The sequence below is a fragment of the Vitis vinifera genome, chromosome 10 (genome assembly GCF_030704535.1).
Source record: "Vitis vinifera cultivar Pinot Noir 40024 chromosome 10, ASM3070453v1".
Taxonomy (NCBI): domain Eukaryota; kingdom Viridiplantae; phylum Streptophyta; class Magnoliopsida; order Vitales; family Vitaceae; genus Vitis; species Vitis vinifera.
This window is the reverse complement of record NC_081814.1, coordinates 8,738,621-8,810,108: the sequence shown is the minus strand read 5'-3', so window position 1 is coordinate 8,810,108 and position 71,488 is coordinate 8,738,621. Positions and strand designations below refer to the sequence as shown.

The window sequence follows — 71,488 nt, the reverse complement described above, 5'->3', positions numbered from 1 at the left end:
CCATTTCTATCTATTACCACGGATCTATGTATCCAACAAACTATGAACTAAAAAAGGATCACAAAAAAGAAGAAAACCCATAAAGCTCACAGAGGGAAAAAAACAAAATGGAAAGAAAAAAAAATGAATCTTTGTTAGAGAGAAACTCAAATCTCTAACTGCAGGAAGAATGATTATGTTCTTGTGCTTGAATCCACCTAAAGATCTATTGCAGGAGCTCAAATCTTGGCAACCAGGAACCATAATTCTAACTTAATAAATTGTAGGCCTTCAAAAAGGGAAAAACAAAACCTTAGAAGAAGCTGAGAAAAGAAAACAAAGGATCAACAAGGAGAAATTAATTAATTAAACAGTAATACAATACCTGTTGTTGGCATATTCGTAGAGGCGGCCGCGGCTGGAGAAGACGATGAGGGCTACCTCTGCATCACATAGGACAGATAATTCATAGGCCTTCTTGAGTAAGCCGTTGCGGCGCTTGCAGAAAGTAACCTGCCGGTTAGTGGTGTTTTCGATCCGCTTGATCTCGATCTTCCCCCTTCCCATTTTTCTCTGGGGGGAGACCTCCCTCGATTGGTTTTGGAAATCCGTGGTTGCTGGCTGAATCAAACAGCAAAAAATGGGTCCATAAAATGATAAATTTTAACATTTACTCTCCCAGTTGTCGCTGAGAAGTCGTGGGAAAAGAAAGGAAAACCCTGGAATCTTACAACTTGTAGGATTCCAATTTTTCCTTCCTTCTCCTACTGCTTCTCATCGATCAGAAGGAGCTTATTAACGTGGAACTCTAAGATTTGAAGTGAAAAAACTGACAGCCCCAAAAGAGGTGAAGCATTGAAAAGTGATGATCAGATGATGTTTCAGTTTTTTGCAGACCGACCTGGTGAGGAAACAAGGGGGAGAAGATAATTAAGGACAGAAACAAAGGTTTCTGCCTATGCTTTCTCTCTTCTTCTTTGCTAAAATCTACACAGTAGAGATGCAGAATATGGAAGGTAGTAGCTCTAAGAGAAGGGTATTTATAAAGTAAAAAACCACCCTTGCTCCATTAGCAAAACACTTTACACTAATCTCCCCACCCCCCACCCCCTCTCTCTCTCTCCCTCTCTTTATACTAGTATTATATTCTCTCTCTAATTAGCTCTGTATTTATGTGTATAGTTTTGTGGGTGGTTTATATTGAAGAAGCAAAAGAGAAGACTAAAGAAGGGAATCACTCAGACTCCATTAACCATTCATTTCTTCTTTCATGTGAGTGATGAGCGCACTGAAGAGAGAGATGAGAAAAGGACTTCTGAAAGCGATTTTTAATGGGGTGAATGAGACGTTGGGATGGGTTGTCCTCAAGGTTAAATCTTGTTGCAAAGAACAAAAAGAGGGGACCTCCCAATTTTCTCTCAGTAAGTATTATTTCTATTAACTTCTTTTCGCATATTCCTATTGGGAAGAAGATGAATTTTTCAACACCCATCACCACCATAGAACCATATGTACACTGTGACTGTCTTCTGTCAGAGTCATCAGTCCAGTGAATTCATTCAAAAGAAATTAATATTGCTTCTTGTTTTTAAGATATGGCTGTGATAAAAGGATTTCAAAGCACAATATTAAGTATTAACTCTCCCCCATCATTACAAGGACACCCCCCAACCATCCCCATATGTCTCTCCACATGTTGAGATTTATTCTCTTATTTATGTCCAAAATTACGAGTGATAAAAGTGAAGGCGACTGCCACATGACATCCCAGCCCTCCACTGGATCCCCAATCTCGAAACTTATTTATATGGGAATAAGGCAAGTATCAATTGCCTTGTTAAACAGCAATTTGGTTTCCTCTTTTGATGTGAGGCCCATTGGTAGGGAATGGTGGATCCTCCTCCAGGACTAGATGCCAATCCCACTTTTGCCTTTTATTTGGTATGCTATGGCACTCATGCTCTGCTCATGTGAGAATTACGCACTTTACCAATTGGCACTACTTACCCTTGTCCACCTTTGCCCTCCTTTCTCATCCCTTTGGTCTGATTCAACCGGCGATAAGATTTCTTTCTCAGGGTTGGTTGTGCCATTCCGCTCACTTCTGTTAGGACATGTCACTGTTCCATACCCACCTTGGTATTACATGTCAAACCTTACCTTGACTAGTCAGTCCTTAGCAATGAATTGTGTGGTGATTCTATGAATTTCCGACTACATGATCATTGTTCCCTTCACGGCACAAATGGCCCATTCGCTCACTGATCCAAAGTGTTGGATGACGTTTTTCTTCATTAATGAGTACTTGTGAGAAAGCTGAAAGGATGGTTCATCCCACCGTCACACATCTACTCCACACCGAACTTCTTATATGCAGATTTTATCTTTTTTTGTTTAGCTCTTAACAAGATTTCAAAGTAAGGGTAAAGTAACAAGAACCCTGACTTCACAATCAGTATGTCAGCAAAACTTACCTATTTGAATTCTTTAGCATTGGCCATGCAAATTGTACTCTCCCATTTTAGTGAGTCAAAGTTTGCAGTTGTAGTTCAGCATATGACTCCAGCATTTGATCAGAAGGGAAAAGATTTACACAAAGGATGATTAAAAATTATCTTGCCCAGCTGATTTTTGTGCATTTTCTTTTTCACCAAATGGGGTCAGTCCAGAGATGGGATCCAACCCAATCTCATCTATTTATATGTCATCTGGGCATAGCTGAAGTTCTCAATTGTGCTAATTTCGTGGCCTATTTTTCCTACCCTTTCTGTTAATCCAAATCATCATTCTCATCTTGGCTATTCTTGTCACACCAGACATGGAATACATAGGCCCCAAAATATATTCCTTTGTACTTTAATGACTCCATAAATATCAATTTTTTTCTATAAAATTCTCAGTCCATTGATCTTTTGGTTCAGTTGAGGACAGGTATTTTCATATTTATTTTCTTACTTCCATTATAATTCAACAACATTTTCATGATTTTCAATTCACCTCCTACTCATGGCTTTAGGTCTGACTGAGCTTACTTCTAAACTACAAAGGCCATGGTAATTAAAATTGTTCTCAGAGGTCAAAATCTTTAAGGCCACAACAAGAAAATCTTCACCATATCTTCTGCGAGGACCACATCGGTAACAATGAGAGCGATGTCCATCTTACTTCAGCGCATTCAAAACATTAAAACCCATTACAGTCACTATGATATCTTTACTATTTCCTAAGATTCAAAATGTGAATTATCAATTATTCATGCCAAGGATGAAAGAATATCAAAGAATGATTATGAAAAACAGCCACCTTAAAACATTTCCTTATATGAAACATTTAGAGATGAACATCTCTCTCTGTTTACCAGATAATATATATCATCAATTTGGTTAAGCTCGGTACCCAAATTGAGTTGATATGACGATAAGAATAGCAAAATGATGCAACCTTATTGTCAGGTATGAATTGGTAGTGTTTCATTAGAATCGCCGAAAGCCAATCACATAACCAAAAGAAGAGGTTTTCCAATTTTTAGCATAAAGTAGAACAGCTTGTTTTTCTCCCTTCATTTTTACATGATTGTCACTTCTTCAAGTAAAAAAGAAGGATCAAAATCAGAGTTTTCTTTTAGAGAATGTTACTTTATTCGCACACGTAATGGAAGAGAAACATGGCGAAAGTACATGCAGAAGTTTTATGAAAACTTCATATTCTTTATAAAGGGGACCACAAAACAACATGATATTTGTATTGGACCTTCAAATGATGGTGAGAGATGCAGGCCTTGAATGCAAGACCTAATCCCATAAATGCAATGCAACCCATCAAAATCTCACCATCCATTTTAATTTTCGCCTATTTTTCTACCACTCGGTTCATCTGATTACTTGGTATATTTTAGCCAGAAAGATTACTAAAATTGTCTTCACAGGAACTTGGAAACCATAGTGTTTTTTTTTTCATTTTCAAATAGTTTGCAGCTTTATTAAAAGACGCTTCTTTGTTAATCAACTTCACAAATTAACATCGACACTCCAAGCAATTAGAGGTGCATAACTCTAAATTAAAGAAACAAAAGTACCGAAGCTCATCAGTTTCAAGTCTATCTTCAGTTTGGTTCTAAACAACAAGGGTGAATGAAAGAATCATGTCCTACTACAAGGGAAAGCATTAAACAATAGAATCAATTTGTTTTGATTTCTAAGAATTGCAGTAAGGAGCTTTCCCCTAGGCCCCAAAAGCACTGTTTTGATTGGTTCCTAGCCTTGAGCTCAAGCTGTCTTTGGAATTCACTTTGTTGTCTCTTGATCTATAGTATCACAGGATCACTTCAGCTACATATTCAAGAGACATCTGTTACATCTTTTGTTATTATTGTAATTGATTTTCTTTTAAATAAATCTTTGACTATGATCACTAGAGTTAGACTATATAATTAACAAAAATGCACAAACATAGTCTGCAGATTTAGGGTAAACCATCTTGGTTTCCAAATGCCTCAAAGCATTATTATTTAGAAAAGGATTTTTTTATTTATTATTATTATTTTTTTGGTTTTATGGGATTGTGATTACTATTATGGCAAACAGATATCTCAGGTTAATTATAGGGAGGTGAGGGATATCAAGAAAAATCTGCAATGGATGATTCTCAACTTCCTGTGGACATAAGCACACTGTCAAACCAAGTAAATGCTCTGTTCTTTGAATCAATTGTTCTTTCCCTCACTTTTTTGTTGTTCCATTGTTTTATAGCTAGAGTTCATAGTTGTGCTGTAAAGTCTAATCCCTTTTGAGTTCTAGCAAGGAAATAGTGATACCAATCCAACAGTCCTGGAAGCAAGAGGCTTATTTCTAGCCACCAGTTTATGGGACTCCTACCTATACCATTAGTATAGAAGGCAACTCGTATACGACAAGCATGAATTAGTCATCATCTCATTAACCCAACTTGCCTGTTGCTTGCTGAAAGTTGTGATTCATTCCACTTGTATTCCATGTATGCCTAACCAATGTCCTTCTTTTTCTTTGTAGAAGACTACCTCTACCACCTCCCACTTAGTTTGCAAGTAGTACTTATGGAAGCCTGCTTTCACTTAGCATACTACTTTCTAATTTTGTTGCTACCAACTTGAAACCCTTGCAGAATTCCACAAAGAATTACTTTGGACCTGTCAACTATCTTGCTTTTAGGCCATATTTTCCATTTTTTTCCAAAAATCCTTTTGATTTTATTCTTAACCTTTCTTTTCAACAAAGTGAACCTATTAAAGGCAAAGTGGTAGATGCGTTCACAATCATTGTAATGGTGTACAATTAATCCGCTCCTTTCTTTTCTTTGAAATTTGCAAAATCATATTGTTCTTAACAAACTTACCCTTGCCTTCAAGTTAAACCCATTAGGTTGAACACGGTAGATCCCATATTTCTCACAAAAAAGAAAAAAAAAATGAAGCAAGTCCTTAATTCTTGCTTTAAGCAAGCACCCACAACAAAAATTCCAATGTAGTTTCTTGATTGCCAATAAGTCAATCTCGGTTGGTGGATTGAGGGTACTTCAAGTAGAACAAACCTAGCTTGGTATCCATTTTCCATTTCTGCAGAGAAAGTTTCTCCTTTTATACAGGTTTATTTCTCTAGTTACTTGACTTTTTCCTTCATGATGTAACCTTCACGTTATATTTTCACTCTAAAGTTTTCCGATTATCATGGAAGTCATGACTGAAATTTTTCCTATTTTTCCTTGAAATAACTCATGCAATTAATGCATCAACCCAAATCAAGAGTGTAGTTGGATAGTGGTTACTTAAGCTTAGTACAACAGCTTTGATCCCGTTGAAAGTCATAAATTGACCTCAAATTTGTTGCTTAGGTCTTCATTCAACATCACATAGCCTTAATTATCGATATAGCTTCTGTTATAAGCCAACTACACTTAGGATGACACTTAGTTGCACCAAAATTGAAGAATAAATGTGAAGAATGCACCCAAACTGGCATCGTTACTAGCTTCCTTGCCATAGAAGTTAATTGCACTTCTATTGGAATATATCTGTAGAAGCAAAGCTGCAATTGATCATTCTACTTATGTCAATCTAAATCTTTCGGCACCAGCTACTTATGGACAAAACATTGTTGTCTGATAAGACTGGACTTGGAGGTATGGTTATTTATCATACTGTCTCTCGTCTAATTTTTTTTATGTTTTTGGCCAAATCCCAGTCCCCACATCTCATTACTGTTTGTATTTTTTTCGGAGATATCCAAGGGAGTTGGCAAAATGTAAAGAAGATTCTTGTGAAGCCTGCCAGAGGTTGGAACCGGCTCATAAATATTTGACCATGACTTGGACAAGGCATATACCCCCTTGCATTAACCTTGTTCATTTGATTCTACCACAAGCTTAGAGACTTTCATGACCCAAACAAACATTTAGCCTAAGATCAAAACTACCGAGAAGTAGCCTAATTATGATTAATCTCCATCAAGATGAAATAAAAATTCTTGAATTAATGCTTAGACTTTGTCTTGGTACCAGGACTGTCCTTCCAAATTAAGCCTGAAATGTTTCAAATATTTCTCTAGAGATATAGAAATACCCTGAAATGTCCTTCCAACTCCTTTTTCTTTTCAATGACATTGGCAATTTCTTAAATATTATGGATGGGAGTAACTCCCAACTGTTAACGACTTCTCTCCGATTATGAGGAAATTCATGGTCAGATCTACATATTTTATAACACATGAAGGAAAGTTCCTCGTTGAATTTCATGTATAAGGTGAATGAACATTGCCATATCCCATACTGCCCATACCTTTATACATAGAAACTAACAAACCAGCAGGTTACCTTGTGACTCTGGAAATCTCTGAATTGGGAAAATATTGTGAATCCTTATCAGATAAGGAACTGAAATGTTGAGTCACTTGGTTGGCCATGTAAAACCATTTTTCCTTGTCACTTGTAGCCCACTTTGTTCCTCTCCTTGCAATTAGGTTTCATTTATGTCCTCCCCCTTTTTGTTATGCTCTCTCTCTCTCTCTCCCCCTTCCTTTCTCTCTCTCTTGGAGTGCAGATCAATCTATCAAAATTCAATTAATTACCATTGGAAATAGATATCCATGAAATTTAATATGATCCAAATGTCTCTATTATATATCCCCCTTTATCATATCTCCTTTTCCACACCATCTGCATGCAAAATGATCTAAAGGGCAAATTATAGCACCTTTTGGAGGTCTTAAAGTTATGGTTACAATTCAAGGAACAATCACTCTCAAATTTGTTTACATTCCAGATAAGAATTCAACATGCTTATGGAAATTTGTTTCAGCGAGAAAATTTGCGAGGCACATGCTTCTGATCTTATGTTTTTATATAGATTGTCAATAGCATTTTTAATTATCCAAATCCTGGTCTATGGATTATACGATATTTAATAATCGCTATAGCAAAGAAACCAATGGCCATCTAGAGATCAACACCATACTTGCGTTGGATAAGATGAACACTTGACCCACGATATTTACAAAGCTAATTCATAGGTATAGGTATAGTGGAGACCTTAACAGATGTATCCAATTATCATATACTACAAAGCTAATTCCTTTTGGCTTGACTAGGCCATAAAATTCCAATTTGTGAGGTGTAGATGAAGAAAATAGTGTTTGACTGAACCATTGACAGGAAATATTGCTCATCTTATGATATTATTTCATAAAAGCGGAAAGCATTTTTCCCAAAACAAGTACTGCAGAGAAAGCTTCCAAACAGACGATTCATCATAATCATCTTGCAATTCTTTTCGCTTTGGCAATCTCTCTAGTGGAGCCCATGATGAGGTAAGATGCAAAGGGATGGGGCATGGACTGGCATGGATCAATTAAATGAAGATAAACCAATTTCTTACTCTCCAATGGAGATGATAAACTGATAGACTTCACCTGCCTTTGCTTTCTTGCAGTTACCAACTGTATTTCACACTTTTGACAGTTGCAAATCTATGTTTTTTTTTTTTTTTCTTTCCTTTCAGTTGGATTCATCAGGAGTACTTCAGGGTCCAAACCCACCTTGAGACCTTTCTAAAGGGACATTAGAACACTATTGCATCGGGCGTCAATAGGATTATGGTGTGGCCCCAAAGTGAAATTCATGGATGGGTTTCTTAGACAAATTTTGCTTGCATGACCTAAAGATGTAAAGCCATAAAGCATGTGAATCTCAGGGGGGATTTGGGTAGGTGGTGTTTTGTGGTAGTTCATATGGTGTTTTGGTCTTCCAACTAAGCCTACAAAACAAAATCATTATTCTGCATCCCATAGTTTCATCTTATCAATCTACCTAAATTCAAGTGGTAATGTAAAGCGGCTCTGCACGTCATTGATCATTGGACTAGTGCAAATGCAAAACATACACAAAAACAGAAACAAAAACAAAATGATTATCCACTTGGACTTTTTTACCAGCAAATGCCGCTTCTTCTGGAATTCTAATTAATTCAACATTTTCCAAATGAATTTTAGCCTGACCCACATTCAAATGTCACGAGCTAAGGATCGAATTACTGGGTATTAAAGACAAATTTTTGAAGATAAGCTAACAGCAAAGGAATCAAATGCATTTCACGCGGTCCCCAGTCAAGTCATAGATGGAGTTGTCAGTTGTCACCATCTTGAATAAGTAAGAAAAAGACCTTGGACATACATTCTGCAACTATATGAAAGTTCATACTCTTTCATGCACCTTCTCCCTTACTTCAAAAATATTAAAATTAAAGTTCTACTTCATTGCAATAATAGCGTGGCCCATAATGTTTCCCTACTCTATCTCCAGAGAATACTAATGACAATGAAAGTGAAGGTCACCAAACCCATAAGTACCATGTGTTGTTCCTTTCAATGAAAAAGACAGAAGCCAAAGCCGGTCCTCATACCTATCATCATTTTCACACCATTGCAGGATGAGTTATGATAATAAATACCCCTTTTAGGGCATGATCATTAGAATAATGCCAAGTAATGACAGGCAAATGTTGGTGTGAACGATACATAGCTTCAATCTTTGGAGTATTTGCGGATTTTGTAACTTTGATATTTAGATTAAGCGTCTTAGTGCAACACTCTATTTTGGGAAAGAGAATTAGTCCAACATTCTACATTTCATTTCCTTTTGGTGTGTATTGGTCAATGATTTCATATGAACAAGTCTAAGATTTACAGATCCCAAATCAGTATGCAGTCTAAGAAATGTTAGAATTTGAAAAGTAGGCATCGCCTAAATTTAGGAAGTTCACAAAGACAATTTTGGGGGCTTTGAGGGAAGAAAATTTCAGTTAAAATCACACGTCTAAATTACATTATCAAACTTTCTGTTTCAGTTTTTCATTGAAGATGGCATCCAAGATAATTTCATGAGAAAACATTCTGAAAAGTCACTCTTCCCATTTTTAGTTGCATCTAGACAGAACCTTAGGATGTCTGAATATGATATTGAAACCTGATCCCACAGCCTAAAAAAAGTTTGGAAGTTGTATAAAAAAATATGGCTAAGTATGGAGGAAAGTTAACATCAGTGTCTAACCTCTTTCATTTTTGTCTGTGATAATTCCTTCTCATGTCCTTAATGGAGTCTGAAATAAGAAGTCTTGAATCAAGGATCCTACATAAAGCCAAGCGAAATGTGCTTCAATATTTATAACACTGGTTTTTGTTTTCATCTGTGTGGAACCATATTAGGATCTCTCTAACTCTGAACTATACAATCAGCTGCAATCAAACACTGATATTGGGATATCAAGCATTGTGATTGATTCTTTGCAATTCAAGTGAAAAAATAAAAATAAAAGCTAATTCTGATAAAGGGCATTCAGGAGCATTCCATCAGGTGATGCTATTTAGTTCGCAGAGGCCATGTTCTTTCAGAAAAAAAAAACTTCCAGTAAAGCAGCTTGAATTGTACATGCATGTGAGATGCTTTCTGTTAAATTTTTCATTTTTTTCATTTTAAGAAAATTTGAATTATCAAAGAGAACAAGAAGGGGAAGACCCATAAATGTGAGTTTAGGAGCAACTCCTCATCTTCTGCCCTTGACTGAATGAATTGAGCTCCCCAAAAAGCCCATTTCAGATTATGATCACCAACCCCACAAATCCCAGTTCATAGTCCTTAATTGAATTGAACAGAAAGGTTTTCAATCTCTGCAGGAGGCTATGCCAAATACACACATGAAATTCAGAATTGTCTTGCAGTGACCTAGTTTAATGCATATAGTGTGATTTTGAGGACAAACATCCAGCATTAGTATAGAATCCAAGGATAATTTATCCTATTTAAACTTTAAATTCTAGGTCTTTGAACCAACTTAAGGATTTCTAGGGATTGTTCATCCTGCTCTTCACTGAAACTAAAATTAATAGTCCAGCTACATTCTTGGATGTTCCTTTCTTTTTCTTACAAAAAATGGATGGCAATACTATTCAATCCCTTGCAAAACTAACCTGGTAGGAGGATTCACTCCCACAACAGTCTTATGCTAATTGTCTGCCTAATCGCCATTCCTAGTTTCTATTTTGGTCCGTAAATGAGTTAGTACTTTAATTGAAGGTTGGCTCGCGGATACTAAAATCCCGGCTTTTGTGAACTCATTGATAAATAAATGCAACAAGAAAAGCAGAAATCAAAATTTATAGAAATCCGACTCAATTTCAAGTGCTCAATCACATTGAATGTGAATCATCATTACCTCCAAGAACATCTTCCATACTCACATGAAATAAGAAGAAAAGCACAGAGCTGTGAAGCAAACTTTAGCAAGTCAGCCACTAGCTTGAGATAGAATATTGTGATAATAGAGCAGGCTAAATCCTATCATCCTCCTATCAAAAGATTGAGGGCAAATTTTATGTCTTCCCTTATTCCTCTTCCTAATCCTAACATAGACAAACAATTCCAACTATAGTTGTGTCATAGGTTTTATTAAGTTATGGATAGTGTAACTTTAACATCTATATGTTATACCATGTTTTAGGGGATGACCCCATTAATGGATAAAACTACAAATATATCATCAAAATCTCTTCTTAAATTTTTCCTAATTACATAGGAACATTTTGTATAAGAAATTAAACACCTAATTATTAAAGATAACTAAGATTTTTCCCTTATAATAATAGGAAAGTTCTTTACAAAAGACCATATCTTAATAGGAAAATACCAAAGATTTACAAATTGACCAAAAAGAGAATTTGAGACATTTTCCAACAACCTCCATTTAGGCTCAAATTCCAACAAACTTCAAAGTCTTTCACTTTGCTTCTATAGCTCTAAGGGCCTTCAGATACCATAACCAACTTATTAACTTTAGGCAATCTCTAAACTTAAATTGAGGAACAAATTTAATAGTCACATTAATTGGACTTTTCACTAAAGTGATATTTTTACAAGAGTTTGCCACTTATTAATCAGTGCATGAGAAACAAAATCATCACTAGCATATACCTTTAAGGTGATTATCTCCTTAATTATATCTCTAACCAAACTATATTATTGCTCCTTAGTATGCTTTCTTCATCATCAAGATGTCCCACCTCTTTCTTATTTGAATCTCCTAAGAGCCTTTTTTTTCTATGATTTCTAAAATATGTATTTTTTTGCCCATGTTTCCGACTTACCTTCATTTACATGGGCATAAATAGGACAACAAAAAAATCTTAAATTTATATAATTAGCAAGGGAACCCGACCATACCTCCTCAAGAGCCTACCATTAATAGAAATTGAAAGAAATTAAGGTCTATTCATTAGATAAAAAGTTGAATTAACTACATCAAACAAAAATTCCTTGGACAACCTGCATTCAAAAGCATATTTTATGGTATTGATTGCTCGGATTTTTGTCGTTTATTGGATCAAAACAAAATTTATAACCTAATTCACTATTCTATAGCAATTTGTACCCGATCAAAAAGTGGTTTTAGTACAAACTACTGTAGTATAGTGGTTTTTAGGTATCGTCCACAAGGATGGATTATTTTTGGTAATTAAGGCTTGAATGAGATGATAAGAAATGATTGTGATCAAGTGAAATTGACTTGAAATTGCATGATAAAATTCCAAAATAACAATGTATTCAAATTGAGAGGAAAATGAAATGTAAAAGAAAAGAAAATTAATAAGATGTGAGATTCTCGGAGTTAGGATTTTATAGAGAGCAATTTCCATAGTAAATAGGTGTTGAGATCTAATTTTCATCAAGTTAGATTGAAAACCTAAATTTTCATCTAAACCGATTTTTGTTTTAGCTTTAGGTCTAGATCTAATTTCTCTTCAAATTAGGTAATCTAATCCAAGAGATCAATTCGAATCATATATTCAATTCATCTTAAATTATCTTCCAATGATTCACACTATGCAACTATTCAATCTCATCAAATCTAGCATTAAGAATTTGATGAATCTATCTAACTTGCATTGTAGTAATCATCCAAGACAATTTGAAAAGAAAAATCCTCAAATTTCAATTAATCAATCAATTGGATCAAATTACCTTAGTAATTCAAGCTCAATTCTTTAATTCACCATAGATCTTGCCTCTAGATCCTCCCTCCTCCGAGAAAAACGAGATTTAGCCACTCATGCTTGGAGATTTGATCTCACAAGACATGTTTGGTTGCCGAGAAAATAAGAGAAACTGAAGGAAAGTGGAGAATTATATAGAGAGAAGAAGTATGAAAAGTTCTACAATTAGAAAATGTATCAAAAGTCTTTAAATGAGTCAATCACGTTTCTATTTATAGGCCAAGGTCAAGTGGACACTTGGCATCATCCAAGAGGTCTTCCGGAGGCTTCTTCATCAAGGAATTTGGAGAAAATGCATTTTCGCACGAGCCCCTAGCAATTTCGCATGATGGTGCAAAGTGGAAAGTCCATTAGTTGCATTTTCGTTTTGCTGGAGCGTTTCGCATGATTGTGCGAAAATTTCGCATGGTCATGCGAAATCACTTTTCACATTTCCCTTATGTGCTGCAGCCAAGCCTATTCTGTTTCATTTCGCATGACTATGCGAAATTTTCGCATGGTCATGCAAAATTGAAAAACATGCTTTTCCGACTCCTCCTTGCAATTTCTCCCATTTCTTCATTTTTAATCCATCTCCACCACCTTCAATTAAGCTCCAAATCCCAATCCAAACTGATTGCATTGCTTCTTTCATTATGCATTTGGATCATCATCAACTTTATTTGTTTTCTTCAATTTGATTCATCTCCTTTGTCACCAATTTATCAAAATCATACTTTGAAATGACTCCAAAACTTCATAAAACTTATTAGTAACTCTTGCAAGGGCATAATTACTACTCAAAAGACGTGAAACTCATGAGAATTATTATATAAAATATGCTCTTTTTGAGTGTTTTAGGCATAATTACTACTCAAAAGACGTGAAACTCATGAGAATTATTATATAAAATATGCTCTTTTTGAGTAGTAATCAGGTATCTCTAAAAGAATTCTATTAATTCATTCTTTAACACCATTCTGCTATGAAGTATGCCTAAAAGTGTGGTGTCTTACAATATACCTTAATTCTTGCAAAATTCATTGAACTTTTTCCCATAAAACTTCATGCCATTCATGGATGAATACATTGGGATACATTATCCATATTTCGTCAACATATCGAATATTAGGCCCCTTGACATGATATATGTTATGATATGTCTTCCATCCAAAATTTCCAATTTTTTCCATATTTTTCACCAAAAAATTGGTGATACGTCAATATTATAGTGATTTTTCAAAAAATCGTCGATTATAGCCAAGCATTGTCACCACGAAAGAAAATAAAATTATAAAGTGCACAACCACAATATTGAACCTAAGTGTCGAATGTGAAATGGGATGGTGACAACCTTTAATGAACTAAATTTCTTATTGCAAAAGATTTGCATATGAAATTTATATATACTATATAAATTAATTAAAATAAAATTATTATAAATAAATCAATTTTGATTAGCTTCCTATGTATTTTATATAATAACTAAATAGAAAAATATAAATCTATAAATAATGTTATCAATATTTTTTAATAAAAAAAAATATTCCAAACTAAATATTATAATTTTAAATTTAATGTGTTTTTAAATTCTATATTTTATGTCAGAATGTCACAAAATATTATGTATATATATATATTTAAAAACTTGAATATGTTCTTATTTATCATTTGTTAAAGCCTTCCACAATATTTTAATGAATTTTTATTAATTTTGGTCTCAATGATATTTCTCAATCCATCTAAATTCAAGATCCAATTGACATTATTATACTTTTCAATTATATAAGGAAACCCTCTATGTAATGAACCATAATCAATAGTGTCTCTTAACTACTTCTAGTGGTTTTTGTTGAAGCCTCGCGTCACCGGGATCCTCACAACAACCTGATGAACGCTCTCTTTCAACCGAAGATGATTCCTGCCTCAACCAACCTGCAAAAGACTTCCGGACCGATTGTCCGAACACACCCTCCGATGGTTTTGTTAGCCTTTCTTTCTGATGATCAATCTTCCCCCTTTTCTGTGTAAGAAGGCGTACCTTTTCTCCTTGCGTGAAGGTCCTTTTATAGTGTCAGAAGCCCTGTCCCTTTTAATGGTGGGAGGACTTTTTTGGCTTTTCATGATGGCGCTGGGGTAATGGCAGAGTCATCATTGTCCTGCAGGCGGCTGTCAGGTATCGTATGGGGGGGGTGGCTTGTCGTCATTCCTATCCTTTCGCTCTACAGGCGGCGGAATGCGGGCTGTGACAGATTGTCTGAGGTGACCCAGCATGGTCCCGTCGAAAGTGCTTCTGGCAATGTAGATTAGGATGGGGCAACATGTCCGGACACGAGAGGGGGTCGTCCGGACCGTGGGTTTGAGAGTGCCGTATCCCCCCCTGAGGGAGTTCGGATAGAGAATTGATGTGCCACGTGTCCCCTGGGGGAGTACTATGCAAGGTTGCCACGTGGGCGTCCATGTGGGCGTTTAGGGGTGGTCCCTACAGTTTTGGTTAGGATTTTAAGTGTATCATCTCAATCTACCAATTACATAAGAAATATTATGTTGGATAACACTATGTTCTTTATTTTTCCTAGGCTAGGAGTTAGGATCATAACAAGTTAACACCAAAGTTTATGGTGCTCATTCTCAACATAGTGTTCTTATGTGAGTGTAGACCCATTAGGTACTTATTTATTTTGATTCCTATAATCACTTCTACCTCTCTTATAAGTCTTTCATATCAAAGGTACACTCTAGGAATCTTTTGGTCTCACAAATGACCCTAGGTAAACCTGCAAAATTAACGTGCCATCTAAATATAGGCATATGAGGACATATAGTTCTCTCAAAGTTTGTTATAAATAAATTTATCTACATCACTAATAGAAAATGCATTATACCAACACATGGTCAAATTTCTTATACCCTTATTTAAGCTCATGTTTTAATCCATATAGTGACTTAACTAAACTATACACCTTTTGCCCTTCTCCAGGGACTACACAACTCTCTTATTTAATCTATGTCGGTTTCCTCTTCCAATTCCTCATTAAAGAATGTAGTCTTGACACTAATTTGGTGAATCATGATATTATAATGGCAAGGTAGCACATGATCAATTCACTAATAGAGAAAATTCTAGTCACAAGGAAAAATTATCAAGTTAATCTACTCATTTCCTTTGTTTGTACCCTTTAGCTACCAACCTTGTCTAGCTTATGCTTTTCTACAAACTCATCTATCTTTCCATAATGGTGTATCAGGAGAAGACATTGTTTTTTTATAGTCTTAAGGTCATCATCTATCATGAAAGTGTAGAAATCATCTGCAAAATTTATTTTTCCCATCTCTTTTACTTCTTAATATATTTTTGGGGTATATGTTCATTAGACTAATGATCTCTAATTATTCTCTCAAATATTGCTTCTACATTAGTTTGCATAGGAAAGACCATTTCAAAGAAGTCAACATTTTTTGCTTCCAATATATAGTATATTCTTAGATATAATCATAAGGAACTAGTATGTTTACTATTTTCAACATATCCAATGAATACCACATCAAGAAAGAGAACTTTCACAAGACACCCCCATACTTTAAGGTAAGCTAGGTTGGGTGCGCATTGCCCTTCCATGGTTGATACGATGTTTTAACAATTTTCTTGTAAGTTGTCCTATTTTGATGAGTTTTCCAACAGGAGTTTAAGAGTCCTCTTGGACTTTACTAACATTGTGCATGCATGCATTTTATTCTTAAAGTTCCTATTCTTCCTTTTAGATACATTATTTGAAAAAAGGGAATTATAAGAAGTTATTACATGAATGATCCTATAATTTTTCACAAAAGGTATTAACTTATATTTCTATCATCTATCTTGAGAATTCTAAGTAAACTTAGGCAATCAACCAAGAGGGAGGGGGGAAAGGAGTTTGAATTAAGTGATGATCTCTCTCTCCAATATCAATACTATCATTCAAAAATTATGACTTTGGTTTTAGCTTCAATTTCCAACCAAAGCCAAAAACAGATAACTATCCCGAGTGATACCTAGTTATCACTACTTATGAACATATATATGTATACACCAATCAATATATTTTCTTGGATCCGATCAACCTTGGCATACTGATTGAAGGCTAGGATTCGGAATCAACCAGTGGCATCATCTCTTGGTCATTGCTGTCACTTCAATGGTTAGGATTTATAGTGGGAAAATTGGATGTAATCATTATCACTTTTTCCACATGATCAAACCACAGAAGAGAGCATGGCAATACATAAAAGAACAAACCCATAAATTTCCCAAAGTTTTACAAGCAAAACTAATATGAATTTGGAAATTAACTTATTTACTTTCCGTTTTCATGCATTCTCTGAGAAAGTTGAAAGGCATGAGGTGAAAGCAATAATGGTATATAGGCATGTCATAGGCAACAGCTCATTTGTTGTGGAGACTTAGTCTGAGACTTGAGCGTGAGTGAAGTTGCTTCTGTTTGTCTTCTGCGACTCCACTAGTAATTAACTTCTTTTCCCCTTATCCAATAATTTTTTATTAGGTAATAAAAAATTTAGGAAGACTTGGGTCCTAGGATTTGAACATCAACAGTCTTGTATGTATTGGATTAAAAAAATCTACTAATAAACCAAAGAAAAACACAGATAAGATACAGGAAATGTTTAAAATATTTAAATACTTTTAAAAAAAAAGAATAAAAAAAGTGAATATTCCATCAACCATATGCAATCCCTTTTCTAACTCTCCACTCACTCAGCACTCCACGCTTTCACTTAATTTCCACTTCACTGTTCTCCTTTCTACCCTAGCTCTAGCTTAGTTTGCCTTTGAGATACATATAGCCTGAAAAAGAAACCTTTTGTATTCTCAAAAGGACTGAGTCACTTGGTTTGTTCCAGGGCTCAGGCCCTTCAAAAAGGCAAAGATGGGGTACCCACATATTTCATTATTATTCAACTGGTAGACCCAAAAAAAAAAAAGGAAAAAACTAGCACACACAGCGAGGACCACTCCATGGGGAACTTTATGATTACTTAATAACAGGAAGAACATCCAAGTGAGGAAAAAGGTTGTGAACTGAGCAAAGTTTTTGGATTGATTTAAGGAAGAATACTTTCCTGTGAGCACCACCAAAAGGGAAGCGATTCATTTGGATTGAAGCCCGCCAACCAACAATGGTAGAAACAAAAATGCGACTGATATCTACATCAATGAAATTAATTGTTTGGCGAATGAATTTACACCCACCATATGTTGGGCATTCAGAAAAAAGATAGATGTGTACCATTCATTCCCATCAATGGAGTTTGTTTCTGTTGTAAGATTCTAAGCGGGTTTTATGTATTTGTCTTCTGAGGTGTCATCATAGATGCAAAATCACAGAAAGAAATATGACTTCACTGAGATGGTAGGATTGATACTAAATGCATTAGCGTAAATGTAGTAACGAATAAAGAGTCCTCCCTCCTCAGGCATGGGCTCAAAATTGATACCTAAAAATGCAAAGCAATTTTATTACACGGTTTTACATAAACGGATCCACTTTTTTATAGCAATATATGCCACATGAATTGTAGTTCTCAGCCCACAAATGCAAAAAGGGTGAGTTTCTATTTTAATGAAGAAACTGTGTTTTCCACGCTACATAAACCAAACTTCACAGTTCTATCACCAAGTTGGGAAGAGAAAACTATGGCACACAAATCCCCTGCTATTCATTTACTACCGGTTTGGACGAGATGAACGGCTGGAGGTGCTTAGATCAGAATGATCTTTCTTCCACATTGCTTCCAGGTTCTGAAAACATTTCAATGGCCTAACCTGCTCCAACCACCCCAAAAGAAGAAAGAAAGATTCAGCTTTGCAATTGCAATAATCAAACATGGATGTTACTGAACAAAGCAATGGCATAAAAATTATCTTTACAGTGTGGTGCCCTATATCTAAGAGGGGCCAGGAACAGCACATTAGTTTTTTTAAATAAGAGACCAGCTTATTTATTTAACCCAATCAACGCATTCACTATCTCTACACTCCAACAACAAAAGGAAAGGTCCAGTTCATGATCATAAATATTGATGTCTGGTTGCAAATTGATAGTTGGACCAATGAGCAGCCATCTCCTGCCTAACCTTCATACACACAAGTCTGATGAGGCTAACTTGCAAGCGCCATTTCACCAGTTGTTTCCAGCCATGTGGGTCCTCCACCAGGAGACCTCATCTTCTCATGCCAGAGCATTGTGCTGTCCTAGTGCAGCAGCAACAACTTGGATGGATGTCCAAACTGTTGTGTGGAGTTTAATTATACCATACGCTTTTCCACAATTGTGGATCGATCTTTGCAATAAGGTTGACCCCAGGGCTGCTTGATCATTGCTGGGCTAAGAGAGGGATGAATGAGGGAGAGGAGTGGCCCAAAAGGGATTATAAAGGATGGGGAAAAGTGGAAGGGAAGGGGGATCACTGAAAGAGGAAAATTAGATAGAGAAGTAACGACTCATAAGAGCACAGAAGTCTTGTAAACAGGGGCAGGAACAGAGTGACATTTTAGGAGTAAAGTAAGCGCTAAGAAAGCCTAAGCTTGAGGATGAGGGCCAGCCTCAATCCTGGGAGGTTCAAGCCAAGGTCAGGCCCATGCCAAGCCAAGGCCTTGAAATTTTTTTAGGGTGGGCAGGCTACAGGTTTTACACTCCTACTTAAGGTAAGCCTATCCAAAGTGGTGTCCTTTTAACCATCACAATCCCCACCTACACTTGTCTCAACCATACCCAGAAAGATTCAATGAGGCTATATGATCCTTGTCGAGGTGAAAGCTCTCACAAAGAAGGAGGGAGCAAGATTAACCTAATGAAAGCTCTCACAAAGAGGGAGGGAGCAAGATTAACCTAACTTCAACCTCCTGAAAATTATACATGCCCTCATGACCCCCTCAATCAAACTAGCACGTCAACCCACCCGTTTCGTTGGACTATCCCTATCCCCACCTCTGTTCTCTTCAATAGTCAAACTGGCATAACTTGCATGCACCTCCATTACTTCCTTGATATCTTCATTACCCACAGGCTTGATCAAAACCTCCAATTTCATGAGCTTCCCAAATCGTTTATTGACAGCACAAACTCCTGGTACTCTTCACCCTCCAAGTCAAGTCACTCACAGAAGATTCTCCCACTTTTGTAAGTTCTTTACATGCAAGGAGGTTTCTAATGCGGGACTATAAAATTTCCAGCACTGTATGGTTTTCTTGGGTTATAGAATGAGGTGAAAATAATAAAAGATGGCTGAAAAAAAAAAAAAAAAAAGAAATCCTTGACCAATCACACCACGATTCCTACACAATCACACCTAGATTTCCTAAGCAATCACACTCGGAAGACAATCATACCTCAAAGAAAGCACAGTAGATGTTGAAATTATTTATTAAAATTTTAGCTCTTTTCACTTTGAAAGAGTACATGGGTATTATATGAACTCTTATAACTATCTTCCCTAGTAGCACAATTTTCATAATTCCTTATCTTTCGTTGCAAGAATAACAAAAGAATATTATTTAAAAACTAAAAGAAATAAAAACTTTTCTAATATAATAAGAAGACAAAGAAATAGAACTTGGCACAAAGTAAACCACTACCTAAATTGAAACCTAACAAAAAGTAAATCCTAAAAATCAATCCTAATATAATAAAAAGACTCTAAATAGAATAATGAAACCAAAATATCCTGTTTTCCTTTTTTGTGGATAAACCCTATGGGTTCATTCCTCACATTTTCACATCCATCAAACTAAGGAGCATCAACGTGGAAGTGGTAGGGGGGACCAAGTAGCCTCTGTTTGTCAAATATGAGAATGTGCCATGAATCCCTGAGAGACCCAAGTTCGCCTCCCCATAGCAATCTGATGGCAGATTATAAGAATACCTCCAGTATCTCCCCATGTTAATCTTCTCTAACCTCTATGAAGCAACTTCCACACCAGTGGCTCAATCCAAGTGTTTTTTGAGATTGAGGATTAGTGCAGAGAGTGCAGGACCCCTATTGTGCATGCTTGATGAATCATAATGGCGTCAACAAGCACAGGTCAATTCAAAAATAGGAGTTACAATGGTGCTAGTACCTCAGTTAAGACAATGAAGCTAATTGAGATGTTTGGCTGCTCTAACGTCTCCGCGTAAAATGGCAATTAATACTACAACTATTGGATGGGGTTTTCTTCGGAAGTCACAAGCCTCGCCATCATCATGCGAGCACCTTGTGTTGAACATTTCCCTTGGGATTATTTCTAGAGTCCCAAAATCTTATTGCATTTCACTTTTCCCTCAAAGGTGGATATCTTACCATTTACCATTCACATGGTGAACCTCACCATAGAAAGAACCTTCCACTGATTATCCATATACCAGATTCATGGAACATGAACCAATATTACTAACCATTTAATTATTGGAAATTGGTAAAATTTCTTGCTGGTGCAGCTTAAAAGTTATAAACATAAATAGATGAAGTAATTGAGGACCTCCTACCCACCAAGGGAAAATTTAGAAAAAAAAATTATCCAGAACAAAATAATAGAGAAGGAAAAATAAATAAATTTATATATATATATATATATATATAGAGAGAGAGAGAGAGAGAGAGAGAGAGAGAGAGAGAGAGAGAGAGAGTGACCTTCCAACGCCTCTTTTGACCAAGATGGTTATAAATGCGGTCCAGCCTAGTAAGTATTTGCCCAAATGTTGGTCTCTTCGTAGGATTCTCATTCCAGCATTCCTCAATCAACCTGTAGGCAGAAAGATAGAATGATTCTTTTCCTTGACAGATCAGCGAAGTTAGATGAGCTTCACTTAGAAAGTCATAAGATAACTCAATATTTTCGAGATAAGACCAAATTGGATTAGAAAACAGTCAATTATTTGTTGTACAAGCACATTTTTCTCAGACCACAAAAAATAAATAAAAATGAAAAATACAGTTGAATCACATAAACTTGGCAAAGTAAAAGTAAAACAGAGGATATACTATGAATAGGACAAATGTATTACCAAAAAGATATAGGCTACCAAAGACAAGAAAATAAAAAGTAGTATTTTTGATATGTTTCTTATCATCCATAAAAGCAGACAACTTGAACATAAACATCCAAGATACAAGTAGGACTCACTCTTTAAGTCCATGAGAATAAAGCTTGGATGGAGCTCTGAAAGGCGGTCGCTCTTGTGCAGCATATACTTTAGGAACCTCATTTTCTGGCTTTGCACTGAAAGGTGGACAGCCCTCAATCATCTGAAAGCACATCACAACTATTACTTATCAAGTGTCTTCCATTGGATGGAATTTTCGTTAAAAGCATGAGCTAGAATCTAAGAAAGTATCAATTAAACATAATACAAACAGTTTCCTCCTACATTTATCCCCGTATAAACAAATTACACCAGCAAAGAAAGAATATATGACATCAAGAAAATGAGTTGGAGGAATATTTTGAATTTTTTTTAGCAATAATTTATTCGAGATATTCCAGCACACTCTTTAAATTATGTAGGCCACACTGGACTTATTGTTTTCAACATATATCTAATTACATATGGGGTACACTGCATCAACATGTTGCTTTGTTGATGTCTGTGTTTCTTTCACTTCATTAGTCAAAAAAAAAATAACATAGCATATTGAATGAACCTGATTTCATATAAAACAAAAGAGGAAAGAAAAGAAATATAGCCCTTATATCAGTAGTCGTTAATATGAATCACAATTTTTTTTCCCATGATCAACAATGCCAAAATATTGTCTTGATTAATCAGAAATTCCTGTGACATTTGTAGCATGGCTATCCTTTACAACTAGAAAACAGTATAAAAATAAAAACAATGAGTACAACCAAATAAATTTGCATATAAAAGCCTAGTGGACTATCTATATGAATTCATGTAGTGAACTTTGAAGTGCAGACCATATAGAAGAATAGAGGCAAATGTTGTAACATGGCCAAGACAAGACTTCAGGAATACATTTAGTCCAAGAATGAAGAAAACTTTTACCTCTTGTAGAATTAGAGCAAATGAAAAAACATCCACCTTGGTATCATAAGCTTCATTTTTAAAAACCTCTGGAGCCAAATATCGACCTGTTCATGACAAATAACATGTCTTGTTACCAATTACAAATTCATGATCTGCCATGTTACAAAGATTTTGTATTTAGTTTTTCTAAGAAACACCAAAGAAATTAACAAAACAACAAAATTGTGGAGCACAAATATGTGAAAGTTCCTATGTCCACTTTAACATGCATGACTCCTTACAGAAAGGGTGTGCTAATAATTCATGTATTAAAGTTTTGAAAACAATGACAAGTAATCCAAAACTGCATACTCACAAGAAGTTTCTTGACAGATTAGAGGGTAATCTTCTTTAACTGTATTAGCAACTTTCAGCAGCTTGCTAACTCCAAAGTCTGCAACTTTCAGATGTCCCGAATCATCCCGCAATATATTTCTGTTATCTTACTCGAAGGTAACACAAGAAAGCTCTGATATTTTCAGACTAATAAGGAAAATACATTTATGCAAGTGCATGTTTGTGTGTGTGTCTGTCTGTCTGTCTGTCTGTCTGTGTGGATAAGCATACATGTGCAAACAAAGCCAGTAAAAGAAAAGAACAGAAGAGAAAAGAGAGCATAAGAAAACCCAACTGAGACAAGAAAACTTACGAAGGCTCTAGATCACGATGAATTATTGCTTCTGGTCTATGCTCATGCAAATAATTCATTCCCCTGCAAGCTTGCCAATTACAATATAATAAGGGAAAATATCCGAGTTCCTAGCTACCAGATTGAATAATATTTCAGGTTCCCATATAAAGGACCAACTGACTCACAGAAACTTAAACATGTTTGTGACCATCAATTAAAACACATATGTTTGAGAAACTAATATATATTTTCTGTTTCTTTGACAGTCTTGCATTTCCAAGATTAGCATGAAGATTTTCTAAAATTATATTCAGAATCAATCTTCATTTCAGTTAAAGAAAACAAGATGAAATCAGGAATCTACAAAACCTCTTTACAGATTATTGAAAATTTTGCGTAAGTCATCCAAAAAAATATACTTATAGGAGAAAATTTAAGCAACCAAAACAATTTCCAAAATTCCAAAAATAAATAAATAGATAAATAAAAATAAACAGACAAACAAAGTGAGAAACAAGAAACAAAAAAACAAAACCAAACCTCAAATTTTATCATTGTATCAAACCTTATCCACAAGTGTGATTTCAGAATATCTAGTCTATGGCTTAACAAATTTGAGAGTCTAATTTGCTAAATATTGATCCAGAACACTAGAATATCAATCAAAACCAGTTTTTGTTTAGCCATTGATCATATCAATAAGGTCAGACAATATGTCTTATGTTGACCATCTATCATCCATAACTGCCCTCCTTTATCCAACTTCAGAAATTGTTGAGCAGCCAACCCCAAATAATTGAGATTAAGAACTTTTTAGGTTGAGCTTGACCTGAGTAGTTGGTCATTCATCATGGAGTAAAAAGGTTTACTATTTTAAAGATGATTCCGTCCAAGAATCCTAATTATGCAAGCTTTTTCTTCCAAATAATTAAAAGCATAGACCATAATTTTAAAAGTTCTTTATTCCAGTCACTTCTTTCAAAACTTTTTTACTTCATGAGCTATATCAACAACTGACCTCAGTTCTAACATGAAAAGCAATTATTATAATGACATCCTGATTTTATTCAGTAACAAACTGAATAAATAATTAAAATATTATGACAGTCTTATGATTTATTTTGTAACACATTGTCCAACTTGAAACTTCAACTGCAGATTCTATTTTTGTCAGATGACTATTGTATCTTTTGTGGTTGTTGACCTTTGTGTTGTTTAGAAGGATAATCCTTCCTTGTTCTGTAAGGACCCTTTGTTTTGTTTGCAGGGTAGTTTTATTAGTAAAGGAAGCAAGAGAGACTTGACATTGGCACCCATGTCTGTTCAGGCGCATTTGAAAGAGTAAAATTGTAGGATTTTCTCTAGTTTTGAGTTGACAGATGCCTTTTCTCAAACCCTTTTAATTAGTTCAAAGGCTTTCCTGAGGTTGAGAGCTCATCTCTTCCCATTTTCATCGACTGCTTAGGAAGGGGTTAAATATTGGTTTTGCCTTTGAAATTGAATTCTCTTTATTTTTTCTCTTTTGTGCTTTTCTTTTGTATACATTCAATGTACTAGGTGAGTGCCATTTTATGCTAAGGACTTGACAATTGTTAATAAAAAATAAAATCAAATCAACATCCAATTGTTCAATTGTCTGTCAATATCAAAAGTCGATTCTCAATTGCAAAATCGGCATATCAAGAAAATTATAGTTAATTCTAGCATATAAATTGAGTAAAGGACCTTGCAATATCAAGCGCAAATTTCACAGCTGTGGCCGTTTTTAATGCTCCTTTTCTTTTCAAGAATGCATGAAGATCTCCCTGAAAATAAGTAGCCAAATAAAGATCAGAAAAGCTAAATTCTACAAGAATAAAATGTGCTTCATAATTAACTTGAAGAAGTTTCGTCATCCTTAATTTCCCCCATTGATTGAGGCCAGGAATCTTCATTCCTTTTTTTTTTTTTTTTTCCATTCTCTCCTTTCTTTTCCTTCTCTCAGTTTATTTTATTTTATTAGACAAGGAACTTTACAAAAACAAAGGACTTGACAACAAGAGCAACATTTTACTACTCACCACAATGTCAATTGTTTCAATTAACAAAGTGAAACTTTCATAGGTATGAACCAAAGAAAAGCAAGATAACACAAAGTTCCTTCTTAAGTTATCTAATCATATCTCCACTGACTCACACCAGTTTTTCTGAAACACAATGCTGGATATGCTGGTGATGCCCACAAAATCTCCCAACCCCTCCTTATTCCTTTCTGGAGAGTCTACCCATTGATCCCCCACCCTTCAATGAACACTAGCCCTCCTAAATTCCTCAAACTTCTCAGCTCTGACTCTCCTCCACATGCTATTTATCACATCTCATATAGTATTTTAATTAGAACGTCTAATAGTTATTGTGCCTCCAGGCTCAACAGCACCGACATGAAATCTTTGCATTCATTTTCAGCACTATATTTCAGTAGAAATTAATGTAGTTGTCATTTTATAAACAAGTGAAAGCGCTATTAATCCTCACAATTTTAATTTTTAATATAGTAAAAGAAAACAAATGTCACAATGATGCATTCCCCATGTGGAAGATTCCAGGATGTGAAAAGAACTTGTAAAGAAGCAGTAATGTAGACACAAACCATCTCATAGTAAAGGATCAACCAAAGAAAATAAAAATCCAAAATGGTAGAAATGCCTCTAATCATCTGAAGGAAAAGAGAAATTACATACATCTACATAAAAGAACAGGCAAAGCACAGATAGGCTAGACATAAAAACCTATTTAGTAAGGAAAATCACTCAAGAGCTTGAATAGATACTACAAACAATTTTTTTTGGACAGGCAAAATCAGAAAAAAGGCAATGAAGACCAGAAACCATATAAAAAAAATAAAAAAATAAAAAAAACACTCATAACGGGTATTGGAGATGAAAAATGCATAGAAAAACAAGAGCACCTGACTATGCAAAAAATTATAGGAAAATCAAAGATCCAAGAAACAGCTAATCAGTAACAGTTCCAAGGATCATTACATTAATTTTATTTCATTCTAGTAATCTGAATGATGAAAAAAACCTTGGGTAAATATTCTGTCACAATCATCATTGGACTACTTTGAGTTACAGCACCCAGAAACTGGACTACATTGGGATGTCGTATCTTCTGAAGCAATGCAAGCTCATCTCTAAATGCCTTCCTGTGCAAAACCAACAGCTTTCAGATGGATAAAAGCAATCTACCAGCAGAAATAAGGCCACAAATAAAAATCAAAACTCATTGCTAGTATTGAAAACCCACACTTTATCCTCATCAATTATCACTTCGTCCCCAAGCCTTTTTACAGCAACTTGAATTCCACGCCATGATGCAATGCGGTAGGTTCCCTGGGATATTACTTTGTCCAGTTAAATTACATATTAATGGATGAAAATTAACTAAATAACCAAGGTACAGTGTTTTGACATTTGGAATGTAAGTATCAGCCCACTATAAGAATATTAAACTGATTTGTTTAAAAGTTGAAGTGCATCACTTGCTAAAAGGAAAAAAATGAGAAGAAACTAGGAGTACAGTTGGATGGAAAGAAAAGATAATCAGAACAACAAACATAACTATGTTCACATGATAGATGGAAAACATGGCACATAATTACAATTCAAAAAAACAAAAAAAAAAACACATTGCAGCCACAGAAATTATAACATTAATGGGAGACTTTTGTACACAAGTGCTATCCTGAAGTTTTTATTGTTGCAATTGCTTGCTGGTAGCTTCTTAAAGATCAGCAAATTGAAATACCACTTCATGGATGACATGAGCCAGAGATGGCTCACACTGCACAAAGATATGCTACTTCAGTAGCTTAAACAAAATTACCAAGCACAAAAAGACTCTTATTTCTATTTATTTCAATCTGACACTATTAAAACAAACAAACGCGTACATGAATCAAAATCTGAAAGGTTATAATTTTGAGAAGCCAGAAAGCATAAAATGAGAAAAGACTGAGTATGACCCTGGGTCCAGTTTAGTCCACTTTTCAGTGCTTGGGAAGTATTTTCTCTGCTAAAGTGCTCTAAGTTGTGTTGACTGAAACACTTCAAGACAGAGCAGATTTGGAGCTTAGAGAATCTTTCCACAAAGCTGGGTTAGAGATGCTTCAGCAAGAGAGAAGGTAGGAAGAGGTTTCTGACAAAAAGATTTCTATTTTGAACAGCTACCTTTTCCCTATACAGCTCCTCTCAGATAAGCCCTTAATTGAAAACTACAGCTGTGTCAAACAGACCCTACATCAAAATCAAATCAGACACCCACTGTACTCAATTCAGAAAATTAGAATGGTTCTACAAATTTCAATCAACAAAAGAAAACACAGACAATATATAATTTTGTTGATTCCCCTGCAAATGCTTTGCACTCAAATCCAGCAAACCTGTTGATTTTTATTGCATTAATTTCATTCATATCCCTTGAGGTTTAGTGGAAATACACTAAGGCACCATTGGTTTCAAATTTCGTTAGTTAACACCCCTATAGATGTATTTCATATATAAATTTATTTTTAAGAGAATAAAATTTATTTTTTATAAAATTGTTAAAACACACCTACCTATAATATCTTTAAAAAATACATTTTATAAATAGACGAAATTTATAGGGGTGCTAATTGACAAAATTTGAAACCAATGGTAGTTAGTTGTATCTACACCAAACTTCGAGAGTCCGAGTGAAATTAACCCTTCTTTATTTTAAACCTACCATTGAAATGTGGAGAACTTATCTCATTCCTTGTTTTGTAAGACCTAGTGTTTTAATCCCATTATTTCAGCCAAAATGTCTAAACTTTTCTGTGTAAAGAGAAAAAAACCCCACATCTTTCTTTCAACAAAAAGAGCTTAGTCACCTTTCCATAGTTCTCATGAATGATTCCATGTCATTCACCAAATTTGAATTCCACTTATGGACCAAGCAAAGAAACTTTCCTTGTTGCAGATCAAAACTGCTTCATCTGCTCTTCAAGATATCTGTCCAAAACCATCCCTCCCATGCTTACAGGTAGTATACACAAAAACAACCCAAGGCAAAGCACAAACATAGATGGTCTACAATAACAGGGCAAAGCTAACCACAATAAAGAGTATCTAGGAAATTCAACATAGAGAGGAACTCCAACAACAAAGAATCCCTAGACCACCCCAAAAGCATTTGAATGAAGAGATCCTTTAATCTTTGGTCAGAAAGCTCTCATCTTTGAAGGCCCTTCGATTGCGCTCTTTCCAAATACACCAAAATAAGCAAATAGGAGCCAAACGTCAAATTGCTCTTTTCTTCTTTTGAAACCCCTTCACTTTCCACAATAAGAGGAGATTTCTCACTTAGGCTGAAAATACCCAAACCAATCCAAAAAAGGCTAACAAAAAGGTCCATAGCTCTCTTGTCTTGGCACAATGAATCAAAATGTGATCAACTAATTCTTCACTATCTTTACAAAGATTACATTTGTTGACCATTTGTCATCCCCTCTTCATTAAAGTATCTACAATTAAGATTTTCCCCTATACAGCTTCCCAAGCAAAAAAGCAAGTTCTGGGAGGAGCACGGGATCCCCAAATCTCCTTGCCAAGAAAAACTACATTATTCTCCACCCCCAAAAAGTGTCCTCGCCTTCTTGCACTTTTAACGGGTAAAGAAATCCCAAAAAGTGGGTCACCTCCTCTACCTCCCAATCTTAGAAGGGTCCTCTAAATTGAACCTCTCAAAACTCCCCTTCGCCCCCTTCTTTTTCCCATAATTCTGCAACTGTAGCATTTTTGTGGGATGCTATCCTGAAAAGAGTAAGGTAAACATCTTTCAGCTTAAAGTCTCCTGCCCAAATATCCCACCAAAATCTTATTCAGCTACCATTCCCTATTCAGATAAGAGTTTCGACACTGAACTCTTCCCACCCTTTTCTAATGTCCTTCCAAAGGCTCATACCAAATGAATCCCTCCTCCCTTTAATAGTCCAACCACCACACCCCCCCCCCCCCCCCCATCTCCCTGAATTTTCCACAAATGATCTTCCTCCACAAGCTTTCACACTCAACAAAGAACCTCCATAACCATTTGTCTAGCAAGGCTTGATTTGAGATTGTCCAGCCTTCTTAGTCCCAACCCTTCAAAAATTTTAGCCTTACACACATCTAGCCATTTTACCAAGTGGATCTTTCTCCTATCTCCCAAATCTCCCCACCAAAAGTCTCTTTGAATTCTCTCTAATCTAATTCTCACTTTTCTAGGAATTACAAAGAGGGACATAAAATAGATAGGGAGATTTGAAAGAGTACTCTTAATAAGGACTAGTCTTCTTCCTTTGGATAGGTAAGGTTTTTTTTCCAAATGGCCAATTTCCTTTTAAATCTCTCCTCAATTGAATCTCATACACCATAATGCTTAGTAGGGGCCCTAAAGGGAACCTAGATAAGAAGTAGGAATCTTTCCTACTTTGCATCCAAAGAGAGAAGTTGCTCTATCTACATCCTCCGTCTCTCCTATTGGACTAATTTCACTTTTTTGCAAATTGATTTTCAAACTTGACGCCAATTCAAAACCAATGACAATCCATTTCCAATATTTCAACTACAATACATCATCCTCACAAAAAAGAAGGGTATCATCAGCAAACAAAAGGCGTGAAACTTAAGTCTCCTCTTCCCCTCTACCATCAATCTTGAAGCCCCTAATGAACCCTCCCTGTTTGGCCTTTGCAATTAGACTACCGAAGGTTTCCATTACCAACACAAAGAGATAGGGTGAAAGAGGGCCCCCTTGCATTAGGCTATTGGGCTATTGGGCTATTGGGCATATCTATTTTTTATATCAATATACATACCCTATTTATTTCATAAAAACTGAAATACTCATTTCCCATTTAATGCAAATCCAAATTTCCATCAATTACCATTACCCATTTAACATATAGCGAAATTTTCATCCAATACCCATTACCAATTTAAACCCAAATGCCCACCACATACCCATTGCCCATTTAAACCTAAATACCCATCATATAACAATTACCCATTACCCATTCTCTGCACAAATACCCACTTCCCATTTTGTTTTGAACAGAAGAGTGAAGATGCATGAATCAGTCATGGATGACGCAGCAGTAGCAAAGTGATGCAAACAGAGGATCCCAAGGCATGCTAGTCCTCTCTCTTTCCAGCCTCCATTTTCATACCTCACCTCCTCTCCACTGCCCTTCTCTCATTCTCAGCCCAAATACCCAAACGCAAACAGAGGTTCCTAAAGGCAACATGACCAGATTAATTAGTCTCAGCATCTTCTCGAAGTCATCACACGAATCATCCAAAGATGACTAAGTCATCTCCAAGTTGGCTGAGTTGTCTCACGATTCAACAAAATATCAAACTCAGTCACTGGAATCATAATGGACATGCCAAGGCAGATATTAGTTGCCGAGCCATACCAGTCTTGGTCAAGATTTTGAATCTTGTCACCAACATAAGGAATGAAACAGCTATAGGTAAAGAAAATGCATTCAAGAATATTGGCAAAAAAAATATTGATGCCATTTACCAACGAATCCACAATAAAATTAGCAAATGTTTTTGTCACTGGCAGTTTTAGAAGCAAGCAAGAATTAGTGCAATGAACTTTCAAAACAAGACCAGTAAAAGAAACAAGTTTAAGGACACCAGCATCCTAAAGAGTAAAGAACAATGGATTACCTTAGTTATGTCAACACTGTTTGTAAAATCAAGCTCCTTAGGATCAATTTCATACTCTGGGACTTCACGGGCATTATTTACATGCATGGGAGCCATCTAAACACAAAAACACAGGAAAGGAATAAATCCAAACCATGCTATCAACGAGAACCAACAACTAAGGTCTGTACATACTTCTTCAAAATCAGCAATTACAGTTCACTTATCACCATATATATATACAACCAAGTCCAAGACATACCAGATGTTGTGCACCATGTTTCTCCAGAAGTTTGATTACATCATGGTTTTTGTAATGTATTGCATCTGCAAGGGGCTGTTCAGGTACCATTAGCATATTGCGAAAATAAATACAGCTACAATAAATATGGTTCAGCCTTCCATATGAACATCTAGATATCTGAGAAATGAAAATAATTACAAGAGAGATGGAGAGAGGGATGGGGGGCACAACATATACAGTTCAACTGATAAGTGCTTTAAAATTCCACCATTTCCAGAGAAATTAAAATATGGTGAAACTTTTTTTCTTGCTATGAAAAGTATGTAGAATATGGTAAATCTTCCTGCAATTATTTCGGCATCCTTTAGTTTTTTGAAGTATTTAATTAAAGATTGAAAGAACCAGTCCTTTATATATCTGCTCAAACCAATACAAGAAGACTCACAGGTGCAATTCAAGAGAAAAAATGAAAAAAAAAAATTATGCACGAATTACAAAATGGCCATGTTACCCAACATTTCATGGAATAGCAAATAGGTAAAAGGACAGGGAGGGCAGCATCTTGGATCAGTTGAATGTCCCCAAACAAAACACAAACAATGGAGGATAGGAGCTACTAATATTTGATGGAATAAACCGAAAACAAAAAGTGTCCTTTAAAGAGAAATAAGATGAGAAAAAGTAAGCCAAATTAAAATCCAATAACATAAGTTTTGCTAATTTATAGAGACTAAAACTATAAAGAATAGTAAATAAGATAAATAAAAAAATAAAAGGAAAGTAAAATAAAATTGAAGGAAAGGTTTAGAGGTGAATTTGAGATTAAAGGTGCATGGGAGTGTGAATATGAGACCATGGGAGGATGAATATGAGATCCTGTGTGGTGAGATGATGAAAGGATTAGTCTAGATCCTATAAGATGACAAGGACCTTTAACATCATCTAGAGGGAATAAGTTTCTAGCACCCCATAAGAGGTGCCTCCTCCAAAATGTGAAGAGGAATTTTGGAACACTAAACACTAGTGGGATCAAAGCAAACAATATCTACATAAGATACTAGGCCATGAAACCATGTAATACAATTGTACACCATCAGCTTATCAATATCCACAAAGGACAATGGGTTACACCATATAACATAGTTGTATGGTATAAAAAGGCAAAGAAACATATTAATTGAGGTAAGAAACCTTAACTATTACCAATCTAAGATCTTGGCACTTTTTATATTGATGTCGTAATCATTTCTTTATATAACTTTATCCCAATTTTTATTTTCTAGAAAAAGCACTTTGAGTCCAATTTCACTGGCTTCTCATTATACAAAGCATATTTAATGGATGTCCAATATTATAGTGGCACAAATAATGTTCAAAAAATGATACAACCATACCAAGCAGGGGAGGAGCCAGGTTAGGATCAAGGGGGGGCTGCTCAGGTATAAGGAGCAACAAGTTTACCATTGAGCTAACAATTTTGTTATATTTTGGCCCCTCTGAAATAAATCTTGGTATTTTTTTCCCCTAGCACAAGTTCCTGGCTACGTCACTGACACCAAGTCCAACCAGCATGCCCTAACCTGATACTCAACTTAAGCTCAGATTACCAGGTAGCAGGAATCTTATCTGCAGGAATCTTATCTACATTATGTAAACAAAGACATGAAACAGAAGCCTGATAAAGTAAAAAACATAAACAAGAAAGATTCCTACAAAACTGGACCAACAAGTCAAGGACAGATCATAAACATAATTATATATCTTTATAGCATATAACTAACTGTTACTGGAGTTGGAACCGGGGTCTGAAAAACCAGTTTCAAGGCCCAATTCCCTGCAACCAAATAAGTTTAATTTACTTTATGCTTCATATAGGTGCACAATTGGAAGTCCAGTTTTCCACACTTTTTCCTTTTTTGGTGGAAAATTGAGGTCCGTGGAATTGAAATCCAATCGGAAATCATTGTTCATTTCTCTATTTAATATTCGAAACTACAGAAGTATAATTCCAGGCGAATAACCAAACAAACATTCGTAATTCATCAATGAACAAAAGAACCAAAACACATCGCAGTCGCAACAATTCAAAATAGAGAGAGCAAAAAGCAGCAATCTTACTGTGCTTCCCCAGCGATCTTCGAGGTCAATTTCAGCCCCATTCTTCAACAAAAACTCAACCACATCGCTGAAGCCCTGACACGCGGCCACATGGAGAGCCGTCCGATTATCAATATCCCTGAAATTGACATCCATTCCCGAATCCAAAAGCTCGCGCAGCCCCTCCAAGTCGCCCTCATTTGCCAGATACATCAGCCTGACCCTGGGATCAATCCCCTCAACATCTCCCTGCTCACCTTCGGTCAGAGCTTCATCCCGGGCCCTTTCCGGCGCCAGGGACGACTGCTTCCCCAAGGTGAACCTCACCGCCGTCTTCGATTCCACAGCCATCGGAACCCAAAAAAACAGACGATTATTTCAATTGAGTAGAGCTTAAACCCAAAAACTTCCGAATTTGGAAGATTAAACCTAAGAAGTGGTGATTTGGATCTAGAGAGGAAAAAAAAAAGTTGGCAGATTGAAAAAGAGTTGGAATATCCAGTGGTAAGTAATGTTGACGATTTTTTGAATAAGCGAAGATATGCGGGTGGGCGAGCGTCACGCGTTGGTGGAGCGTGAGAGAATTGGATTTCGGCAGACGCGGATGTTAACTGTATGCTAACTAACGTATGCTGGAGGGAAACAGACGCCTTTCCCCTTTGAGCAGGAGGAGTTCACATGAGTGGGACCCACACTTGTAGGTTCTTTCGATTTTAATATAAAATTAGTGAAAATTCCGTAATTTACAAAACCCAAATAATATCTTATAATCTAAAAGAATAATAATAATAATAATAATAAATAAATAAATAAATCACCTATACGACCTTTTCATAATGATAAGTTGCTTTCTATATAGGTTGTTAAAACTTTGAAAAGCACAAAATTAATTTTCTACGAGGGTTTTATTAGATCAACATAGGCGAGGTTAGGTAGCATAAGGCGAGAAAAGCAAGACTTTCCACGTGACCATAACTATGAATAGTTGTTCAAATAATTAAAGTCACGTCACTTTTGCAATCCAATTGTTTTCCCACTTATCTGCCATCAGCCACCATTGCATTCACATATTCTAACTTCTATGTCCCAAAGAATACGTAGGGTCAAACCAAACCACAGCGCAAGTAAGCCCCATAGATCGGTGCATTCTATTCTTGGTCAATTTGGTTCGATTTTCCATAACACACCATTTAAAAATCTTAAAAATTGACTTTGTTTGGATTTTAAAAAGACATGATCGAATCAATATTTTAAAACTTTGTGTTTCGATGCAGAAGCAAGGAGGTGAATATTGGTCTTCTATGGATGCCCTTGTCTGTAGTTGACCAAAACTTTGTCCAACGACAAGTAGAGGTTTCATAATAACCTCATCCCCCTCCTTGACAAGAAGGGTAAACAATTCGATGTCGCACACATTACGTTACTTTAAGCGCCTTCTTCGAACGACATGAGACTCTCAATCGTGACCTTAGGTTAGGTGGAACCACTTGTAGAGATTTTTATATTCTATTAAAACAATTCATTGAGTTATGGTCAAATTAATTTTAAAATGTAAATATTATATTTTGAGTTAGAAATTTTAAATACTCATTCTATTAAAGCAATTCATTAGACTATACTCCAATTAATATTTAAATATATCTATTATATTTTGAATTAGAATTTTTTTAAAAAAAAAAAATTAAACTAAATAGCTACATCAACTTTAACTGAACCAATTACTTTAATAAAACTAAACCGATCTTGAACAAGTTTATTTGGCTCATTTCTTTCAACATTAAAAGGCTGGTTTGATTTTGATTCAATAATAAACTGATCATGTCAACTCATTTAATTTTTCTTCCAAAAATTTATTAAACCTTACCTTTTTACACATTTTTTTTCTTTATATGTATTTTTATCTTTATGATTATTTATTATTTATAATTTCTTTTTTAAATTTTTTTTTAATATAGTTACAGCAAAGTAAGTTTATAAATTAAGTAATACCAATTTATATATAGAATATTGATTAAAATGATGGATTCATTATTTAAATGATGAATCAAAAAATTCTATGAAATCATAAAGACAAATTCTTCTATCAAAATCAGATCAAATCAAATAACGGTGATAAATAATATTAAATAAATTATTTTTTTTTATACGAGAGCAAGTCAAAACAAAATTGTTGACTATATTATCATTTTCATCGTTGCTTATATTCTCACTTTTATCATCTTAATAAATAGGAATTGACTATTAAAAAAAAAAACTTTCACATTTAATAATGAATAGATGGTTTTTGGCACACTCAATCATTTTATATAGGTAGATGATTAAAAATAAATGATAGAAGTAACACGTGACACAATCCTTAACTTCTCCTAAGTTTGGATGGTGAAATTCCAAAGTTTAATAAATTCCAACATGGCATATGAAATTTCATTAAGAAGATGGGTTGGCCGAATATGGCAACTTGCCTAGACTTTAAAGGCTTTGAAAATTTCCAGATTGTGAAATGGGATCCGAATATCCAACAAATGAATCAGTCGGTGGCTAAAGCTGTCAGACTTTTGTACTTCAACTTGATTTTAACAATAGACATATGTTAAGGAAAAGTCCGCCTGATTGGACTGGGTAAATGGATTCAGCCCATGAGATGATCATTCCAAGAAAAAATAGATGCTGACTTGGAAGGCTTTTGAGAATTAAAAGTTGGTTATGCCACCCAATTCTTGTGCTGGAGGATAAGCTCGTAAGTCTTAAGTTATAAGACATATTATCATATGGAACTTAGTCATATTTCCCATCATGTGTGTTGGGTTTTCAAAGATTTCCTCTTGAGGAGGATAGGCTGGGTGGGTGGATATAATGGTGGATGGGGCGTGGCCCAGTGGGTGCGTGAAGAAGAGTGTTTTAACTTTTTCTCCATTTTTTTATTCATTTAAATGATTATAAATTGATGGGTATTTTGGATTCACATGGGGATGATCATCTTTCAACTTAATGTATAAACGCAATCTAGTCTTAGTCCATTTTGGGTAGGAGATCATCCTTCACCTATATGAAGGGCCTTTTGAGGTTTCAATTAGAAAAATGCTAAGGTATGTAAATAATATATTCAGAATATTAAATATGTATAATGAAATCAAAACCATTAAATGAAATTACAAATAAATGAGATCGAGATATGAGTATATAAACAAATAAGATTAAGGTATAAATAAAAAGACCAAAAAATATATATGTAATACTACATTGACAATGCATTTTTTATAGGTATAGAAATATATTTTTTCTATGCTATAATTAGACTTTTGAATTTATCTCTCCATAAATGTTATCAATTAGGTTTTGAATTTATCCTATCATAATACAAAAAGGACAAAGAAGAGTCTAGAGTGATGTAGGTTTTTTTGGATCATATATAATAAATTATTCAAAATCCTAATCTTCGATTTAAACTAGATAATTCTTCGATGTCCTTAATTGCTTGTATTTTTTGCTTTAAGTTCTTGTTAATTTTGTTTGAATTTTCAATTGGTTATCATTGTACTTGATGTGGATCTCTACAAACCGGTATTAGAGCTTAGTGATATAGATACATACAAAATTCTAAATGATCAAAATGGATTTAATAATCTAGTTGAGTTAAGTTTTAATTCAATCAATATGATTAATTTCTCAATCTAATACATCTATAATTTAATTCACTTATTTATGTAAATTCAAAATTTAAATTAATTAAATGGGTTATGAATATAATCTCAATAATAAGTATGATTATTAAATAGGGTAATTCGAGTCAAATTTGTATTCTAAAGTTTGATAAAAAATAAAAAAAAACAACCTAATTGTTAAATTGACAGTCCAATTATACTCGATCTAAAACAATGGAAAACGTATCTGATTGATTAAAGTTGTGTTGAGGAATCGTATCAAACATTATCACTTAAGTGGTAGGGAGATTTAAGATGACTGATGTCAAATCAGATATAAGACATTTGGAATCACATTTTAAGCACCCGACAGCACAATCTCCACTTACAGAGGAATAAGAGAAATATATGGAAAAAGTGTCATGCGCAAGTGTAGTGGGAAGTATGATATATGTCATGGTTTGCACAAGACAAGATTTGGCAAATGGAATCACTTGGAAAGCAAGTAAATGGTTACTTTGTTATTTAAAGTTTAAACAGCACAACTGAAGTTGGTTTGATGTATTGCAAAGGCAAAGGAAGAAACTAATGGGGTTGTGGGTTATGTCAATTTTAGTTTGGCAGAGGACTGAGATACAAGAATATTCTTTTAACTGGTTATGCATTCTCAAATGGTGGAAATGCAGTTAGCTAGAAGGCTAGTATAATCTGTGGTTGCATTTTCAATTCGCTATCTGTGTGATATTTGTTTTAGATCTCTACAGACAGACAGGTGAAACCAGCCCAATAGTTCCAGCATACTTCATAAAGTATTACAAATCACTCAAGACTGTCATATGATACCTTTATATGTTAGCTTGTCCAATTCTAGTGCTGTACAAGTTCATTGGTTTTGCATTTCTTGGCTGACTGCCATGCAAATTCCAAATGGAAGCTTTATGTTAACATAGAAGAATGGGGACAACTATCTATCACAACAGCCCCCACTGGTTACAGTATCAACGACAGAGGACTTACTGAGTTGCCTGTGGCAGGGCAAAAGAGCACAAAGAAAGCTTATTACTTATCACATACAAGAAACATGGTAGATCTACTTGGGAATGAGGTTGCATTCAGAAACTTTCTCCCAGGATGTCAGAGTTTTATCTTCAGTGTCGGTTTTGTACAATGCAAGGCAACTTATTGTAAAGTTCAGGCTGCCGATGCTCTCATCAAGAACTTTAGCCTTCTCCTGAGCTTTCTTCTTATCCTCCTCTGACAGATCCCCATAAAGCAGGCTCAAATGTGGCATATAAGCTGCATGATAATACAGAGTTTATTCATTAGCATTAGCATCGGTGGAAGTTATAATGGAAAACCATACGAGGAGTCCTAAATTCTCTATAGACAAAAAGAAACTCAAAAAGACTGTCAATTATTTTCATACAGAAGTAGGAAAAAGGGAAATCAAAAGCCAGAGGAACGAAAACAAGAAACTGCAACTGAAAATAAGAGTAATTAGGCAGGAAGCAACTTTGTTTATCCCTCACTTTTATCCTGGATTCTCATTCATGATCTGTTCTCCAAAGCAAATAAGTACCACTAAAAGCCATAGTCCTCAAAATGCTAAGGCAAGTCCGGGTGAGAATCATGGATTATCTGAACAAGTCAAAGAACATTACAGCAAGGGTATGTGGTTTTACATGTGCCAATCAAGTTACAGTGCAAAAGATCCACTCTTTGATTCTGAACAGTGGGTCCTTTGGTACAAATAACTCAACTCAAAGTGCATGCATACCATTGCTTTAAAAACTGGTCCGACCTTTCCGGTCCGGTTCCCCTTTTTGGACCGGTCTCAAACCGATTAAACCGGTGGTTAGACCGGTGACCCGGACGGTTCTTGAAGAACCGAGCGGGTCAACTCCACCACCTCTTTTTCTTTTTGGCAAGCCCACATTTCCCTTGGCCCAGTGTCCACTCCTATGATGAGTCTTCTTGGCAAAATGGCCTATTAAATTAGGCAACCCCAACCACCAATTATTTTGTAAGGGATGGGAAGAGGTTTATAAATCTATTTATGCTTCCTCTCACTTCCAATGTGGGATCAAGAAATTTAAGGAAAAAGTCAACTTTTTTTGTTGCAAGCAGGAGAGCTTGAACCATAGACCTCAAGGTTTCCCAATACAATATCATCCACTCTGCTACAATTACGCTGAAATTTAACAAGGAACAACTATATGGGTTATTTTAAAAAATAATATAAATATATATATATATATAATTACATAATACATTTTTTTTTTCATTTTCAATATGTTTAATATTTAAATACAATTTTTACCATTTTCTTTTCATATTTAAATATTGTATATATTTTGTATAATAAATTAAAAATGTTAATACATTTATATAAAAATGAATAAATAATATTACAGATATTATTAATTTTTAATTATATGTATTTAAAATTATTTTAAATTTTAATAAAATATAAATTATATATTTATGACGTCATTGGTTCGACCACTAATCTGACCGGTGAACCGTGAATCGATAACTTTTCCGATTCAATGTTCAATCCGGTTCTGAAAACATTGATGCATACCAAGTTTAACAAAAAAATTTGAATTAGTATTCACACTCCTTTAACACCAACTATTTCCCTCAAAATAAATATCAACCAACATATCAGGGCAAAGAGCACATGGATTCAAAATGGTGATATACTAATATGTAATTTTGTTTTTTGTTTTTTTGTTTTATTATTTGGGAACTTTGTTTTTCCCTTCACATTCCAAAACAATTTGCCATAAGAGGAGTCTGTTGGGTAATGATTTTGGAAAGTACTTCTAGTCTTTTTAAAACTTTAAATTTTTATTAAAACAATTGTTTTCAAGTGTTAGAAATATTAGAAATGCTTTTTAGAATCATTGCTAACCAAACTCCAAGACTCACGTGGCTGTAGAGTCCAAAAACATACAAACACTCTGCATTTTGTCACATTAAAATGGTTCCAAAATTACTCACTAATCACAAACAAATCACCAAAAACCTTTGCCTCATTTACGAACAATCATTTTGCCAAACAAAGAACAGATAATATCACCCATCACCCACCCACTAACTTCACCGATAGCCAAAATATCTACTGAATTGTTGTTACCGATAGCCACCCTGTTGTTAAAATACTTTTCCTCAAGCACCAAATTGATGTAGGAGAATAATTCTTGAATCCCAAATGTAAAATGTAAGCATTAAATTTTCTTGTCCAAGGGGAGTTTTGCAGGATATTGCCAAAGCTCATAAACTAACTGTTATTGACAGATAACTAATTATCTGTCATAAACTAAATGTTAAGAAAAATACGAAAGAAAATTAATTATAATTAAAATTAGTTAATAAATTAAAATAAATAAAATAAATTTGAAATAGCATATTCACTTTCAGAAGGCTGTAAAAGTTATTCCAATGGCCAAGTCATGGAGAACCAGAAGTAAATAAATAACCAAGCTTTAAATAAATGCAAGAGTATATAGAACTTACGAGTTGAGCTCCGGAAACCAAAATGACCAGTGCAGTGTGCACTAGCTTCCACCACCTGGAATCAGAAACCCCATATCAGCAAATCGTAGTACATTTGATGAAAAACAATTCTATTAACACATTTGGATCATCATCCCCACATCGCAGGTAGCTAGAACTGTGCTATGAAATGGTGAACTCCTAAGTTTGGCCATAGGATTGAAAAGCTTAAAAACAACGCCAAGATAATGAAGGGATCCATAATTAAGCATTGGAAATTTAAGAAGCCAGACTAATTACCTCAGGCATAGGATGCAAAAGCAGGTATACGCATTGGTAGAAGAAGGTTCCTGTAGCGACGCTATCCACGCTGGCATCGTAAGCTTTGAGGCCATCACACGCCGACCTGAACTTGTGAAGCGCATCGGCCTCCGTCAGACTGATGGCGCCGACCACCGTCACGTGGGGCTCGAAGGCTGGGCCCCCGAACTCCGATCTCAGGCCCTCCATCACCTTCTTCACCCTCGCCCCCACCTCCTCCGGCGGAATCCCCCACACCGAGTATACCTCTTTTCTCGACTCCGTTTCTTCTGTCATATCCGGAGGATCGACGGAAATTGACCAGACGAAGAGAGAAAGCCCTACAAATCCTACAAACCCTAGAATCCTATTGGATTGGAGTGCTGATCTAATCATCTCAATCTGTAAATGATTAAAACAAGTGGCCATTAATTTAACCATTCCACTTGTGCTTTCTTATTATCATTATTTTTAATTTTATGATTTCGTTTGCCCTACTTTTTATTTGGTTTTGGTGAAGAATTAACATAAAAAAATAAAATATTTTTGCTCATTAATTTGAAAATATATAAAAAAATCCTCAAATTTTATAAATCAAATTTATCTTTATTTATTTTAAAAAATATAAAATATTTCTTAGAATGATGATTTTATTGGATTTTCAAGTGATAAATAAAATCATTTTTAATCTTTTAATTAATAATGATTTTATATTTTATATTGTATAAATCCTCTCATTTTCTTTATTTTTTTTAATAAAATTGAATAAAATTTTGTTAGACATCAACAATAGAATAAGAAAATTTAAAATTAGAACTAAAAAATTTAAAAGTTATAAATATAAAAATAAAATATTGACTTTTACTTTGCTCTTAAAATACTCTAGTAGAAAATATGAACACTTATAAAAAAAGAAAAGAAAATACAATGAGAGTCAATATTTTATTTATTTTTTAAAAAAGTTTTTTGTTATTGTATTTAATTTTTAAGTATTTAGTTTTAATTGTATTTTTAGTTTTTTAAAATTTCTTATTTTGTTAAAAAAAAAAAAAAAACCCTAAAAGCGAGGTTGGTTCTTTATAATTAAGCATCTATGTAAAAAAATTTACTTGTGAATTGGTATTATTAACATGGCAAGTAAAATGGTCGTTTAAAAAAAATAAACATCTTACTTACAAAAAAAAAGTGCATGTATTTTAAATTTGAGTTTTTTTTTATATATTTTTTCAAATTAGTAAGTCAAAACCTAATTTTATTGAAGAATAGGAAAAAAATGATTTTCTCTTTTGATTTATCATAAAACTTTACAAATATATATATATATATATATATATATATATATATATATATATATATATATATATATATAATTAAAATGAATTGAACAGTTAAAAATGTTTAAATTGTTTAATCTTTAAATAGAAAAGAAAAAAAAAAAAGAGAAATGAATTTGAAAATGCTATGTTAACATTATACTTGATTCCAAGAAAATACTAAAAAAATGTTTAAAAAAATGAGTTTCTCATTATTGATTTATCCTAAAAAAATATGAAGGAAACTCAAATATAATTATAATTACTTAAAAATTCATACATTTAACTAAAAAAAACTAGTTAATGAGTTTAAAAATCTATATAAAATAAATTTGTTTTTATTTTTCTTTATTTTCTTTTTCATTCTATACTCCAACTTTTTATTTTCCTTCAAAATTTTCAAGATTTATTTTTTATTGCCACTTTTTCTTATTTTATTTATCATATGTTTGAAAATAAATCCCAAGTAATATTTATAAAATTATTATTTTAAATTTACATAATAATCCTTGAAATGATATTTATAAATTTAAAAGTAATTAATTTCTAAACTTTCCCTTTTCACAAATAAAATAGTACCAAATCATTTTATGAGCATGTGTTTCAAATTTTAAAGAAATTCTATATTTAAAAAGAATCAAAATTTCAAAATTCATATGACATCTTATCCTAGATAAGATTCTCTAATTAAAATGCTCCTAGGCCAAGTACATAGTTTACCAAGGTATAAATTTCCTTTTTCTTTTTCTTTTTTTGAAATAAAATCATATTAAAAATAACAAATTTCAAATTTATGTAATAAATTGATAAGCATTAAATAGATTTTTTTTTATTCCAAATACCCTCAAAACACATATGATTCATTTTTTCAACACAAAGGAATTTTTTTTTCTTAACATAATAGATTCAACTCTACAAATGAAACATCCTATATGAGATCTTTTTTAGAAATAGGTATCTTTGAGAAAAAAAGAGATTTTGATTGAGTGGAGCTTTTATGGTATAATTAAGGTTATGAGATTTGAGAGGTATAAGATTGCAATCTCCTTGTATACTATTGAAAGTTTTTTTTTTTTTTTTTTTCGTTTTTGTTCATCAATGTAATTTTTAGGATATTCCACGTAAATTGGTGCTTTTTGTATATTTTTTTTCATTCTCTAATTTTCTTCTCGATATTATTATTTTTTTATCATGGTTTTTCACAACAAATTGGTATCAAACATTAGATTGTTAGATTTGGAATAACGATACTTTAAGATTAAAAGGTTTAATATGAAAGAAATAATTTTAATTTATTGTGCTTTAAGATGGTTGCTTCGTTGGAAAGATTTTACCAACAACCATGCCAGTAGAGAAAAGGATGAGCTTGTAAGGAAAACAGGTAATGCTATTTTGGTATACTTGGATAATAAAGTAATTCATGAGTGCACATCCTGCCATTGAAAAGTGATTTGTACATAATGGCATGTCTCGCCATAACACACTAACATGGGAATACCTACGGACATCTCACCTTAGAGAGAAACTTTATCAGGACACTACTTACTTCATCACTTCAATTACAACTCTAGTGTTGTAACCATCACCATGGTTGTTGCCACAGGCATGAATTTTCTCAATTTTTTGGCATCCGGCCATGTGGTGCTTAGATTCCTCTAAGACAACCTACCAAAACCCTATGAGTTTGAAATTAAGTAAACCCATAAAGATACACAAGGTTACGGGGCTCAATCCCTAACTTGTATTTTATTTTTTCTCTCTAAATAATAATATAAGACATAACTCAACAAGACTCCCACAATCTCTTTGGTGAGTTCATACTCTTTCATGTTATGTTTTAAGAAGACTCTTCCTCTCTATATACTCTGTATATAATCTATGATCTCCCTCTAATCTTCTCAGAAGGCACTCCAACCCTTGTTTTTATAGGTGTGACATCAACCTCTTCCTATTTAACTAGGAGTAAGCAATCCTAGTTTTGCTCAAACGTCTTTCTTATGTTTTGCCTAAAGTTTGTCGATTCTTATGTCTTAAGTCAATCCACTCATGTGCTTGAATCAGTTGTACATTTGATCGACTTGTTGTAACATCTCTAGGCAACTCGCTACGTACATCTCTATGCAGCTCATGTGTGTTTGTTAAGGCCTTTCTTGGCCTATATCCCTCGCAACTTGCCTCATCATCTTGCTATAGTATCTCTAGGCAACTTACTGCATGCTCTTTATTCAGCCTGTGTGCATACCAAGTTCTCTCTTGGCTTGCATAACTTGTGATGTGCCTCGATGCCAATCCTTCCCTTGGCTTGTTGCCCTTTGTTGCTCCTTAAGCGTGTCAACCATACTCATATGTGTTCCCACATCTGGATCATGTGCCTATCGAGGCAACCCCACTCATGTTTGCTCTATTTCATTGTTGTTACAACTCCATGTCTTCCTTAAGCCCTTTTCTTGGTACAACGAGTCATGGCATTGTACCCATGACCCCTCATCTCCATGCACAAGGCATTGCACCCGTGTGCTAAGTAGCATTAGGCATCACGCTTGAGTTAGCTTCCCTCATCTCTACGCACAAAGCATTACGCCTTTATGCTAAGTCGCCTCATTGCACAAGGAATTGCACCTTTGTGCCATCGTCAAAAGGGGGATATGTCACATTTCATGTTGTTGCAGCCACAAGTTGGCACTCCTAACACCATCATATGTTGGTGGAGTCCATGTGTGGGTGTTAACAAGGCTTGCCTCATGTGCCTTGCTTGTGTCTAAAGCTCTACACAAAAACCCCAAGGTTTGACCACGCACATGCGACCTTGACCTCCCTTGAGTCACCCACCCCACCACCTAAAGAGTATTTTAGGTCATTTTGGCACTTGAATGAGACATCATCCATACTGGGGGAGGTATGATATTTTTTAATTAGTTCACAAATATCCGAAAAATTCCACCATGCCAAAAATCAACCCTTGAATTTTGATCGAGGTAGGCCATAACGCATGTAGCCCCTCACTAGCATCCATCCCACCTTGTCTTAGTCATAGACCATTCATGAAACCAAGGTTCTGCCCCATTAGGCCATCCCACTTTGCCTTGGTCATAGCCTAGTTATGGAGCCAAGGTACCACCTCTTATGGCCTTGATTTTGTATACGTCTTAGGGTTAAAGGGTGTACATTTATCCACAGGGCTGGTCCGACCACCAACTAATAATTTCAATTTACTTGTTAAAAAGGAAATTTTCACTGGGCAAGTGATCTTAATTTTTTGTGATTGACTTTTGAGTAAGAAAATTGACTTTGTTAGGAGAATTTAATTTTTTGCATATTGTTGTACCCACCTAACTCAAAATTAGGATGCCAATGGGATCAATTGTATTTAGTTGTCTAAACCAAGCAATTTCTGAATTTTTCATATTGATATTGTAGAAAAATATAAGTTACTCTTCCCAAACTTGTAATGACAAACGTCTTTTTGGAAGAAAGTACTCGAGTTCAATCTACGCCCTTTGAACTTGAGAACTACTCTTCCATTCAAAAGAGACGAACGCCCAAATCACTTAAATGCTGTCGCTGTGATGTGGTCAGTTGTGAAAGACAGGAGATCGAGTGTCATGATAATTCTACGACATAGACCGCTATAGTATCATAGTATATAACCTTCAGGATATACGTACGTACAAAACATTACATTATACACCCATATAATCACACTCCAAACAGAACACATGCATGTACTGCAAATGTTTATATCATACCCTACGTACATACAAACAGACATTTACTTATATATGTTCATGGAAACGGTGCCCTTAACTTCATCTCAGTGGGCTCGATGTCAAGAGCAAAACCCTTGCCAAAAGACTGCTTCCAGTAGTCGGCATTAGGATTGATCCACTCCGGCTCCGGAATCTCCAGCCTTAATGGCTTCAGAGAATCGGTGGATATCTTGTACTTGTCATCCCTTTTCTGTACCAAGTCCGGCCTCACAATCCCCAAGTTCACTGCCTGTGGCGACATCATCAGTGCCGGTGCTCCCAGTGGAAGCCTGTCACCTTGACTCATCCCACATCAAAAAACGAAAACCCATCAATATTCACGATAGCTTTTGGTTTTATGTGAAGCAGAAAGAAGAAAAAATTAAGAGAAGGGTACTACCTCTGTCGACTTGCCATGTGCACCAAAACTTGCCATAGGATTTGGCAATATTTTCGAGTTCCGGTTTCTGGATCATCTCTGGAACCCCGGGATTCACCCACATCCCTGATTTGATCTGCACCACCCATTACTCTTAATATATATTACTATTATAATACTCAATAATTATATAATACTTAAAAGAAAGAGAGGGAGAGCGAGAGAGAAGGTTTGAGGCGTTGAGCTTGACCTCATAAGCGTGGGAGTGCCACAGCTTCTGTTCCTCAGGCGGCAGAGCTTCGAAAATACGATCAGACACAATATACTCAATCCCTGCACACCCAATTGCCAAGACCACGTTGGAGGTTTTAACTATACCTTAAATCACCGGAACAACCAGTTACAGAAAGAGAGAGGTGTTTTACCGATAAGATGAGCGTCGGAGTTGTCGGAATCATAAACGGCGCACTGGAGGAAGTCCTGGTTGAGACGAGTGATGTAGTGGTGAGTCTCGATCTGGCGAGTCATGTCGTGGCTATAGAGAGCGAAGGTGCAAACGTGCTGCTTCATTTGCTTCACCGGCTTCAGACTCTGCAACATCTGGGCTCCTTTGTCCAGCACGTACTGCCCAGCCTTCATCGGCGTTCCGGGCGTATGTGATTCGCTGGTCGGCACGCCCTGGGGTGTTTTGTCGCTGGAAGCCATGGAAACGACGGCGTTCTGGGTAGTCTCCCGGATCTGAAGTTGAGAATGGGGTTAGATGAGGGGTGTGAGCGTGGGGTCTTGAAATAGACGACGTGGCGGGTGGGTTAGGAGGTGACATAGAAGGATGCCGCGTGTGCATGCATGTTATCGACGTGGCTGAAGGGTGGCGAAAATGCTCAAAGTTGAACACACATGGCCTCACGGGGTGTCCCATATCTCTTCCTTCACTCGGTGCCCACGACTTAGTGAATCCAAACAAGAAAAGAAAATGACAAAAATAGGAGTCCTGTTAGAGGGTTGAGGGTAATTCTGAATAATAGAACAAGATATAAGGATTCTCTTTGTGATTGATGCTATCATCCACTTATTCTTATTTGGGAAGAGTATTTTTAGGTAAAGATATTAAGTTTCATATTTTACAAATTTAGGGCCTGTGGTATTTTTTTAAAATTTGTTTTTAAAATAGAGAACCAAAAACATTTTTTTAGAATTTTTAAAGAATTAGTGTGTTTGGTAATATGTTTTTAAAAATAGATTTTTGAAAACAAAAAACAAGAAGCTTGTTTAAGTAAAAGAATTTGTATTGTTTTTAAAGATAATGCATTACTTTTATTTTATAAAATTAATTTGTAATAATATGAAATCAAATTAAAATTAAGTCTTATTAAAAAATAGAAATTAAATTTACAATTATGTATGAGTTAAAGATAAATATATATATATATATTTTTTTTTAAATTATCAAACAATTTTTTTAATGTAGTGAAATAAAAATTTATATAAGATAAAAATAATTTTAATATTCATTTTTAATACAAGTAAAATAAGTACTTTAATAAATTTTTTTATTTTTTGTTTGATAAATTTTTTTTAGAAACTTTTTTTTTTTTTTAAAGTTAAAAGAATAATTTTTTTTTTTTTTTTATGTTTTATAAAATTAAGGATATTTGGTAAGTTATTTTTATAAAAGGATTCTAAAAATAAAAAACAAAAAGACTTGTTCAAATAATTTTTTTTTTAAATTGTTTTGATTTTTTTAAAAACATTTTAAATTCAATTTATATAATATTATTTAATTAAATTTAATTAAAGTCTTATTGAAAATAAAAATAATTTTGTAATTATAATTAAATTAAAAAAATGTATAGTTTTTAGTAAAACATAGATAGTAATATTATAATAAAATCATAAATTATATTTTTAGTAGAAAATATACTATTTTATTATATGTTAGAAAAATGATATTTTATTATATTAATAAATTTATGGTATTAATAAGTTTATCATTTAAGTTTTTAATTATTTTTTAAAATTAATAGACTTATTAACAAATCTAACACATTAAATCTTATTTAATTTAGAGTTAATTTGTTTAGTAAAAAAAATTGAAAAATAATAATTCTATATATAAGATAAATAATAGAGTGTATGTATCTTTTTATTGTTTTTAAAAAACGGTGAAAACATCATTTACTTGTTTTTTAAAAAGTGTTTTATATTTTATTTTGTTTTTAAAAACTAGAAATAGAGAAAAATAACGAAATAGTATTAAAAAACCTTTTTTTTTAAAAAACAAAAAATTGTTTTTAAAAACTCAACAGACTCTATGATTTTTATTTTCTATTTCTTTTTCCACTTCATCAATGCTCAATATAGCAAATTTTGTTATTGAACAACAAAACCATGAACCCAGATTGAGCCTAGCTCCAAGATCAGCAGCCCACTGATTTTCATAAGATAAGGTTATGTTTGATTCCCTGAAAATACTAAGGAAAGAAAAAAAATGTAAAGGAAAATAATTTTTTCATATTTGGTTGTCTTATAAAAAATATAAAAGAAAATCAAATATAATTAAAACTAATTAAAAACTTATGTATTTTAAAATTATTTAATCTTTATATTGATGAGTTAAAATAAATAAAATGAGTTTGAAGTAAAAAATAAAAATAACTTATCAACTTTTAATCCATTTTTTATTTTTCTTCATTTTTTCTTTTCTTCTATTTTTCCTTTGTATTTTTTTTTCCTTGCATTTTCCCTCAAATTTTATGAGAACCAAGCCTAAATTGGTTCTCCCATATGAAAGCAAACACGACTATAAGAATGATGAAAGTAAAAACAGAAGTCCTTGTCCTCAAGTGGTTAGCCTTACCCAACAACAAATATAAAGGAGAGAAACCCAACATGCCATTCGGCCATGATGCAATGCGGTAAATTTTCCCATTTCCTTGGCAACATCTTCAAATTTTGAATAGAAAAAGAAAATACTTAAGGAAGACAACCGAATCTTCATTTTCTTATACCGATGCCTTGTTGTTCTTATTCTCCTCATTCGCAATCGGAGCCACTAGGGCCTGAGGCCTGTACTTGTACCTCTTTGCAACAAATAAGTAGACGAAAAAGTTGATCACACTCAGTATGGAAAGCAACCAGTAAAAGAGATTGAGATGGTTCCTGTTGATGTTGTTTCCAGCTAACCATCCTCCGCTTCTTGTTATTCCTTTAGTTGCTCTGTTTACTATATTAACAACTACGGTACTGAAATAATACCCAAGTGCCATGGAGCTCCACAGGAAGCAAGTAGAGATGGATTTAATGGCTTTTGGTGCCTCAGAGTAGAAAAACTCCAGGAGTCCCACGTAGGTAAACAAGTCTGCAATGCCAAAAATGAAGTACTGGAAAGATAGCCAGAAAACGCTAATGGGAAGTGGCTGAAGTACTGGGATGGCGTCAAGCATGTTGTTGTCTCGTGCCACTCTTTTCCTTAGGGCTTCCATTACAGCAGAGGTTGCCATGGAAATTGCGGAGAGAACTAGGCCAACGCCAATGCGCTGCAGGTGGGTGATGCCCGTGCGGAGGCCAGTAATGCCACGGGCGTAGGGCACGAAGATACGATCATACACGGGGATTAGGATGATCATGAAGATGACTGGGAGGATGGGGAGTGACGCAGGTGGTATATTGAATGAATTGGCGACCCTTGTGTCCATGGTGAGCCCTTGTTCGATGGAAAAGGTTTGGAGCTGAGCGAGGCAAAGGGTCATGATGATGGTGCAGCAGAAGATTGGGACCATGCCTGCTATGATCTTTGCATTTTCCACTTGGGTGACCCTGCAAAGTTTCCATGGATTTGGAGTTTCTGGTTTGTCAGAATTTCCTAGGAGGGTTGTTTGGATGGCTGCTTTGTCTAGGAACCTGGAAACAGTTTTACCAGGAAATTTGTCAATGAGGTTTCAGCTTGCTGTTGATAAAAAGAAGCCTTGGCAGATCATATTGTGTTTAAAAAAAAATCTGAAGGAGAGAAGAAAAATCAACCTGTAAATGTCTCTGTGAGGTAGAAATTCTGCTTCTGTAGCAGCTTCCTTGTCCTTGTCAATCTCATAGAGCTCTGCAGGGTCATCAGGAAGGGGAAGTTTTCGGTTGCGGAATGATGCAACAAGTACCTGCAGACGATACATAAAACCCTTAAACAAGTCCTGATCCATATGCACTGCACTACCATGAATACAGAGTCCATATGCATAGAAGATAATGGACTACCAGTCCAAGGAGGTTCTTCTGCCCCTCAACTTCCATGTCATTTTAGAAAGTGAAGTTAAATTCTTCCATATTGATGCTAAATTGGAACCAAATTGAGTGGCCCCCAGATAATTTTACCTTGTTGGAACTACTTTTGTTGCTAATAGCATAGCAGTGAGTTCCACAAGGGCTTTAGAATAGCAGCAGCACAAGAAATATTGGCAGAACATACCAAAAACATTCAGTTCCTTGATTCCCATACATGTATTCTTAATAGAATATGGTGATCATGGATACCTGTATAATTTCTGTGATGGCACTAGTTCCCTGAATGACATGTATCCTGTACCGAGGCAATCCAACAGCAAAGACTATCATGGCCAAGAATATCGCTAATGTGGGGACCCCAAAGCCCTTGTCCCATCCTTTATTGTCTTGAATCCACACAACAAGTGTCAAACTAACTGCACCCCCAACGCACAAAGCTAGTAAAAGCCCATTGAAGAAACTGGACATTTGCATTGCCTCTTGTGGGTCTTTCTCATCAAATTGATCAGCACCATGTGTTGGCAATGCAGCTTTGATTCCTGCAGTGCCAGCAGCAACCAAATAGAGGGCAACAAAGAGAAGTGCAGCATTGCCTCCATGAACTTGCTGGCAGTCAGCAGTTGGATCAAAGATGACGCAAGTAGGTGGCTTAAGTTTGGGGTAGTGAGCTTGTACAGCTAACAATCCAAGTCCCTGGATGAACACATAGAATGAAAATTAACTTTACAATCAGCCACAAGTTTATAGATAGGCTAGGGCCCCATCTTCTGAATCATTGCTCTCTATAGTTATGTTCAAGCATACCACAAGCTCAATGAATGCTGAAACAAGAACAGCATAGAATCTGCCAATATAAGCATCTGCCAGAAAGGCCACCACAATGGAGAGAATGTAAGCAGTTCCCATGTAGTTGGTTAGCTCGTTAGCTGCATCAGCGATTGAAAAATGCATCACCCCATTAAAGTATGTCACAAGGTTCACTGCCAGTGCCACAGTTGCCATGTTTTCAAGAGCAAATGATGCTGCAACCCAAATCCAAAACCAAATAATAACCCCAAAATTAGGCATGGCGAGAAATCTCAAGGTATAATTAGTGTGCAATCATGTCTTAACTCTTACCTAGAATTAGCGAAGAAAACCGTTGTCCTCCATGTTTATTCTTTATAGCTGTTCTTCCTTTCCAATCTACCTTTCCCTCAACAAGCTCCTCACCTTTCTCCTGCATGGGAATCATTGTGAAATATCAATGATAAGACTGAACATATAAAAGATAAGCAAAAGAGGAGAAGCACAAGCACTGCTGAAAAGATTTGAGGTACCATAGCTACAAGGTCCTTTGAGAATCTGTAGCAATAAAGTAGAGATGGTGAGATCGGTGGAAACTAAGGAAGATTATGCCATGTATATATAAGGTTTTAGTGGCATAAATGATCATGATAAGAGTTGATGGACACTTCCATAGGGACAAAAGCCCTTGTTTGTTGTTTGAATGCAAGTGTAGCTTCTGTAGAATTTGCCGACTTCGAGAGAGATTCCAAGGACGTAGTCATGATTTCTCAAATATAAAACACGACAGAAAAGGAATTAATGCAGAGGAGGTTCATTTACCCCTCCATTTATCTGAACAAGGACAGATCAAATCTCTCAATACTTCAAGAGTATGAAGGCTAAATTGCCCTTCATTCATCTAGTATGAGAAACTATAGTATATAAGTTTGGATAGGCAAATAATACTTGGCCTGGAATAAACATTGAAAACATCGTTATCCATGATCGTATGTACAAATACACTATAGTAATAAGATTTTCCCAATTGGGTTTCTAAGTAATTTTGTTCAGGAACAAGCATAGAAATGAAGCAACTTGGAGATTAATTATATTAGCTATACATACTGTTACAAAAGCAATATTACAAGCAGAAAGCAGTTGTATTTGTTCCAAATGCTTCACAACAATTTTCTTGGAGAGCTTTTCTTATGGACACAAGCTGGTGCCTCTTTCGTCACCCCATGAGCAGTCACTTCAGGAGCAATATTTAAATGCAAACCACAGGAAGCATCGAAAGATTCTAAGGCTACATGAAAAGTCCCAACCCTTTAAATAAGGCAAATGTCATTCCAAGGAAACTATACTTTAAAGCAAATATACTCGTTATAATCCATGTGGGTTCCACTGTAACCGTATGACTGTGTTATTAAATCCAAACAGAAAGCAGAGTCACTTGACCTACACACATGAAGCAATCATATTAATTAAGAACCACACGGCTGTGAGATCACTGAACTTGAAGGTCTCCTGAGTCATCCCTAATTTTATCTGTATCGTCTCAGATGTTTAATGTTTGCGTTAGCTAGGAGGTCACTGGACTCAGATAGCCGGCTAAAATATCAAGATTTGGCCGATCTTATCAGTGATCGAGTTGGGTTTTATACCTGGAAAGTGATTAAATTAAGCTACTAGGCCGCGTTACCTCGTCTCTGTTCTGCAAACATGCCTCCTGGCAGACAACCATCAAGAAGCAGTTCATATAAAAACAGGCACATGGTAACTTCTTGGGTGGTCATTGGTGGGAGTACGAAGGGTGATTTGAGTAAAGATAAACTTTGATTAACAGGGAGTTCAAAAGTTCATTGACAGAAGTATCAATAGTCAGCAAGATGATGTAGGTAACCTAAAGGTAAGTTCAGCCATCTAAAATTGGAGATTGGAAACATACTGGAATGAAAAATGGCAGAACAAGGAATATCTTATGGCCAAAGCCGGCAGCAGAGACCAACCAAACCCATCATTTTCATAGAAATGAATTACACAATATATTAAATTGGACCCATCAGTCATTATTCAACATGGCTTTGTCCTCAAAAAAACCAGAGATGAAAACCAACATTCAAAAAAATAGAACCTTGAGACAATTTAGATCCTATCAACTAAATAGGCTAAAAAGGGAAGGAAATGTACAGAAGAACAAATGAACTGGGATGGCCTGTGCAAAGAATGCTTGACTATGCTTTCGAGTGGAGGACAATAAAACTACAATAACATAATAGATCAGTAGTTGAGTAATGAGTACTTTATGCGTAATACAATCTTTCCCTTGTCCACCCCCAGCTTAGCCCCTGTAACCAACCAGTGACCTGGAATATCTTGTGGCCCCTTGGACATTTCTGTTAAGTCCACAATTTTGATCAGTTTCCCTGTTTGGCTTGAGCTATCTCCCTTTTTGTCCTCGGTCTTTTCATTTGATAGTGATGAAGATGACCCATCAGGCTTTTGGGAGGTAGAAGGGGTGGAAGGGCTATGATCCCACACAGACCGTCTTATTGTACATCCTGGTACTTTGGAGAAGAGAAGTTTGAGGTGTAATACGCTTTTGGCACCAAAATCCCAAACACCAAGCTGTGCCCCTGTTACAATGTGAACGCCAGAAAGGTCGCCAATGCAAATCTCAGTGTGCTCTATTGGTGCAGTGCTTACATGAGAAAAGTTCTTCCACTTGATAGGTTCAAACCAACGGCTGTCTTGCTCCTCAGGACCCTGCCACTTGGGTGCACCTATGGCCATGTGTGCATCCCAGTGAGGTTGAAGAATTTTTGGAAGAGACACTAGGTGTTGCAAATGGATGGCAAGTCGATTTTGCTTGCTGCCTTCTAGGCTAAGTCTAAGCCCAGTGACTGGCTTTCGGCCAACTGTTACCTGCAATATCAAGTAATATTTTGACTTAGCAAGTGAAGAAACACTTGGGATGCTGAAACAGGTAGGGACTTGACAAAGAGGAAAAAATTATTATGGCTGCCCAGTCTGCCCTGTCAATTCTTTAAAAAGATTCTTACGTGAATTACAAGATTCTCTCTCAAGCACATCCCAGGAATGACTCGTAGAGATAACAAAACAGAAATCACATCTAAGATTATCCGCATTTATATTTTTGTTCACTTTCTCTATTTTTGATGATCACATTCTTGAACTCCTCTAGCAAGATGGGTTTATCTCTTGAAAAGGAAGGGATGGAAGGTCACAGAGATCACGGAGCAGAAACCACATCTATCATTATACACTCACATATTTTCATTTCCTTTCCCCATTTTGACTGACTGCATGCTTAAAAGGAGTGTTTATAATAACCATGAAAAATACCTGATCAGGGCTGATATAAAGTTTGGGACCCATCAAGCTGAACTGAAGAGATGGGCATACAGGCTCTTTTCTTTGAAGTTTATTAAGTTCTGGAGCCCAAACTCGAGCTATTTGAAATTCCAAGAAATACTGCAGGTCCTCAATAGGTGGTTTATCTGACCAACATAATAGCAGATAATCAGAAAGTCTATATTAAAAACAATAAAAAAAAATGAAAAAAAAGGAAAACACAGCAGCAACTGTACTAATACAACTATTTCTCTTGAAAGAGCCTCCATTCCAAACAGTCAACAAAAAGATTGCTGAGAGAAATGAATCTCTGCAAATTTAGAGATTATCTGACTCGCAAGAGTAAAGAGTTCATCAAATCTCTCAAACCATAAAGGTACTTTTCTGTTTTGTTGAGGTGAAACACACAATAAAGTCTACTCTCTATCCTGCCTCTCTGCAGAACAGTTGAATAAACTAATTTGAATTCTCAAAGATCTTTGCAACAATTTAATATGTAGCCTTCTAATGCCAACACTATATCAGGCCTCATAAGGTTGTTGTACAACCATCTCAATATCATCAGTACTTTCTGGATAGCAGAGGTTCAGGTATTGGCAGTACAGGCAGCACAAGTTATTGTGCAGTCTTCATTACACTTAAACTACCAATTTGACCCAAAAGATTAAGTTGTCAGATAATACTTCAACAATGTATATCAGGCTAAATTCATTAAATCTCAATAAAGTACAGTTAAGTTAAAAAAAAATAGGTTTAATCAGAAGATCAATAATATTTACCAAGAAACAACCAGTACCTTTTGAAGTAGGTTTTCTGGAAAAAATGTTTCAAACAACTCTAAGGCCTATTCACTTCAAATGATAGTAGATGCTAATACAAATCACAGAAAATATATATTTTTTTAGGAATCCATCATTGAAATAGAATTAAATAGCTACTCAAACCAAAATTCACACTCCAAACCAAAAGGGTAAATGTTAGCTGAGATCTTACACTCCAAGTATAAGTCAACTGCACGGGCCAAATGTTTTAATCCAGGTACGCTATCAAGCAGAGAAACAATGGGAACAAATTTCATGTTAATTACATCTGGTGCCAGTTCTACAGTCTCTGACCACTTTGCATGGCTCTGCTCTAGATCATCACCTCCTCTCCTCCTGAAAATGACTGTAACATCCTGCAGCAAGAAAGAATTCTCTCATATATTCTTGGAAAAGGAATCATCCTCCAAAGTGCTTCTCCAGTTTGCTCATCAGAAAAATAAATAAATGAGTAAATAAACAAAAAGTTTCTAAATGGCAAGGCAGAACAAAAGCCATTCCATAATACTTTCAGAAGCAATGACAGTATTAAAGCAGGCAGTGCATAATACTAGCCTTGTCCTTGTATTTGAGTGGAGCAGCAGTTGGCTGACTTTTTGGGTCCAGAAACCTCTGGTCTCCAATGTCTTTCACATAGTTCTCAATGTCTGATGATGATAAAGGAGATAACTGGTGCTGCCTTACATAAACTACATCTCTTCCACCAATCGTTGCAGATGTAACAATGTGGGTGCCATAATTTTCAATAAAGCTGACAAAAGAAAACCAATGAAATTTCAGGTCAGAAACTTATGCTGTCAAGCTCTTGAGATTGATCTAATTACCAGACAGGACACAAAAGCTCTGGGTATTGCAATTTTTGAAAAATACAGCACTATAAAGAGAGACTGCAAGAATTGCAGCAGAAGAAGTAATTTTGGAGATACATGTAGTTACACTTTCTCCTAGAAAAACTGAGCCTATTTCCATGGGTTTACCAAGATACCAAAATGTACACAGGTGAACAGATCTACAGGGAACAAGATGCACCATTCAATTGAGCATATGCCCTTGTGCGACTCAAGTAGAAAGAGGTTGGGGTGGAATTGTGGGAGGCCCCAACTTTGATTTCCCACAGGGACCAAATAAATGTTAGCTATCCAAAGAAATCATCAATGCATGCAGACCAACCTGAAATCATGATGCTCTTTAATAGCATTTCATTGGCTGGTTATTCAAGGAAAATGGTAATTATCCAAAGGATGTTTGTGTGGAAGACTTACTGGCTTGGACAAAGGAATCATGTTAATAGTTGAAAAATATTGGGTTATTGACTTTCTAGATTAGTTTTCCTATTGTAAAATAATAATGAATGTTGAATATAATGTATGTATAGTATACTATCTTTCCTTGTTAATATAGGTCACATGTATGGTAGTTAGGACTCCTAGCCTTGTATATATATCTCTCAATTGTAAGTAGAGATTAGATGAATGAAAATAAGGTTTTTCTCCTTTCTCTCTCTCTCTCTCAACATGGTATCAGAGCCAAAGGAGAAAACCTAATTTTTCGGTTTAGCCGTGTACTCAATTCCGGCGAACCCTCTCTTCCCGAACCACCCCGGACAACCTCATCGCCGTCGGATCTCCACCACGCCGGCAACCCTTTCCGGCGAATTTTTCCGGCGACCGGCAACCCTTTCCGGCGAATTTTCCCGGCGACCTCTTTTCCGGGCACCGACCACATATTCCGAACCGCCGGAGGCTGATCTACACGCCAGTGGAAACCCCACCGGCAACCGGAGTCTCACGCGCCCCCACGCGCCGATCTTCCCCGTCGGACTGTCACCCACGCGCCGGCGCGTGACGGCGCGTGGCTCACTTTCCGGCCACGTCCGACACATCTCCAGGCTCGTCCGGCGGCGTCTTGGCCTTCTAGCCCTCCGGCAGCCCCCCCCGAGCCCTGCATCTCCACCTTTTGTTCTTTTTTTGGCTTTCTTGCCATTCCGACCACATCTGACAGGGCTTCCTCTCCATCTCCGAGGCTTGGGTACTGCTTCTCTTCCTCTCCAGGCACGTCACGACCTTTTTCTCCGTTGATTGCACCTCTCACAGCCGTGGTCTCACTGTTTGTCTCTCTCCGCCGAAATCTGCACCCATCTTAGGGCTCTCTTCGATCCAAATACGTGAATATGACCACCAAAAATCAGATCTTTACCTCTGTTCTCTCTGGATCTCCTCTGATTACCTCAGAGAAATTGATTGGCAGTGAGAATTATCTCTCCTGGTCTGCCTCTGTTGAACTTTGGTTTATGGGTCAAGGATATGAAGATCACTTGGTTACCCAGGAGGCAAATATCCCTGAGGTTGACCGCGTACAGTGGAGGAAGATAGATGCCCAGTTATGTAGTGTATTATGGCAATCGGTTGATCCTCGGATTCTTCTTCATCTTCAGGCCTATAAAACTTGTTTTAAATTTTGGACTCAGGCCAAAGGATTATACACGAATGATATCCAGCGTCTCTATAAGGTGGCTTCTGCTATTGTCCATCTCAGCCAACAGGACTTGGATCTATCTACTTATATTGGTCAGATTGCCTCTCTTAAGGAGCAGTTCTTGACTGTGATGCCTCTTACTCCTGATGTTGGGGCTCAACAAACGCAGCTTGACAAGTTCTTCATGGTCCTTACTCTTATTGGCCTCCGTCCGGATCTTGAGCCTATTCGTGATCAGATTCTTGGTAGTTCATCAGTTCCGTCCTTGGATGACGTGTTTGCTCGCCTCCTCCGTCTCTCGTCCACACAGACTTTGCCATCTGCTAGCGCTTCAGATTCTTCTGTGTTAGTTTCTCACACTACCTCTCGAGGAGGACGCAGTGGTACCCGAGGTAGAGGCCAACGCCCTCATTGCACCTATTGCAATAAACTTGGCCACACTCGTGATCGTTGCTATCAGTTACATGGAAGACCTCCTCGCACTGCCCATATGGCCCAGTCTTCTGATTCTCCGCTGCCTCAGCCTCCGAGCTCCTCTGCATCTCAGACATCTCAGGCTTCTATTGCCTCTGTTGCCCAGCCTGGTAATGCCTCTGTTTGCCTTACCCACACATCGTCTCTTGGATCCTGGATTCTAGATTCTGGAGCATCTGATCACCTATCTGGTAATAAGGATCTTTTCTCCTCTATTACTACTACCTCTGATTTACCTACTGTTACCTTAGCTAATGGTTCTCAAACTGTGGCTAAAGGTATTGGTTTGGCCCTTCCTCTGCCTTCTCTACCTCTCACTTCTGTCCTTTATACTCCTGAATGTCCTTTTAATCTTATTTCCATCAGCAAAATCACTCGTACTCTTAATTGCTCTATTACCTTTTCTGATAAATTTGTGACCTTGCAGGACCGGAGTACGGGGAAGACGATTGGCATAGGACGTGAGTCTCAAGGCCTCTATCACCTCACCTCAGATTCATCTCCTGCAGTTTGCATTTCCACTGATGCTCCTCTCCTCATTCACAATCGTCTGGGCCACCCTAGTCTCTCCAAGTTCCAGAAGATGGTTCCTCGTTTTTCCACTTTGTCGTCGCTTCCGTGTGAGTCATGTCAGCTTGGGAAACATACTCGTGTCTCGTTCCCAAAGCGTTTGAATAATCGGGCAAAGTCTCCTTTTGAGCTTGTCCACACTGATGTTTGGGGTCCTTGTCGGACTGCGTCTACTTTAGGATTTCAGTATTTTGTCACTTTCATTGATGACTATTCTCGATGTACTTGGTTATTTTTAATGAAAAATCGAGCTGAGTTATTCTCTATTTTCCAGAAATTTTATACTGAAATCCAAACCCAGTTCAATATTTCTATTCGTGTGTTACGCAGTGACAATGCCAGAGAATATTTTTCAGCCCAATTTACTTCGTTTATGTCTCATCATGGAATTCTTCATCAGTCTTCTTGTGCTCATACTCCTCAACAAAATGGGGTAGCTGAACGCAAGAATCGACATCTTGTTGAGACAGCTTGTACTCTCCTCCTCCATAGTCACGTTCCTTTTCGTTTTTGGGGGGACGCTATTCTTACCGCTTGTTATCTGATTAATCGTATGCCCTCTTCTGTCTTACACGATCAGATTCCTCACTCCCTTCTTTTCCCTGACCAACCACTTTATTTCCTTCCTCCTCGTGTCTTTGGTTGTACTTGCTTTGTTCATATTCTCACTCCTGGACAGGACAAGCTTTCCGCCAAAGCCATGAAGTGCCTCTTCTTGGGATATTCCAGACTTCAGAAGGGTTATCGTTGTTATTCCCTTGAGACTCATCGGTACTTTATCTCCGCTGATGTCACCTTCTTTGAGGACTCACCATTCTTTTCCACCACTTCTGAGTCTCTTCCCGTTTCTGAAGTCTTGCCCATTCCCATTGTCTCCCCACCTGAAGCTATGCCCCCTCGACCACTTCAGGTTTATCATCGTCGCCCGCGTGTCGTTGCTCCTCTCCCTTTTCCTGAGGCACCTGCTGACTCACTTCCTATCCCTTCGGCTTCACCTGCCCCGGCTCTGCCTTCTCCTCATGACTTACCCATTGCTGTTCGGAAAGGTACTCGCTCTACTCGTAACCCTCATCCTATTTACAATTTTTTGAGTTATCATCGATTATCTTCACCCTATTCTGCTTTTGTTTCTGCTATATCCTCTGTTTCTCTTCCCAAGAGCACCCATGAAGCTCTTTCCCATCCAGGCTGGCGACAGGCAATGGTGGATGAAATGGCTGCTCTGCACTCTAATGGCACTTGGGATCTTGTTGTTTTACCCCCTGGTAAATCTACAGTTGGTTGTCGTTGGGTCTATGCAGTTAAGGTTGGTCCTGATGGTCAGGTTGATCGCCTTAAGGCCCGCTTAGTTGCTAAAGGCTATACTCAAGTTTATGGTTCTGATTATGGTGACACATTCTCCCCTGTTGCCAAGATTGCTTCTGTCCGCTTGCTTCTCTCCATGGCTGCTATGTGCTCTTGGCCTCTTTATCAGCTGGATATTAAAAATGCCTTCCTTCATGGTGATCTTGTCGAGGAAGTTTATATGGAGCAACCTCCTGGTTTTGTTGCTCAGGGGGAGTCTGGTTTAGTGTGCAGGTTACGCCGTTCTCTATATGGCTTGAAACAATCTCCTCGAGCATGGTTTAGCCGTTTTAGTTCTGTTGTTCAAGAGTTTGGCATGCTTCGCAGTACAGCAGATCATTCAGTTTTTTATCATCATAACTCCTTGGGGCAGTGTATTTATCTGGTTGTTTATGTGGACGACATTGTCATTACAGGCAGTGATCAGGATGGTATACAGAAACTAAAGCAACATCTTTTTACCCACTTTCAGACCAAAGACTTGGGAAAACTCAAGTATTTCTTGGGAATTGAGATAGCTCAATCCAGTTCTGGTGTGGTCCTTTCTCAAAGGAAGTATGCTTTAGACATCCTGGAAGAAACCGGTATGTTAGACTGTAAACCGGTAGACACACCTATGGATCCGAATGTCAAACTTGTACCAGGACAGGGGGAGCCTTTAGGAGACCCTGGGAGATATCGACGGCTCGTAGGTAAATTGAACTATCTCACCATTACTCGTCCAGACATTTCTTTTCCTGTGAGTGTTGTTAGTCAATTCCTACAGTCACCATGTGATAGCCATTGGGATGCCGTAATCCGTATTCTTCGATATATCAAAAGTACACCAGGCCAAGGTGTATTGTACGAGAATAGAGGTCATACTCAAGTTGTTGGTTACACAGATGCAGATTGGGCTGGGTCACCCACAGATAGACGTTCCACTTCAGGGTACTGTGTTTTTATTGGAGGTAATCTAATATCTTGGAAGAGTAAGAAACAAGATGTAGTGGCCAGATCTAGCGCTGAAGCCGAGTATCGAGCTATGGCTTTGGCAACATGTGAACTCATATGGTTGAGACATCTTCTTCAGGAGTTGCGATTTGGAAAGGATGAACAGATGAAACTCATCTGTGATAACCAGGCCGCATTACATATTGCATCCAATCCAGTCTTCCATGAAAGGACCAAACATATTGAAGTTGACTGTCATTTCATTAGAGAGAAGATCGCATCAGGATGTGTTGCTACAAGTTTTGTCAATTCAAATGATCAACTAGCAGACATCTTCACTAAATCTCTCAGAGGTCCTAGGATTAAATATATTTGTAACAAGCTTGGTGCATATGACGTATATGCTCCAGCTTGAGGGGGAGTGTTGAATATAATGTATGTATAGTATACTATCTTTCCTTGTTAATATAGGTCACATGTATGGTAGTTAGGACTCCTAGCCTTGTATATATATCTCTCAATTGTAAGTAGAGATTAGATGAATGAAAATAAGGTTTTTCTCCTTTCTCTCTCTCTCTCTCAACAGAATAAAACATTAAAAAAATTAGAAACATGATGTGGATGATTGGGAAATTTTTTGGAGTATTGACTAGTGAATTACAACCATAAACAATGCTGAAATAAATTGTTTACCTCGCCAAAGATGTAGGATCCCAAGTAAAAGGAACAGCACGCTTGATTTCGTCACGCAACACTAAATTTGAGTTTGCCAATTCAACTGTAAATAGCGGGATGTAATATCCAACCATGGCAAGGGATTTTGTAGCTGCTGCATCTACATGCCAAGAACCAGTGAAATTGAACATGGCATTGAAGCTTCCGAGTGGAATGCTTCCAGATATACCTGATAACTCATTGAAGTGATGTGCCATCTGGATTTCCATGCATCAAAGGTGTTATATTAAACACTTAACTAGTTACTGAGATTATAATTTCAATTAAGAGGAGAATCCTTAGCTAGCATGAGTAGAAATAAGCCAGAACCTTGTCACAAAGATAATATGCTAAAGTACAGAATATGAACATATTATTTCAGTCATAAAACAGGAAAGAGGTTTCTTTTCTGTGCCTGAAGAAATATGATGCCTGAACTTCAAAATTCACGAAGTAAACAGGATCTTAATTTTCCAATTAAGAGGAGAATCCTTTGCTGTAATGAGTAGAAATAAGCCAGAACCTTGTCCCAAAGATAATATGCTAAAGTACAGAATATGAACATATTATTTCAATCATAAAACAGGAAAGAGGTTTCTTGTCTGTGCCTGCAAAAATATGATGCCTGAACTTCAACTTTTACAAAGTAAACAGGATCTTAATTTCTCACCCCCTGCTCATGGATCTGAGTTCATCCACTTGAGTTGGCCCAAAGGGGGGGGGAACTAAATATTATATACTAGAAAATTCAATATATGATCAAGGATCTTCAATTCTCCATTTGATTGGATAAAAAATGAAACGAGGAAAAGCTGAAAGAAAACTTGCAATCATACAACTTTCTACCCTAAATTGTCATGAGATTCTAAACCAACTTTCTTTCACCTCCATACTCCCAAACCAAATGCCTAATAAAATAAATAAATAAATAAAATTTTAAAAAAAATGTAAAAACTTTAATATTGCTTAAACAGAGAGTAGTTGTTTCTCAAACTTTCAACCAAAGAGCACCCATTAGTTCCAGTCTCAAGACATCACTAAGACCAAGTTGGAGGCTATCAAAAGATTCAAAACCAAAGTTTTGAAGGCAATGTGATAGTCAAGGCACCTGTCACTGTGGCCTCCGAAGAGAAGCAAGACATGGTGCATAGGTGATAGCATGGTTCCTAGCATGTAACTTTTTGTCACCTTCATAATATCCTTCAGTGACCCAAGATTCAGGAACAAGATAAAGTTCAAAAATTAGTCAACCAATTAGCTAATGAATATAAAAATGAGCCTTACATTCTTCCCAAGTAAACACAATCCTTCTACCTGATAAATCTGCTTCACCATTAGAGGATCTATGGAAATGCAAATCCATGGATCTGTTTTTACAATGTATCCAACAAACAAGGAAACATGTAGATACCCTCACAATATGAGTCTTCAAGTAAATCAATGATTCTCCTATCCTTTAATTTTGCATCCCATCTATCACTATTTTTTTTATGACAATCCCATCTATTATTATAGAGGCCATATTTCAACCACAAAACTATAATAAGTGTTGCCTGTGAAAATATCCACTACCATTTCTCCACTAGGGATTCGTTTAGGGCAAAAGGGGGAAAAATTATAATCCACCTCTCTACTAGGAAAAGATATTGTATACCAGTAAACCAAATCTTTCTTCTCCGCACCCATCATCAACCCACTCTGCACTGAAACTAAAATGCAAATATGAAAAATAAAAAGAAAAATCCAAAAAAATTTCTCAAGAGTCCTCATTTCCCTTAACTTCCCAGAATTATATCAAAGGATTTGGGCTAAGCTGTAGGCTGAGGCTAATTCAATAAGGGGATTTCTACAGAAAATGTGAACCTTCTTCCAGTACTTACAGTTTCACTTCCTTGTTCCATCATAGGATCCCATAACTCAACAACTTAAGGGTTCCGGCTCCTCAATATTAAACACAAATACAATAACAGTCTTGATTCAAGCTACTTAGGGCAGACGACATAAGTCCTTTCTCATTCAGCTCTATGGAGAGCCATACTCTCCCTCAATATCAATTGCCAATAGAAGTTTCGGCTAGCTTTACATGAAGACTAGAGATCCTATATAAATATTTTAGAAGAAGACATGGGCTCATAATTCTCTATCTTTCCAATTGACTCGATGTTGAGAAGTAATAGATCGGGGGTGTTGTGCAAGCTTGATATCGAGAAGGCATATGACCATGTTAGTTGGAATTTTTAACTTGAGGTGATAGGAAAAATGGGCTTTGGGAAAAGGTGAATCAATTGGATCAGTTGGTGTATCTCAACACCAAAGTTCTCGGTGTAAGTGAATGGTACTCTGGAGGGGTTTTTCCAGAGCTCTAGGGGATTAAGGCAGAGGGTTCCGCTCTCACCATATTTGTTTGTACTAGCCATGGAGGCGCTCAGTGGTCTTTTGAGAAAGACAAGGGAGGATGGTTATTTGACAGGTTTCAAAGTGTGTGGTAGAAATGGAGAGGGGTTAGAGGTTTCCCATCTTTTGTTTGCCTACGATACTTTGGTGTTTTGTGAGGCCATTTCTAACCAGATGACTTACTTGAGTTAGTTGCTTATGTAGTTTGAGGCAATTTCGAGTTTGAAATTAAACTTACCAAAAAGTGAGCTCATTTCAATTAGATAAGTGTTGAATGCGAAGGAGTTGGCTTCCGAAGTTGGTTGCAAAGTGGGTGTTCTCCCAACCTCTTATTTGGGGCTCTGCTAGGAGCCACTCATAATGTTGCAGTGGCTTGGGATGAGATTGAAGAAAGGTTCCAAAAGAGATTGGCATTGTGGAAAATACAATATATTTCCAAAGGGAGGAGATTAATGTTGATCAAGAGTACGTTAGCTAGCTGCCAATCTACTTTATGTCTTTGCTCCAGATGCTAAAGAGTGTTTGTTTAAGATTGGAGAAAATCTTGTGGGTCTTTAGAGAGTAAACCTTATTTAGTGAAGTAAGCTATTGTGTGTTCAAACAAGAGAAAGGGGAGCCTTGGAGTTAGATGCCTTCACTCTCTAAATAAGGCCCTCCTTTGCAAGTGGAATTGGCGCTTTGTTACTGAAAGGGTTGTCTTCTAGAAAGAACTTATTTGTGGTAAATATGGGGAAATGGAAGGGGGTTGGTGCTCAAATGAAGAGAGGGGTAGCTATGGTGTTGGGTTTTGGAACTCTATAAGGACTTATGGGAGTTAGTTTCTTGTCAGATTTCTTTCACGGTGGATGATGGGAGTAGGATTAAGTTTTAGAAAGACAAATGGTGTGGTGAGGAGCCTTTGTGTGTCTCGTTCCCCTCTTTATTTGCCCTAGCTAGCTCTAAAGAGGTTGGGTGGTGGGCTTGTGGAGGCACTCTAATGAGAGGAGTGTTTGGATTACTAATTTCTCTAGACCTCTCAATGAAGGGGAGATTGAGAATTTGGAGTGCTTTTTGTCAAAGCTTTAAGATAAGGTGGTGGATGTGAAAGGGGAGGGAGAGCAAGATGTTTTGGTTGCAGCAAAGAGTGGTTCCTTCTTTGTTAAGTCCCCCTGTTCTATCCTTTAGGTGGGAAGTGCAGTGTGGAATGTGTGGGTTCCTCCAAAGGTTAACTTTTTTGCTTGAGAGGCTTCATGGGGTAAAGTTTTGACTTTAGACTAACTACAAAGGAGGGGTTGGTCTTTAGCCAATCGATGCTCCCTTTGTTATGCTCATGAGGAGTTAATTGATCATATTCTTTTGCATTGTGGGAAGACAAGGGTGTTGTGGGAGTTCTTGTTCTCTGTTTTCGGGGTGTATTGGGGGACCCGTGCTACAATTAGAGAGACCCTTTTAGGGTGACATATCTCTTTTGTTGGAAGAAAGCGGAAAAATGTTTAGAAAGCAGTGTTTTTATGTCTTTTCTGGACAATATGGAAAGAGAGAAATAGAAGATATTTCGAGAAAATGAAGCTCTCTGTTCAAAAGCTGAAATTCTTGTTTTAATGCAGCTTATCATCATGATCTAAATTGTTTATAGAAAATAAAACTATATCTTTAGTCGATTTTATTGATTGGTTGGGGTCAGATTGAGGGAATGAGATTTTTTGTTTTCCTTATCCTTTTTGGAACTCTTTGGCAGTCATTGTATATACCGTGTGTACTTTGGTGCACCCCTTTTGGCTCTTTTTCCTTTTACTTGTTTTCCTTTTTCTAACAGATTTTTTTCTCTTTAACCCCTTGGAAATGCCCACTTTCCCGTCCCAACCCCTTGCCACTTGAGCTATGCCTCAAGGGAAGAAGGGGGATCTCCTTGTTGAAATCTACTCAAATCCTTGAAACACTTTTTTGTTTCACCATTAACAGAAGCTAAATAGAGTTCATCAGACATCCTATAATGCACTTCCTTCATGCACCAAAACCATTTTCCATCAAAAGTCGGGATATTTTTTATAAGTACATAATATAAACATGTGTTAGTTGCTTTGTATACCCCCTGTATGCTTTGTGGCTTTTCGCCTTTGTTTTAATATAATTATGTTTTACTTATCAAAAAAAAAAAAAAGTACATAATATAAACATACATACATACATACATATATATATATATATATATATATATATATATATATATATATATATATAGAGAGAGAGAGAGAGAGAGAGAGAGAGAGAGAGAGAGAAGTTCAAAAAGAGCTACAATGAGGGCACGTGAGAGTACACATGAAGTATGCAAAGGGAGCCAAGCAAAAAGATCAGAAAAAAAAGGGGCAAAACCTCCCATACCTACTTCAAACCTAAACAGTCAACAAAATCCATTATAGACCTAGATGCCTCTTTTATACAAAGCCCTACACATTAAAAAAAACTGCACGTAAAAAAGGATTTGAGTGATTGTTCCAAATTTTCCACATTTTCAAATTCCCTCCCATTTCTCTCCTGCCAAATTGCCCAAAAAAGGACACAAGGAAGCAGCCAGCCACGTCCTCTTCCATCTCTTCCCGATGTAGAGTCCATTCCAACTTAACAACATCAGTCTTATTGAAGAGTATCACCCAATCTATCACAAACATAGCAAAAACTAGCTGCCAGAAGACTCCTGCCGATGCATAATGTAAAAGTAAGTGATCAATGGATTCTTCCTCCCTTTTATACATATAATATCTGTTCCCTACAGATGTTCCTCTCCTTTTCAGCTGGTCCCAGGGTCAATATTCTTCCTATGCAAGACATAATTGACATTACCCTAACACACATGCTCATAAACCTATTAAAAACCAACTTTGGGAGCCACTATTTCCTGATAGATTTCTATAATCCTCCATAATTTTATTGGTTGTCAAAATTGGATCCAAAATCTGTCTATCATTCAAGCACACAGGAGTTCATATATAATTTATTGGAGCACCTTCAGCAGTTTATTATAGGAAAAAAAGAAAATATTAAAAGAACCTATCAGAAATTCAGTAGCCTCTTGAAAAGCACTTAATAAATTCTTTTGGAAAAATTGAACACCTCTTTGTGATAACCTCTCCTTGATTCAGGACCAATCTATCAGCAGCTCTACAGGAGGGAATTACAAACTTAAAGAGGGCTTATTAAGCCTAGAAGAAAGAAATCTTACCCCTTCAAAATTCCTTGTACTAGTTTAATTTTTGGCCTTCTCTTCCTGAAGCTAGAAGCGTATATCAAGCTCTGTTGTTTAAAATAAAAACTTGGATTAATAATAAGAACCCATGATTTTAATGTCACGCTTTGAACTATTAGATCAAGTGCAATGTCAACATCTAAGTCTTCTATTTTCTGTTTAGGATTCAAAATCACTAAAACTAAAAAGGTAATAATTGGACATTAAAAGGAAGACTTTCTAAAATTTAAGAATTAAATATTAAAAGGAAAACTTTCTCAATCTAGATCTAGCATTTCTTTGGTTTTTTAATATAGTCATTGACTTAAAACTGCTCCCCCTACTTAAAACCTAAACTTTGGAAAACATGACTGGCAGTAATTATTTAATCTCTGCTAAAAATCCTCACCTTATACAAGGACACCATCCTAGCTTAACTAAATCCTACAGATTGATTTGGGAAAAAAAAATAGAAATATTGTTGTGCTTAATTCCTTTAAGAACCTCCTCATCATAAACCTCAATAAGTAGATTAAAAACATAAGTTGGGGCTTCAAATCCAGAAAACATCAGAAGGTTTCCAATATTAACTTTGTCAAAGCTAATATTCCACAACAAAAAGAAAATGCCCCTATTAAAATTTGAGAAACAAAGAATAGGATACGAATTTCATGTGACAACCTGCTAGTGTTCCAAATAATCTTCCATTCAGTTATATAAAGAATGTGTTGTTTGGACTCATTTTCAGCACAGTAAATGAAACTAATTATAATAAATAAATTAAAAAATTACTTTGATTTTCCAAATAAGACTAAACACAGTTAAAAACTACTCCACACACTAAATTCTACTAGAAAAAATATCACAATATTCATCTACTTGTTTTCTGATGATACACCAAATTATGGTCAGTATTCTAGGTAAGTTGATCAAAGTTCAACACAATCTCCATACTTTAACTGATCTAACAATAGAAAGTACAATCAAACTTTTCCCAAACTTGGTATCATTGGGAAGAAATGTTTCAGTTACCCATTCTGTATCAGATTCACATGCAAAATACTTGGGTTTGAAAATAATTCAATTTAACCATAATTTTCTTGTGTATGGAAGAGAGAGGAACAAGCTACTAGAACATGCCAATAACATAACTTTAACGTTTGGGTGCCAAAGAAACCCAGATCATGAACTAACAAAAGGGAAATGAAAATTTCAACAAGCCCTATAGAGCATCAGATTGGATTATTCCCAATACGGCCAGAGGACGAATAGAGCACCGCAATAGACACATCCAATTAATGGTTTGAGTGTCCAAACATATCCAAATCAACCAAAAAAGTAAAATAGAGTCCCATCAAGGCCAATAGAACATTAAAAATGGAAAAAGAAATCACAACCAGGTAATGATTTGAGTACCAAACCACAATACAGAATCAGAATTAAAGAATTAAGACACACCCAAACAATGATTTTTAAGCAATAAACCGCAAGCAAAAAAACAAAAATCACCTCATGGAATCCACAAACAGGGATGGACTCCGTGGTCCTCTTGCCTCGAGACGCCTCAATGTCAACAGAAACATTAGGAATAATAACACCATCAGAGACTACAAGATCCCTGGTATTCTCTTCATCAAGGATAACAGGGCGAGACCCAGGTGCACCCTTGCAATAAAGAAGCCGAATATCAGAAGTGACATCAAAGCCTCGACCCAGTGCTTGGATGGAGTTGCAAAGAGTAGTGATGAGAGCATTTGGGCCTGAACTTGACGTTGTCGTTGATGGGTTGTCCATGGAAAGAGCAGAAGAATAAGGATTTATCATGAATAAGGAGAGATTCGGAGGCTTGTGAGCTGAGTAATCTGCAATGTATTAATGTTTTGAGTGTGGGTTTGGGCTTTGGAGGTGTTGCGGTGGTGGTAGTGGTGGTGGGGCAGTTTGGACTTTGTAGTTGGTGAACTTGGCAGGCATTTGACTGCAACAATGTCTACAAACGCGTTTTTTTTTTTTTTTTGTACTGGAGACGATTCCGAGTTGACTGGTCTCCCTCTTCCTACATCCCTATCTGCTTTGTTTCTCTCTCCCAATTTTCATATCAAGAAGGATACTGATTCTCCTCCTTGTTTCCATTTCAACTCCTTGTTAGAACCGATGATACAAAGGTCCATCTAGAAATTGTTGTCATAAAATTAGTGTCTCATTTAGAAATATGTCTTAGCATTTATTATTTTTATTAAATAATACATAATAATTAGATTTTAAATTTTCTATATTTAATAAAATATTGATTCATTTTTATAATATTTAATAAAAAATTTATTTTTTAAAAGTGTAATTTTAATATAAACATAATTTATAAATTTATATTTAAATCATATTTTTAAAAGATATTTTAACATGAATTTTGATTTGTAAATAATATATATATATATATATATATATATATATATATATATATATTTTTAAATACACATAATTGCACAAAGAAACCATAATGACCTATTTTAGAATGGGATAGAATTCACCATAAATACACATTACTCCGATTCACTTTCCCTGTCCTTTTCTCGGGAAAAAAAAAATATATATATATATATTCTTATTTCCTTTGCAAATTCCCTTCTCACTGCCGTAATTTCCGTTGGGCACATGGCATTTTGGTGACAACTCTCCGTTACTTACAATAGCTTGGGTTTTGATTCTTTTTTGGGTATTACATACACCACCCTCACCCTTAGCCTACAATTTGGGCGGAGTAGTCATGATTAGCTCTAACTCTACTCACAATTAAAAAATAATTTATCTAATCTCAACTCAACTCCTATATATTTTCATTTAAGTGCAACCTAATCTTATTTTTATAAGCTTTGAATTCAAGTTGTTCAAATTAATATTAGGATAAACTGGATTGATTGATTGCATAATTCAAAATCTATTAATTATATATATATATATATATTTAAATTAATATATTTATATATTTAATAAAAAAATGAAAAATATATAATATAATATAATTTGATATTTTTTTTAAAAAAAATAAATAAATATCATTATATAAGAAAATATGCATTATATATAATTTCAAAACATTAAATTAGATTTGGATTAGATTCAAATTGTTTGAATCTTAACCCAAGCTCATCCCAAATTGATTTTAATTTGAAAATACGTAATCAAAATTCAACTTAAGTATTTAAAATGATTGTGTAATATGGTCTAAATATGGTGTTGGATTCGGGTTGAATCGCATTAACCTGTCTAAATTACTCCCTGCTCTCCCCTCCCAAGAATCCAAAACAAGGAAAATGGAGGTAAAAATACCACAAATTAGAGGATGAAAGCAACCCATTTTTCTTTTTTGTCTCTTTATTTGAGGGGATGAGTTGTCTTGCCTCCATCTTTGGACTCTTAAGCTTAAGACTCAACAGTCAACCAGTCAGCAGCCATTTAATTGGAAAGCAATAATAGGTCGGTTCTGCAGGTTCCCATTGTGATGTCAAACCAGCACTGCCATATACACGCTTTCTATGACTTGAAAAAGTAGGGAGAAGTATGTCGAACACCTAAGAAATCTCTGGAGGCCAGTCTGCTTCCAAGAAGCTTCTATAGTCTACCTCAGTATCAAGTAATTAATATGTTCTTTATTTATAAACTTTCTGGAATTTTCCCTGGAAACAATCAAGCAACAACACTAACATTACCCAATTACGTAGCTGTCACACTTTTTAAATTGGTAGTTTTATTTTTCTCAAGGGCCATGTGTGGCCAAGCAAGATGCATTGGCTGACTTGCCATCATCAAATTGGTCTATCCAACTGCCAGTCATATAATATAATATAATATAATTTGATGTTTTTTTAAAAAAAAAAAAATTATCATTATATAAAATAATATGCATTATATATAATTTTAAAATATTAAATTGAATTCGGGTTAGACTCAAGTTGTTTGAATCTAAACCCGAGTCCACCCCAAATTGATTTCGATTTGAAAAAACTTA

At 35.9% G+C, this 71,488-nt stretch overlaps 6 protein-coding genes across 17 annotated transcripts in view; all 6 read right to left on the bottom strand.

Annotated features, from left to right (window-relative positions):
• The window catches only part of AG (agamous), a 9,293-nt gene extending 8,213 nt beyond the window's left edge, over positions 1-1,080 (bottom strand). For 3 of the 11 annotated variants that reach the window (XM_059739856.1, XM_059739859.1, XM_059739860.1), the window contains exons 1-2: positions 881-1,074; positions 365-600 (exon numbers count right to left, since the gene is read on the bottom strand). In XM_059739856.1, the coding sequence (XP_059595839.1) occupies positions 365-546 (182 nt within the window). In that variant the 5' untranslated portion in view covers positions 547-600; positions 881-1,074. 11 annotated transcript variants of the gene reach the window in all.
• Positions 1,081-18,013: 16,933 nt separating this feature from the next.
• On the bottom strand, positions 18,014-33,880 carry LOC100256688 (integrin-linked protein kinase 1). 2 transcript variants are annotated; one of them, XM_002263190.5, is made up of 12 exons: positions 33,285-33,877; positions 31,185-31,259; positions 30,944-31,039; positions 26,508-26,593; positions 26,286-26,406; positions 24,945-25,024; positions 23,238-23,300; positions 22,905-23,023; positions 22,568-22,653; positions 21,688-21,809; positions 21,195-21,306; positions 18,014-18,348 (listed from the first exon to the last, which is right to left on the bottom strand). In XM_002263190.5, the coding sequence occupies exons 1-12, from the start codon at positions 33,612-33,614 to the stop codon at positions 18,250-18,252; spliced, it is 1,389 nt and encodes a 462-aa protein (XP_002263226.1). In that variant the 5' UTR covers positions 33,615-33,877; the 3' UTR covers positions 18,014-18,249. The 2 variants fall into 2 exon arrangements, with proteins under 2 accessions (XP_002263226.1, XP_059596043.1); XM_059740060.1 differs by lacking the exon at positions 18,014-18,348 and having other exon boundaries at positions 20,943-21,306; positions 33,285-33,880.
• A 3,797-nt stretch (positions 33,881-37,677) lies between these two features.
• On the bottom strand, positions 37,678-41,234 carry LOC109123258 (cyclic phosphodiesterase). Its single transcript, XM_019222441.2, has 3 exons — positions 40,706-41,234; positions 40,427-40,481; positions 37,678-38,200 (listed from the first exon to the last, which is right to left on the bottom strand). Exons 1-3 carry the CDS (start codon positions 41,144-41,146, stop codon positions 37,995-37,997), a joined length of 702 nt encoding a protein of 233 aa, XP_019077986.1. The 5' UTR covers positions 41,147-41,234; the 3' UTR covers positions 37,678-37,994.
• A 4,384-nt stretch (positions 41,235-45,618) lies between these two features.
• LOC100246418 (oil body-associated protein 2B) lies at positions 45,619-46,940 on the bottom strand. Its single transcript, XM_019222504.2, has 4 exons — positions 46,569-46,940; positions 46,394-46,476; positions 46,165-46,279; positions 45,619-46,061 (listed from the first exon to the last, which is right to left on the bottom strand). Exons 1-4 carry the CDS (start codon positions 46,846-46,848, stop codon positions 45,802-45,804), a joined length of 738 nt encoding a protein of 245 aa, XP_019078049.1. The 5' UTR covers positions 46,849-46,940; the 3' UTR covers positions 45,619-45,801.
• Positions 46,941-49,046: 2,106 nt separating this feature from the next.
• On the bottom strand, positions 49,047-53,099 carry LOC100852589 (protein NRT1/ PTR FAMILY 4.5-like). The gene is made up of 5 exons (XM_019222728.2): positions 51,535-53,099; positions 51,220-51,437; positions 50,665-51,108; positions 50,164-50,291; positions 49,047-50,043 (listed from the first exon to the last, which is right to left on the bottom strand). The coding sequence occupies exons 1-5, from the start codon at positions 51,647-51,649 to the stop codon at positions 49,146-49,148; spliced, it is 1,803 nt and encodes a 600-aa protein (XP_019078273.1). The 5' UTR covers positions 51,650-53,099; the 3' UTR covers positions 49,047-49,145.
• Positions 53,100-53,203: 104 nt separating this feature from the next.
• On the bottom strand, positions 53,204-69,596 carry LOC100244557 (MACPF domain-containing protein CAD1). Its single transcript, XM_002264002.5, has 6 exons — positions 68,995-69,596; positions 61,869-62,107; positions 55,935-56,130; positions 55,552-55,735; positions 54,550-54,704; positions 53,204-54,108 (listed from the first exon to the last, which is right to left on the bottom strand). The coding sequence occupies exons 1-6, from the start codon at positions 69,307-69,309 to the stop codon at positions 53,464-53,466; spliced, it is 1,734 nt and encodes a 577-aa protein (XP_002264038.2). The 5' UTR covers positions 69,310-69,596; the 3' UTR covers positions 53,204-53,463.
• Between the last annotated feature and the right edge of the window lie 1,892 nt (positions 69,597-71,488).

Excerpts from the sequence above, each read along its gene's own strand:
- LOC100256688 (XM_059740060.1), bottom strand. The coding sequence starts at position 33,614 with ATGGCTGTGGAATCGAAGACGGCGGTGAGGTTCACCTTGGGGAAGCAG. Across the intron at positions 31,260-33,284 it reads AAGATCGCTGGGGAAGCACA|CCCCTTGCAGATGCAATACA; the intron begins GTAAGATTGCTG and ends GTACCTGAACAG. Across the intron at positions 21,810-22,567 it reads TTGCTCTAATTCTACAAGAG|ATGATTGAGGGCTGTCCACC; the intron begins GTAAAAGTTTTC and ends ATGTGCTTTCAG.
- LOC109123258 (XM_019222441.2), bottom strand. The coding sequence starts at position 41,146 with ATGGTTAAATTAATGGCCACTTGTTTTAATCATTTACAGATTGAGATG. Across the intron at positions 40,482-40,705 it reads TTTTGCATCCTATGCCTGAG|GTGGTGGAAGCTAGTGCACA; the intron begins GTAATTAGTCTG and ends TTCTGATTCCAG. Across the intron at positions 38,201-40,426 it reads TGGTTTCCGGAGCTCAACTC|CTTATATGCCACATTTGAGC; the intron begins GTAAGTTCTATA and ends ATTATCATGCAG.
- LOC100246418 (XM_019222504.2), bottom strand. The coding sequence starts at position 46,848 with ATGGCTTCCAGCGACAAAACACCCCAGGGCGTGCCGACCAGCGAATCA. Across the intron at positions 46,477-46,568 it reads CTCCGACGCTCATCTTATCG|GGATTGAGTATATTGTGTCT; the intron begins GTAAAACACCTC and ends TTGGGTGTGCAG. Across the intron at positions 46,280-46,393 it reads GGCACTCCCACGCTTATGAG|ATCAAATCAGGGATGTGGGT; the intron begins GTCAAGCTCAAC and ends TGGGTGGTGCAG.
- LOC100852589 (XM_019222728.2), bottom strand. The coding sequence starts at position 51,649 with ATGATTCCCATGCAGGAGAAAGGTGAGGAGCTTGTTGAGGGAAAGGTA. Across the intron at positions 50,292-50,664 it reads CCATCACAGAAATTATACAG|GTACTTGTTGCATCATTCCG; the intron begins GTATCCATGATC and ends TATCGTCTGCAG. Across the intron at positions 50,044-50,163 it reads CCTCACAGAGACATTTACAG|GTTCCTAGACAAAGCAGCCA; the intron begins GTTGATTTTTCT and ends AACTGTTTCCAG.
- LOC100244557 (XM_002264002.5), bottom strand. The coding sequence starts at position 69,309 with ATGATAAATCCTTATTCTTCTGCTCTTTCCATGGACAACCCATCAACG. Across the intron at positions 56,131-61,868 it reads GATCCTACATCTTTGGCGAG|CTTTATTGAAAATTATGGCA; the intron begins GTAAACAATTTA and ends TTCTTTTGTCAG. Across the intron at positions 55,736-55,934 it reads CACTCAAATACAAGGACAAG|GATGTTACAGTCATTTTCAG; the intron begins GCTAGTATTATG and ends TTCTTGCTGCAG.